General features: G+C 50.6%; 3 protein-coding genes across 6 annotated transcripts; all 3 read left to right on the top strand.

The window, feature by feature from the left end:
- The first annotated feature begins 11,409 nt into the window (after positions 1-11,409).
- Nr4a1 (nuclear receptor subfamily 4 group A member 1) lies at positions 11,410-35,830 on the top strand. 2 transcript variants are annotated; one of them, XM_042668825.1, is made up of 8 exons: positions 11,410-11,444; positions 16,615-16,734; positions 29,809-30,680; positions 31,520-31,649; positions 31,955-32,106; positions 32,399-32,601; positions 32,695-32,873; positions 35,013-35,830. In XM_042668825.1, exons 3-8 carry the CDS (start codon positions 29,811-29,813, stop codon positions 35,267-35,269), a joined length of 1,791 nt encoding a protein of 596 aa, XP_042524759.1. In that variant the 5' UTR covers positions 11,410-11,444; positions 16,615-16,734; positions 29,809-29,810; the 3' UTR covers positions 35,270-35,830. The 2 variants fall into 2 exon arrangements, with proteins under 2 accessions (XP_042524759.1, XP_042524758.1); XM_042668824.1 differs by lacking the exons at positions 11,410-11,444; positions 16,615-16,734 and adding an exon at positions 26,904-27,031.
- Positions 35,831-46,188: 10,358 nt separating this feature from the next.
- Positions 46,189-55,482, top strand: Atg101 (autophagy related 101). 3 transcript variants are annotated; one of them, XM_042668754.1, is made up of 3 exons: positions 46,189-46,264; positions 49,793-50,117; positions 54,772-55,482. In XM_042668754.1, the coding sequence occupies exons 2-3, from the start codon at positions 49,866-49,868 to the stop codon at positions 55,174-55,176; spliced, it is 657 nt and encodes a 218-aa protein (XP_042524688.1). In that variant the 5' UTR covers positions 46,189-46,264; positions 49,793-49,865; the 3' UTR covers positions 55,177-55,482. The 3 variants fall into 3 exon arrangements, with proteins under 3 accessions (XP_042524688.1, XP_042524689.1, XP_042524690.1); XM_042668755.1 differs by lacking the exon at positions 46,189-46,264 and adding an exon at positions 46,383-46,405; XM_042668756.1 differs by lacking the exon at positions 46,189-46,264 and adding an exon at positions 46,519-46,541.
- A 1,839-nt stretch (positions 55,483-57,321) lies between these two features.
- Smim41 (small integral membrane protein 41) lies at positions 57,322-57,600 on the top strand. The gene has a single exon (XM_042668726.1). It carries the CDS (start codon positions 57,322-57,324, stop codon positions 57,598-57,600), a length of 279 nt encoding a protein of 92 aa, XP_042524660.1.
- The last annotated feature ends 11,528 nt before the right edge of the window (positions 57,601-69,128 follow it).

The following is a 69,128-nucleotide window of genomic DNA, read 5'->3' as shown; positions in this document are numbered from 1 at the left end:
CCCTGGCTCCCAGTCTGTTACTTAAGCTCCTCCTTGCTTAGGACTGGAAATAGCTGAGGCTGAGCAGGACTAGGCTGGGAGCATGATGAATGGTCCTCAAGAGCATCAGCTGACCACCCTGTGCTCCCAAAGTAAGCTGAGGGCCAGCTGCAGATCGAGTTACCCAGCCCTCTCCGGGAGGGTGCCATGCTGGTGGGGGCTGCTCCAAAGTAGCCCCATGTGGACATTTATGGTGTGAGTGCCAGAGGCATGGCCCTGCGCACAAGCCTGGGCGGCTAAGGCAGCTCACAGTTGCCCTGTGCCCACCAGCTGCTTCCTTGGAGGCTGGTGGCCAAGTCCTTGCATGGAACAAGTGTTTTATGATCTTTGCATCCAGCACCTCAGCACTTGGAGCTCTGTTCCTCTGCATCCTCTGCAGCCACCTCCCACATGGAGAAGGGAAACAGAGCCTGAGAAACTGGCTCCTGTCACCTTGTCTCCCTTGTCTCAGCCCTCTTGGAGCTGCACTTATGGGACCCAACCCAAAGAGGCCCCCACAGAACTGTCCTAAGCCCTACGAGGCACCGACTCCGTACTCCTGAGAACCCCTTAGTTAGACTTTTGCAGACCACCTGGGGTGCAGAGGGGTGGAGAGGAGAGAATGGTAGGTGTTTGTTCAGAGTTCTGATTATGGGACAACACCTGCCTAGCAAGCACAAGGAAAAGGAAAAGGATGTAAGGCTTTCAATGACCTAGCCATTGAATAATTAGTGAAATGGTCTAATTCGTCCTCACAATTCCTTCAGTGGATGATGATCAGTGAGCTGGGGCCTATACAGTCCATGACCCTGGGACAAGTAGCCTACAGCTGGACAAGTATGGGATGTTTCCTTTTTTCTTTTCTTTTCTTTCTTTTTGTGCCAGTGCTGGGGCTTAAAACTCGGGTCCTGGATACTATCCTGAGCTTTTGTGCTCAAGTCTAGCACTCTGCCACTTGGGCCCCAGCTCTACTTCCACTATTTTTGGTGGTTTATTGGAGATAAGAGTTTCACAGTCTTCCCTGCCCAGGCTGAGTTTGATTTGTGATCCTTAGATCTCAGCTTCCTAAGTAGCTAGGATTACAGGCATGAGCCACCGGTGCCCAGTAAGTGTGGGACAGTTTTTCTTTTCTTTTTTTTGGGGGGGGGATCCGGTCATGGGGCCTGAACTCTGGGCCTGAGCACTGTCTCTGAGCTCTTCAGCTCAAGGCTAGCGCTCTACCACTTGAGCCACAGTGCCACTTCCGGCTTTTTTTCTTTTTGCTTATGTGGTGCTGAGGAATCGAACCCAGGGCCTCAGGCATGCAAGACAAGTGCTCTACCACTGAGCCATCTTCCCAGCCCCAGTGGGAAAGTTTCTAAAAGAGAAATGTTAAGTGGGTAGGTTACCCTAATTTCCTATCTTTCTGGCCACACCAGTCCCCATGTACTGCTGGATGGAAACACACACACACACACACACACACACACACACACACACACACATGTTCTGCTCCCCTTCTGTGTTTAGCAGAGGGCAGGACCCCTTCCCAAGATCTTTAGCAGCACTCCCCAAAGGCTCTGTCCATGCCCAGCTTCTCCACACCATCCTTGTCTCCCTTGCCTGTGGGTCTGGGGTTCTGAATGCAGGGCAAGACATCGGAAACACAGGCCACAGCGGGCCAAGAGAAACCACTCACTGCTGGAGATGAAGGACTTGGCCTTCTGTGGCGCCTTCCTGCTGCTGTCTGCACCACTCTCCAGGCACTGTCCTTTGGGAGTTAACACTGGTAACCAGAGCTGGCTCCTCTGGTAAGACCAGGAGAAGCAGTGTTTCTTGGCAACAGGGACAGCTAATCTAGGCTGCCCTGTAGCAGGCCAGGCCGCCCCCCCCTCCCAAAGGCCTCCAGGGTAGCCCCTGCTGGCTATCACCTCTAGAGGTGATGATCACCAACTTCTACCTCTTTCTATCCCAGCAAATCCTAAGTTCTAGGATTTAAGGAGAACCTCTTATTCCCTTCCCTCTGGTCCTTTCTTCCTTCCCATTTTAAATTCTTTGCCATCCCCTCCCCTTTATTGTAAGGGATCAAGGGGCCTTGCTAAACCTATGTTCTACCACTGGTTTACACTCATAGACTCCCCCACTTTGTCTCCCTTCACAACATGATGGTATGTATGGGGCAGAAATTCATAAAACTGTTGCAGGAACCATGAGCTGGTGGCTCACACCAGCTCATGCTAGCTATTCATGAGGCTGAGATCTGGGGATCGCCGTTTGAAGCCAGCCTGGGCAGGAGTCTGTGAGACTCTTTTTTTTTTTTTTTTTGTCTGTTGTGGGGCTTGAACTCTGGGCCTGGGCGCTGTCCCTCAGCTCTTCAGCTCAAGGCGAGCGCTCTACCACTTGAGCTACAGCACCACTTCCGGTTTTCTGGTGGTTTATTGGAGATAGGAGTCTCACGGTCTTTCCTGCCCGGGCTGGCTTTGAACCGCGATCCTCAGATCTCAGCCTCCTGAGTAGCTAGGATTACAGGCGTGAGCCACCAGCACCCGGCTGTCTGTGAGACTCATCTCCAATTAACTACCAGAAAACTGGAAGTGGAGCTGTGGTTCAAAGTGGTAGAGCACTAGCCTTGAGCAAAACAGCTCAGGGACTATGTCCAGGCCTTGAGTTCAAACCTCAAGACCAAGAGAAACAGAAATAAAAAAATACCAAAACAAAACTGTTGGAGGGGAGGATTCCAGCAGGGTGGAAAGCTATGGAAGACAAGAGATCATTTCAGTTCTCTTAACTGATCCTTTTGTCCTCTTTGGAAAGCAACTGCAGAGCAGTTCTGTGCCTTTGTAATGGGGCTTGAACTCAAGGCCTGGACACTGTCTCTGGGCATTTTTGCCCAAGGCTGATGCTCTGCCACTTGAACAGCTCTACCGCCTGCTTTTTGGTGGCTAATTGGAGATAAGAGTCTCACAGACTTTTCTGCCAGGGATTGGCTTCAAACTGCGATCCTCAGATTTCAGTCTCCTGAGTTGCTAGGATTACAGCTGTGAGCCATCAGTGCCTGGCTTTCATTTTCTTTTTCTGACTAAGATGATTGATTGTTTTTATTTTATTTTTATTTTTTTGGCAGTCCTGTGACTTGAACTCAGCTCCTGGGCACTGTCCCTGATCTTCTTTTTGCTCAAAGCTAGCACTCTACCACTTGAGCCACAGAACCATTTGCAGCTTTTTCTGTTTATGTGGTACTGAGGAATCAAACCCAGGGCTTCATACATGCTAGGCAAGCACTCTACCACTAAGGTGTATTCTCAGCCCTGATGATTGATTTTTATCTGTTAATTTAAGCATGTTAAGGTATGACCAGATAGCTGGTGTAAAATTATTTCTGTGTGTATGTGTGTATAAAAGAGTAGAAATTGAATCAATAACTGAGTAACAAAGTTCTACTCTCACCAAGATAAGTGGGAATCATTCCATACATGGAAGGCCCAAACAGAACAGAAACATGCAGGAAATGTGAACTCACTTTCTCTTCTTCAGCTAGGACTTTCATCTTTAACATCAGAGCTCCTGGTCCTCAAACCTTGAGATTCACAGTGGCTTCTTCTGAGCCTCTAGCTTACATGCAGTAGATTGTGGGCCTTATTGACCTCCATAATCATCTGTGCCATTCCTCATAATAAATCTCTTTCTGAAATGAACTCTAGGAAATGGAAACATGAAAAATAATTTCTTTGTGTATAGATATACACGGTGGTCTCTTGGTGTCTACTAGAGAGTTGTTGCAGGACTCTCCCCTCAAGGATACCCAAACCAAGGATATTCAATTCTCTTTTGAAAAAAAAGTCACAATATCCAGGTACTGGTGGCTCAGGTCTGTAATCTCAGGAAGCTAAGATCTGAAGATAAAGGCTGGAAATTAATGTGAACAGGAAACATCTGTGAGACTCTTATCTCCAATTAAGCAGCAAAAATCAGTTGATGGAGCTGTGGCCCAAGGGCTAGAATACTATCCTTGAGTGGATAAAAACTAAAGGACAGTGCCCCAGTACTAGCACCTCTGCCCCAATGAAGTATCTTTATACCATCAATGCACATCTATCCTTTATGATACTGTCACCGGACAGAGCTGAGGTTTAAGTGACGCTCCCCTTTAAATATAGGAACTCTTCACTTAGGGTTCTTGACTTCAATCACAGAATAAGAATTTCTGGACAAGTCACAATGGTAAGACAACTTGGCAGAGCTTTATTAAGGAAACAGACAAACAGACAAAAAAGCAGACAAACAGAAGGGCAGGGACACACTCTAGCAGAATGTGGGTGCTCTCATAGGGGCACAAAGACACAGACACAGACAAGGAGACACCCAGGGAGACACACAGCTCCTTGGGCTGTTGGGTATTTATAGGGTAAAGGCAGGGGGTCTGGCTTTAAGTTATGCAGAGCTAGGTGCTTTGTCTTTGCTTTAACTACACCTGGTGTTATTCCCTGAGTTTCCAGGTAAGAAAGTATCCTGCATAAAACAGATCCCTTATCCTTGAAACAAGAAGACATCCTGCTATCTGCATTTTGGGACATCCTGTCAGGCGGTTGTGAATTCTTGGATGAGAAATGCATCCCTTAGGAAAGAATGCATTCAGTTGACACTCTTTGAAACAAAGATTGCATTTCAAAGTTTTTAGATACCATATTTTTGAGTTGCTTATACCAGGCCTCAGTTTCCATAAGTTATCCTGCTTCATTTCTCCCCAAATGGCATTTGTTCCCTTACTTTTAAGGGAAGTACATGAAGGAATATCTCCTGTAGTTGCTGTTATCTGACCATTTTTCCTAGTCTATCTGGCTTCATTTCCCCCAAAATGACTTTGTTCCCTTAATCCTAAGAGAAGTAGATGCACAAGCTTTAAGCTTGAATTTTGAATCCCTAGCATCCATTTACCATGCCTCATTTTTCCTAGTCTATCCGGCTTCAATACTTTAGAAACTATCTAGATACTTAGAATACCTAATACAACATAAATGTTCTGACAGGGGTAAAAAGTCTGCATGTGTTCAGTACAGTGGTAATTTCCGTGTGTGTGTGTGTGTGTGTGTGTGTGTGTGTGTGTCCTGTGACTTGAACTCAGGATCTAGACGCTGTCTCTGAGCTTTCCTGCTCAAGCTGGTTTGGAACTATGACACTCAGATTGCAGCCTCCTGACTAGTTAGGATTAGAGGCAGAAGCCATCACTACCTAGCTCCCCCTATGTGAAACTGAGGATTTGGAGGATGAGTGTCTAGTGTCTATGTTGCTGACTGTGTTTCTCTGCAGACCCCGGATCCATACAAACAATGGCATCTATAACTTATTTGCAAGACTCTTCAACATCAGACTTCCTGACTCAGTGGTAACTACCGCTATTGGTTTTGTTCTTTGTTGTGTTTCCTTGGAGAGCGTTGACTAGGTGTTCTCCGAAGCACGTTCCAGCTTTCTGCACCTCTATATCTAATTTCTTATTTCTTCCTTCTCCTGTCTCCAAGTTGTCTTAATTTTTGCATCACCGTCTAGTCCTACTGAATCTCTAAGCAGCAGGGCTCTAACTGGAAGACATCCTAAAAATGAAAGGCAGTCACCTTTTAATCACATTTCATTCTCTTCGGGATCGAGGGAGCAGATTTTCCTTGCCAATTTCACAAGCCAGTTCCTCACTACTTCCGGACCCCTCTCTTTCTCTCCCCCCCCCCCCCCCCCGCCCCGATTGCACCCGCGCATTGACGTCTATTTGCATACACAAGACCCAAAGGAAGCTTTGGCTCAACAACCTATTTGCATACTCTCTTGCTATTGGTTGGATGGGAGGCGCGGTAGCCAATGGTTCGCGGCGCTGTTTATTGGGAGCCGCGGCTCTGCGCCCTGGGTGATGTAATGGAATCCTGGCTGGCCTGCGGGCTCCCTATGGACCGCCTAGTGACGTAGCGGCTTCCCCGTCCGCACCCCGCGCGGCGGGGCCTGCCGGGGTCAGCGCGGTCCCCCGCAGCGGAGCATAGCGTGGGGCAGGGCAGGCCGCGTTCCTTCCGGCACGGGGTGCTGGTGGCGGGGCCACTCCTGGAGGGTCTTGGTCCAGATTCAATCTCCCGGAATGAGAGAAAAATCTGGAAACAGACACCAGAGAATGACCCAACTTGTACTCCTCTGGGATCTCGATTACGGATTTCCCACGCAATCGGGGGACGTTCGCATTTGTTTACAACGAGCATGCTTGATTTTGTAACTTGACAGTAATTTTCATTTGTTTTTAATACACAGTCTTGCCGTTGATTTAAAGGATTTATGATCGCTTGTTTTTGGTGCCGGTTCTAAGGGCCTGGGCGCTGTCCCTGCGTTTTTGTGCTCCAGGCCAGCGTGCTACCACTTCAGCCACAGCTCCACTTTCGGCTATTTGCTTGCTGGCTAACTGGAGATGAATCTCATGGACTTTCCTGACCAGGCTGGCTTTAAACAGTGCTCTTCAGACCCCAGCTTTCTGCGTAACTAGGATTACAGGGGTGAGTTACTGACACCCGATGTAAAGGATCTTTTTTAAATTCTAGTTTTGCAATTTCTGGCCTGATGACCTTGGTCATTTTCTCATGCTGACCCTATGGTCCTTCTATTACAACCAGGGACAGCAAATGCAGAGACACTTGGAAAGGGGCCAACTGGGGCTTCATCTTATGTAATTCTCTGAGTGTGCACCGATACGTCATGGCAGCCTTGGACAGCCCACATCCCCGGGACAGCCCCAAGAACCCTCTTTGTGACTCTTTCCTTTTTTGACCCAAGAAGACATGGATGACCTTGGCAAGGTAGTTCTTGATCTTCATGAGAAAGAGAACCACTAAGGGAATCCCCTCCATAGCCCCTGTGCTTATGCTGGGCCTTGCCTTAGCAGGAGAGCCCCTTCTCCACCCACTCAGGCTTAGGGAACCCCCTGGTGCTCCCTGTGTGGACAGTGGGGTGGGTGGTTCCCTGAAGGTGGAGCTGCATGGAGGGTGTGTGTGTGTGTGTGTGTGTGTGTGTGTGTGTGTGTGTGTGTGTGTGTGTGTGTGTGTGTGTGTGTGTGCAGGTTGGGTACAGGAGCTTGAACTCAGGACCTTGTAGTCCTGCTTGGCTGCTTCTGCTCAAGGCTGGCTCTCTACCACTTGAGTTCCACCTCCAGCTTTTTGGTGGTTAGCTGGAGAAAAGAGTCTTACTGCCAGGTGCTGGTTACTCATACCTGTAATCCTACCTCAGGAGGCTGCGATCTGAGAGTCCAGATTTGAAGCCAGCCCAGGCAGTCAAGTCCCCATGAGACTCTTATTTCCAATTAACTACTGAAAAACTGGAAGTAGAGCTGTGGCTCAAATGGTAGAGTGCTAGCCTTGAGCTGAAGAGCTCAGTGACAGCACCCAGGCCCTGAGTTCAAGCCCCAAAACTGACATAAAAAAAAGAAAGAACGAAAGAAAAAGAGTCTCATCAATTTTCCTGCCAAGGCTGGATTCAGACTGCAATCCTCAGATTTCAGCCTCCTGAGTAGTTAGGATTGTGGGTGTGAGCCACCAGCACCCAGCATTCATTCGTGGAGGCATTCTGCTGCTGTGAGCTGGAGGGGTATGTGAGAAGGCCACCCACCAAGTCTGCCTGATCTTGCTGGGGCCTGTGATTTACCTTAGTTCACCGCTTCCCATGCTGAGTACCTCAACTCCTCCCCTGCCCCATACCTACGGGCTTTGGGGGGGCAGTCTCTCTACCTCATGGGATGTCCTCCTTCTCTCTCCCTAACTGGTCCTGGCTCTTCTTTCACATCATGCCTCATATTCTGTTCCTCGAGTGGCCTCTGAGATGAACTCTATAGATTGCACCCCATGGCCAGGTGGAAGCCACTTGGAAATTCTGGCACCATTCCAAATTTGAGTCTGTGCCCCTGCCTTCTCCACCATAGCACACTAGCAAACAGCTTTCTACAGAGGGCCTTGTTCTTGTTCTCCTCCCTTAGAAGTTTTCTAGAACGTGGATCCGCACCAAAGGGGGTTTCCCCTATTCCTAGACTCCAAGCCGTTTGAGAGAACAGTGTACCTTCTGTCTGCTTGGCTTTCCTATTTTCCCTAGGAGCCATGAGTGTTTCCTGGGACTTGTGTAGAAAGGAGTGCTGTCTTCTGGCTGTCAGACCAGCGTTGTGACACTAATTGGCCACTGACTAGTGGGGGAAGTGGAAGCAAGGCAACACGAAGAAGGTTACATGCCCAGCACTGGTGGCTCATGAGTGCAATCCAAGCTATTCTGGAGGCTGAGATGAGGATCCCAGTTCGAAGTAAGCCTGGACAGAAAAATCTGTGAGACGCCAATCTCCAGATAATCAGCAAAAAAAAAAAAAAAAAAAAAAGAAGGGGCTGGGAAGGTGGCTCAGTGGTAGAGCGCTTGCCTTGCATGCATGAGGCCCTGGGTTCGATTCCTCAGCACCACATGAGCAAAAAGAAAAAAGCTGGAAGTGGCGCTGTGGCTCTAGTGGTAGCGTGCTAGCCTTGAGCTGAAGAGCTGAGGGACAGCACCCAGGCCCAATGTTCAGGCCCCACGACTGGACCCAAAAAAAAAAGAAAGAAATAGAGGTGTGGTTCAGGTGGAAGAGTGCCATCCTTGAGAGAAAAAGCCAAGCAAGAATGTGGGGCCCTGAGTTCAAGCCCTGATACTGGAACCCATACCCCCCCCCCACAAGAATGGGGCAAAAATATATTATCTGTAATGACACTAAATGGTGACATTACCCCTCACCAGTCCTCCCCTCCCCCACCAACTAAACATACCAGCTGGCCAAAGCTATAGAGTAGACCCTCTGTTTATATAGTTCTATGCTCCCCCAAGTCCTTCTGTGTGGAAGTGGCAGATCTTCCACTTTGTGCCACACTTCTGGCTGCATGCTGTCAGCCTGCTATTAAAAATGCACTGTTCATGACAACCCTCTGAGATGGGAATGTTATCAACTTCCTGCGTTTGATGGAGAAACCAACCCCCAGAGATGGCAAGTAACTCCCCTGAAGTCACACAGCTGGTAAGACTCAGAACCTTGTGGGCTGAGAAGGAGCAAGAGCTACTAAATTCATGTGCCTGCTGTGTGCAAGGCTCCTCCACAGCTGCTCAGTCCCAAGCTAAGCAGTGTCAACCCCAGGCCTCTTGGGCCTGTGCTACCTCAACAGCCCCAATTGCCTTCTTGAGCCACACAAATGTGGCTCTTAATTTTGTACAAATGAATATCTCTTCTTTTTATTATAAGTTAGAGGATATATAATGAAAGTTAGTTCTGCTAGGAGTATTTATAGAAAGGAGAGAGACCTCTGTGGGCTGGAAGCTTCCATGGAAAAACTGGTAACTGAAACTCCCCCCCCCCCCTTTCCTGTCTAAATAAATGCATTTCTCCTACACAGGCAAATATTTTAAAATGTATTTTCAAAAAAGCTTCTGGAAAAATAAAGGAGGGGGGAGGCAGCTGCTTCCTTCTGAGGCCCATTTGAGAGTTGCTGCTGAGGCAGGAAGAAGGGGAGGTTGGGGGGAGGGAGTTGAGGAGAAGCCTGTCCCAAGACCCCTGACCCCTGACCTCTGACCCCTGGCCATTGTGAAAGGATCTCATACTGTCATCTGGGAGAGAAATGCCGATTCAGGTGATTTCAAGACAAATCAGATTTCTGGGATTGTTAGGAAGAACAGAGAAAAGGGCTTCTGCACTGCCCCAGAAGAGTAGATAAGCAGATAGAGAATAGGATTTCTGGGGTGGATGGGGGTAGGAAGAGCAATGTGGCCTCTGGAACAAGGGCTGGTGGGGAGGGCTCTTTGGGAGGGTTCTGAATGCAGAAGGGTTCTTGGGCTGGTATTGACAACCACACGGCTTGCCAGTTGGCTGGGTATGAGGCCATGCCCTCCGGGACAAGTGTTCCCTGGCTTTCCCCGCCTTTCAGGACAGCAGCACAGCCCGGCTCCATGCAGCATCCTTGGCCAGCCCCTCAGTTTCTTTGCCTCACAGGGGCATCTGAGTGGGTAGGCCTTGCTCAGGAAGGAATGGTTTTGTTTTGGAGAGGGCAACGGGATGGGAGACTTCTCTAGCAGCTTCACCTAGGCAGTGGCTTGCTGATGGCCTGTGCTTGATGACTGGTCATTTTTTTTTCCAGTCCTGGAGCTTGAACTCAGGGCCCTGGTGCTGTCACTGGCTATTTTGCTCAAGGCTAGTGCTCTACCCCTTGAGCCACAGCTCCATTTCTGGCTTTTTTTGGTGGTTAATTGGAAATAAGTTTCATGAACTTTCCTGCCTGGGTTGGCTTCGAACTAAGATCCTGAGATCTCAACCTCCTGAGTAGCCAGGAGGACTGGCATGAGCACTAGTGCCTGGCTGTGCAAGCACTGAGTGCCTACCATGCACAAGGCTTCTTCCCAGCTGATCACACACAAAGGGTGGATAAGATGATTAGTCTCACTTCACAGGTGAGGTAGCTGAGGCTCAGAGAGGTTAGGAGACTTGCTGGAGTTCACACAGGACTATGGACGCAGTCACATCATTGAGTGCATGTGACCCTACTTCTGGACGTGCTTAAGGAGAGAAGCACCCACCTTCCCAGGAAGTTTTCTTTCTTAGTACTCAGTCTTCTTCCGTTTAAGTCTCGTGCCTCGTCTCCTGGGTTCCTTGCCCTTGCGGTGTCACACACGCCCACAGCTTCATGCCACCTTGGGGTGCTCACAGGTTCAGAGAGGCTGGAGCCTTGTGCCCTCAGTCTGCCTAGTTGCCGTGTGACTTTGAGTGGCTGCGGAACCTCTCTGGGGCTCACTTTTTCCACCTGCAGCTTGGGGGGGAAGCCCCAGATAGATTTATTTATAAGCCGGAGGTGGGGTGGGGTAGGGGTGGGGGCTTGGGGTGGGGGTGTTAGCAAAGACCTCAGAGTCCTCACCTGCAAACAACCCGGGTCTCGGCGAGGCGCGCGTTATGTAACCGGGGCGCGGCTGCGGGCCCCGGGCTGGCGCTGGGCGGCGGGGGGCGCGGGGCGGGGCGCTCCTGGCTATTCCGGGCGCCTCTATTTTTAGCTCCATTGATGAGGTTGCGTCGGCCGCCGCCGCCGCCGCCGCCGCCGGGATTCCGGAGACGTCAATGGGCGCGCGCGTCACGGTCCCCGCCTGCCCGCTCTCCGGGGGAGGCGCGCCGGGGCCGGAGGCCGCGCGGGCGGGCGAGCGGCGGCGCCGGGGGCGGGGGGTGCGGGCGCGGCCGGAACCGCGGGGCGGGGGGCTGCCCGGCGTGGGCAGGGGGGGCGGGAGCGCGGGCCGCGCGGGGCGGCCGCAGGAGCGCGCGGCGGCGGCGCCAGCCCGGGACCCTCGTGGTGCCCTGGCCCCGGCCCGGGGCATGGGCTCCCCGGGGCTGCTGAGCTGCAGCCCGCCGCCGGGCTGGGCGCGATCCGGGCCAGAGGAGCCCACCGGGCCAGGTGAGGCGGGACGTGGGCAGGTCCAGGGAGGGGCGAGGCGGTGCCCGGGTGTGTGTGTGGGGCGGGGGGTGGAGGGGGAGATCAGGAGCCCCTCTTGGAGTCGCGATCGCTCCGGGAGCCGGGGGGTGGGGATTGAGACTCGATCCCCAGTCGGGATCCCCTGGCTGCGATCAGCTCCGGGGGCGACGGCCAGCTCTCTCTCACCCCAGCCCGCCAAGGGTGGGGTTTGGCCCTTGAGGGGCGCTGGATGTGGCCAGGCCAGAGAAATTCCTTCCATTTCCCCGCCGGCTGCGGGAACGGGTTCCAGGAGCTCCAGAGCCCGGCTGCCAGCAGACCTAGTCCGCAGGGACCCGCCTGGCGCGGGGCAGCCCTTCGTGGACCAGGGGAGCATCCAAGCCTGGACAGGCTGCGTGGAGCCCGCTCTGCTGGGATGCCGCTCAGATCTTGTCTCCAAGACGTGGTCTAACACTCCGTGTGTGTGTGTGTGTGTGTGTGTGTGTGTGTGTGTGTGTGTGTGTGTGGTGGGCAGGGGGCAAACCCATTTTGCACCTTGGCATCTGATAGGAGACCCTGCAGGGGGGAGATGCTGCACACTGAGGTGGCTTAAGTGAAGTTTTGGTTCAAGTTGGGTCAAGTACTAGGGAAAACGCAAGCTAACCTCGGTAGGCAGATTCCCAATAGATGGACCCAAAGATTGCTGAGGGACTAGGGCTGGGTCTTGTCTGCTGACTGTGATTTGTCTGGAGGTAACTCTAAGGCCTGATCCTAAACCCTTTACAAATGGACTTTAGCTCAGTGACTTGGATGAAGACCTAAAAATGAAGCCAGCGGCTGATAGCTCACGCCTGTAATCCTGTCTACTCGGGAGGCTGAGCTCTGAGGATGGAAGTTCAAAGCCAGCCCTGGGAGCTCAGTCCAAAGCCAGCAGGCAAGTCTGTGAGATTCTTTTCTTTTCTTTTCTTTTTTTCCTTTTTCCAGTCCTGGGGCTTGAACCCAGGGCCTGGGCACTGTTCCTGAGCTTCTTTTGCTCAAGGGTAGCACTCTACCACTTGAGCCACAGTGCCACTGCCAGCCTTTACTGTTATGTAGTACTGAGGAATGGAACCCAGGGCTTCATGCATGCTAGGCAAGCACTCTTACCTCCAAGCCACATTCCCAGCCTGTGAGATTCTTATTTCCAGTTTACAAGCAAAAAGTCAGAGAAGTAGAGGTGTGGCTCAGATGGTCAGAGTGCGCAGCCTAGAGTGAAAAAGCCAAGGGACGGCACTTGGACCTGAGTTCAAGTCCAGTCCTGGCACGAAAGAAAAAGAGGAAGGAAGGAAGGAAGGAAGGAAGGAAGGAGGGAGGGAAAGAGATGAAGAAAGGAAGGAAGGAGATGAAGAAAGGAAGGAAAGAGAAAGAGAGAAGCAAAAAGCCAGCCGACTTGACTCCGCAATGCCCCCAGAGTTGTGGGGAATGACAGTACAGTAGGATAAAATCAAGGTTGCAGATGATAGTGTGGGAACAGAAGAAACCCACTTTAAATAAATGTGATGGATGAGAAATATTGGAGCTTATGCTTGAGGTATGACTATCACCTCAGAGTTCAGGTACTAGGCCTGGCTCAAAAGCCTTTACCAACCTAGGCCCTCAGATTCTATTGGCTCTCCAGCAGGCCTCCCTGTGACCGCTCTGTGCAATCAAGCCTACCCCACTACACCACTCCATGGAGGGGCAGGAGGGTTGGCTGGCCTAGGACTCCCTGGTTGGGCACCTAGTTTCTAATCCCAGCATTGTCAAAATTTTCTACTTGTGTGAGTGGCCAACTTCTTATCATCATATGATCAAGCTTTATGATATACCCATTTCTGGCAGTTGGAGGGCATTGGCCAAAATAGAGCTGTACCCAAGGGGCCATCAGATCTGCAGAAAGTCCGTCATCCATGTCTTGTTGCAAGGGGAGTTACCATTTATATGTTTCACAGAAAGGACTAGACAGAGATTTCTGCTGGGTTCACGCAGGGGGCTCTAAGGGCTCCTCACCTTTGGAGCCAAGATTGTGATTCAAGAACAGAACTTCTGTCAGATTTGCTCTAAAATGGAAGAGGGACATCTCCTTAGGGCAGTGTTCTCAATAATAGTCTTCTTCTAGTTGTAGTGCAGGTGTGGGGGTGGGTGGGGGGTGGTGCCCCTCCCGTCCCTCATTCTCTTCTACTTTCTAGTGTTGAGCTGAATTTGAGACAGAAGGCTGCAGTGCTGAGACAGACAGACGACAGACAACATCCTTGCTTTCTAGTTAGGCAGATAGAGATAAGCTTTAAAAAGAACCGCAGTTCTATGCTATTTATGTGGGGATGGGATGGAAGCTCTTTGAGGAGGTGAGATCGGAAACGTAATGGGTGGAGAGGGAGCCAGACAGAGGGACTGGGACAGGGACTTCCCCAGCAGAGGGAATAGCCAAGGCCATAGGTAGGAAAGAAAGGGGAGAAGAGGTGAGGAGGGAAAGGAAGTAAAGCCAGGTTCTGAAGAGTTGGCTTAATGCTCCATCCCTTTTCTTGGGTGGCTTTCTCCTCTGATCCTTCTTAGACCCTGCGTCAGCCCAGGGTTTAGTCTCTGCACAGTGCTGATTGGAATCGATCTTGCTTATCTCCTTGTACCTGGGGCCCCAGGATCTTAGTTTGCCCAGTCCTGGGTCTTGTGCTGTTTGTGACCCACTGCCTAGCTCACAGTATATTCTCAAGAGATGCTGGCAGTGTGACTGTTAGGAGGGAATTTTGATTTGGGACAGGAAACGAGATCAGATACCTGTTCCATCGTGCAGTGACTCATCATCTAGGTGCTAACTGGGGGCAGGCTCTGGCCCTGTTCTTGGCCACAGGCAGGGAAGATCTGGATGGGCTTGACAATGAGAAGCGGTGTTTGGCCCTCCCTGCCTGAAAGGGAGGTTGGAAGAACTCCAGGCCTGTTTCTGGAGGATGGGAGGGTGGCAGTCACACTGGGAAGCAGGTGGTACATAGGCAGTGACAGGTTTTGTCTCCATTTGCTTTCTGTTTGGGGTTGGAAGTGCTCCAGCTGTCTCAGCCACCTGCCCCTCCCTCCCTCTTCTGCTGAGGCCTTCACTTCCTGCTCCTTACCTCCACAGCCTCCCTAACCCCCAAGCCCATGGATGGGCTTGTAGAGCCTGGGTATCACATGCCAGAGGAACTTCACTTAACCAAGGGACCTGGGGCAGAGGTCAGGGGCCAGAGGAAGCCTGTGACCTGCCCTTGAGGTCTTCCTCCTCCCTGCTCTTTCCACCACCCACCACAGAAACTTTGACTTCTCTTTTCCCACACCTCATCTCAGCCTGAAGCCCAGTCTAATAGTAGTCAGGGCCACACTGTGGCTGGTCCTATTCACACACTGGGCCAGGAGAGGGGATACCACTGAATGAGGTGGGAGAAGGGAGGGCAGGTGGGGGTCAGGGTGCCCTGGCTTAAGGGATCTTTGGAGAGGCAGGTTTGGGGGGGAAGAGCTGAAGAGATGGGGTACATAGTTGGCTTCTACTCTGAAAGGAGAAGCCACGTACCTAGAGTGGTAAAGAAACCAGGGTCTGTGGTTAGCTGTGTGTGTGTGTGTGTGTGTGTGTGTTTGTGTGTGTGTGTGGTGTATGCCAGTCCTGGGGCTTGAACTCAGGGCTTGGATGTTGTCCCTGAGCTTTGTTGCTCAAGGCTAGTGCTCTAACACTTGAGCCACCGCTCCACTTCCAGATCTTTTGGTGCTTACTTAGAGATAAGAGTTTTATGGACTTCCCTGCCTAGGCTGGCTTTGAACTGTGATCCACATATCTCAGGCTGCTGAGTAGCTAGGATTACAGGCGTGAGCCATTGCACCTGCCTATATATGTCTCATCTAGCCCTGTTTCAAGTCTTTATACACATTAGTTCATTTTAAGTCTGATGATAACCCAGCAGGTGCTAGTTTTTGAGATGTCAGTTATAGATTGTCATTTTTTGCAGATAAGAAACTAGAGGCAGGAAGGGATTATGTAATCTACCAGGAATAAGTGCTAGAGCTAGTATTTGAACCTAGATAGTCTAGAACTCCCCCCAACCCTTCCCCTTATCAGATTTTTTTTAATTGTGAAAATACTGTACAGAGGGGTTACAATTACAGGGGCAAGATGATGAGTACATTTCTTATCAAGCATTGTAGACTCCTCCTTTGTTTCCCCTTCCCATCCCTTCCCATCCTCCCCCTGCCCCCCAATCCTCCCCGCGGCCCCCCCCCCCCGCACCAAAGTTGTAAAGTTCGTTTTCAACATAACGGCTTGTACATCTCATTGTTGCAATGGGTCCACCTGTATCCCTATTTAAAGGATTTGTTTTTCCCCTTCCCCTCCACAAATTATACCGACATCAAATACAGTGAAAGCCGGGGTTATACTATGGAGGAGGGACATACAAAGCAACAAAGAAATAATCTTATAAATGGGTTAGAAACAATTGAATGAAAGAAAAAAACATTTGAATACATCTCTTAGGGTTCATTTCCCTAACATCACCTTATCTGACCTTTTCTGCTTGACTCATACATATACTAGATATTGCAAATAAGGGAAACCATGGGACCTATGTTTCTTTGGGCCTGGCTTACTTCACTTAATATAATTTTTTCCAAGCCTTTCCATTTCCTAACAAATGGGGCAAGGTCATTCTTTCTGATGGAGGCATAGAATTCCATTGTGTATCCCTTATCAGATTTCTTTAGCTCCAAACTCCAGGTCTTCCTCTTTTCGAACAGGGTTCCTAAGAATCTCTCCTGTTCAGCTTAGAAGGCTGGCTTTGCCCTCTGGGAGACTCTGAAATATTGGGGGCTGAATTAGAGCCTGGTAGGGCTGGGTGATTCTGCTCTTGTTTTTTAGCTGCCTTTTCTCTGCTGATCAAATGTCCTGTGTGCCCACAGGACTGGGTAGGAGACAAATGCTGACATGCTTCTCTGTGCTGAGATGCCCAGGTGCTACCCAAGGCTCCTGGCCACCTCGAATTCCCCTCTCTGGGGGCATGGACTCCCAGGAAAGACCTGAAACTGGCTTTTCCTCTTCTGGCCTGGTACTTGCCCTATTGCCACCCCTGTTTTCTGGTTGTGCTGTCTCCAGGACATGTCCCTGATGGCTGATTTCTTGTCATTCACACCAACTCTCTCTCCATAGGCCATGGAGGATGGAGGCCAGCCCCTGCCCCTCCCTGGTATCCTGGCTCCTTCTGCTGGGCCCTGAAGTCAGAAGCGGTGGTGTGAATGTTGATCAAGGCCTGTTGGTTCATCTAAAGTGGTAAGTTCCTGCTGCTGTCCTATGTGTACTCTTGGGCTTGTAAGCAAGTGGGGGCAGAGGAGGGCGTGGAGCTGCGGGAAGTGGATGTGGTTTGGGGGACCAGGGGGGAAGCCCTGCAGAGGTGGCAGGCAAAGTTCTCAGGAGGTCCTCAGCGTGGGAAGACCCGACTTCTAAAGGGGTGCGGGGGTGGGGACGGGGAAGCCTTATTTCCTTAAGGGGTTAGGCTGGTGGTGTTGGGCCCTCATGTCATGGGTAGTGCCAGAGGGGGCAAAACAGCTAGGAAACTGAAGGGGGTGGGGGAGGGAGGTATCTTAGGGTTGGGAATGTGATAGGGGCATGGAGACATGGGGCAAGGGGATTGTTTCTAGGTTGGAACCTGCACCAAGAGAGTGTACCCTTGCCTGTAGTTCCTGAGGAGTCTCTAGTGTGGAGTAGTGGCCTCTGGAATGGGAGGTAGGACCAGGCTCCTCACTATTTATTTAGAATCATTTTTTTTTTTTTTTTTGGTGCTGGTACTGTAACTTGAACTCAGGATCTCGTATTCTCACATAGCTTTTTTTTCCCCTTCCTTCTCAAGGCTGGTACTCTGCCACTGCTTCACTTTCGACTTTCTTGGGTGTCTAACTGGAGATAAGAGTCTCACAGACTTTCCTGCCCAGCTTGGCCTTGAACTGCGATCCTCAGGTCTCAGCCTTCTGAGTAGTGAGGATCACAGGTCTGAGCCACAGGCACTCGGCTTCATTCAGGATCTTTGAGAAGAAAATCCCAACATGTGGTCAGGGTTGGAGGGGCCTTAGCCAGCTATCTTTCCTCTTTCCTTAAGGAGAAAGCCAGGTACAGAGGGAAAAATGACTTGTGTAGATCCTACCACAGGCAGCATAGAGCCAAGTCTAGGTTCCTGTCTGTTGTATGTTCTTCGCAAACCCAGAGGCCAGTTGTGAGAGGTGAGGGGGGCAGGCAGGGAGGAGATACCTTGCCTGGTCTAGGGAGCTTCCAGAAAGGCTACAAGATGATCTGTGGATGAGTGGAGAGGATATTCACCAGGCCTTTCCTTGGAGACTTGAGTTATTCAGATGGGCCTAAGGTTACCATGCTTGAAGGAACTGGACTTGAATTTCCACACCTTGGACAGGGGCTCTGGAATTCCTTCTCTCTGTTCCTGGGACAGAGAGCCATCTCTCAGCCACAGCCCTCCAGGCTTATGAGATCCCAGCTGAAGTAGGATTGCTCGGTGTCTCCCCCACTACACCACCCCAAACCCAGCTTCCCACTCCCAATCCTGTTACTGTATGTGGAGCTGGTGTGTAGAGTGCAATGTCCCAGGTTGGGGAGAGGCTGAGGCTTCCAGGGAAGGGAAGACCTGGGAAGCAGGGCTTCTGGGAGCTAGGCTGAGCATGCATCTGGCTTTCTGTTGGCCACAGGCTCCATGCAACTAACCTTGGGCTGGGGACAGGGGAGAGGAATTACTGTAAGTGGAAGAGGCAGGTGTCCCTGGTCAGCCGGAGATCTAGACTTGGGAAGCACGTGAGTCAAGATGACAGCAGTGGCCAGGTGTCTGTCTCTCTCTTATAGTCGGCCCCTACTCCTACCCATGGCTCTGGCTTGGCTTTCCAAGCACCCAGCCTTGCCTCTGAGTACACAGCAGCAGAATTCCTCATGTTTACCCCGTTGTCTGAGTGATGGTTGCAACGGGGTGGAACTCCCATGCTGTACTTATTGCCAAGGCCACCCTGAGGGGCTGCCAGCCGGGGCCCCCGTGAGTGCTAGAGCTGCTGGTCTTGTGACGTGGGCACCTGTCTGCCAGGTCCGGGCATGAGCCCAGGGTCACGCTCATTCCGTCCGGGGCTCCCGTCAGCTGACTATTTTGGGCTCTTGCTGACCTGGGCCAAAGTCAGGCTCCAGCCAAGAGAGCCCCGAGGGCAGCTCCCCCTGTCCCCGGAGGCCAGCTCTGGTTTCTGCTATATAAACAGAGAAGGACATGCTGGCTTGGAGGCAGTTCCACATCCAGAGCCTGCTCAGCCTGCTCAGACAGGCTGACTGGGCAGTCACGTCTCCCTTCTGGGCTCCTTGAGGCTGCAGAAGTGTCCTACCAACCCTGGATTCTCTCTTTGTTAAGGAAAATCCAAAGGAGGAGAGCTGGTGAGTCTTGTGAATGGGGACACTGAGGCACTGGGGTTGGGCTGTTTGGATTTTTTTACCCTTTGTGACCAGTGTGTCAAATCCTTTGGCTTTGAGAAAAGGGGTCAAAGAAGGAAGCAGAGTGGTTAATGACCCTGAGGAGTAGTGTATGACCCTGAGGAGTAGTGTAACTTGGTTGGAGTTGAGTGATGGATTGAGTGATGGCTTTGGGAACATTCTGGAATTGAGAATGGAGAAGTGTGGAAACAGACAGGTGACAGTTCCCTTCTTCCTTGGGGACTGCCCACAGGGTCTTAGCCCCTTTGATCCACCTGGCTCAGAGGAGGTCCTGGTTTGCTCAAGGAGGAGGGGCACTGTGTCCATGGAATATCTCATGATTGCTCTTAGAAGATAGTCTCAAGCCCCCATAGCTGGCTGAGTCTGAGTGTCTAGGTCAGGGGCTTGGCTCCCACTGTCCCTCGGTCTTTAGCTTCTCCTTGCCTGGTGCCTTCCCAGCTGTTTTTGGTGCGTAAGAGACAGGGCTGGCCGCAATCATGCTGCTTAGGATGTAGGCCAGGGACTTTGGGCAGGGCGGAATGAGCAGCAGCCTCTTCTGTGGGAGGCTCTGGGCTCTCCTCCTTCTCGGCTCTTAAAAAAAAAGTTTCCCTTTTCAGAACGTGAGCCTCTAAACGAATCCAGAGCTTACACTAAAAATACTTTAACAATAGGAAAGTACATCAGGCTTTCCGGCTGGGACTTGTTATCAGAGGTGTTCTTTTTTTTTTAATTTTGGAATTTGAAGTTTTGCCCAAGGAGGCTGGGTGGAGATCTTGAGCAGAGAATTTAGGGAGTGGGAACATTTTGCAAGATGGTGGGGGATTCTCCAAAGGTGTGTGTCTGGGGTGGGGGGAGATGGGGGTGGAGGGTGGAAGCTGACTAGGAGCTGAACAGACTGAGGGGCACCAAGGAAGCTGTAAGGAGGGTGCTAATGAGGAACAGGGCAACCTTTCCCAGAGGAACTCTGTGATCTTGTCTGTGCTTTCCAGCTCTGCCTGACTGTTCTTGAAATCTGACCTTATTCTTTTACATTGCATGTTAATTTCTTCTGGTCTGCCAAGGTAGTTAGGGATGGAAGAATGGCTGGACTAGAGTTAGCTTCTGTGTCTCTTAGCCTGACTTCCTGAACTAACCAGCTTTCACCAGAGTATGATTTGAGCACTTGCTGCATACAGAGTGGAATTTTCCCATGCTAGGAAGAGCCCCATCTCTAGGCATGCTTGTATTTTCTCTCACTCAGCCTTGGAAGGGGGAGAAGAGGGGATGAGGTTACTGTTTAGCTCTTGGAGAGGGAGAGATGCTAGCTCCCTAGTTTGGCCGTGTGTGTGTGTGTGTGTGTGTGTGTGTGTGTGTGTGTGTGTGTGTGTGTCCCCACCTGTCCCCTGTTTGCCTCAGTATTCTGCTTCAGTCCCCTGGAAACCAGGCCTTGGACCATACTCCATTTCAGTGTTAGTTTCTTCTTCCCTTAGTGAGCTGAATCTTGTGCCCAGCAGGATTTATGATGTTGTCTGCCTTGGGCAGATGGAGAAACTGTCTTAGAAGAGCTCAGATGCTGGCCATATAACAAGCAAGCTTGCTGGCTGTTGGTACAAGATGCCTCTGATACCTTTTCCATCTTTGCTTCATGCTGAAGATTGGGGATAGGGAAGTGCTTAACCTGCCTCATTTGTGACCTATTTCTGAGGAAACATGTCTGTTGCAGGGTCTGGATGAGGGCCAGGAGATAAGAGTCAGAGGTCTGGGCTCCTGACCCCTAGTTCCCAGAGCTGTCATGGGAAGCCCCTGGGACAGCAGGTAGCACTTCCTTGCCCACAGAACAAATCCCCCGCCCGCTGCCAGGCCAGGAAGAGGAAGTGGCTGGGTCAGGCTTGGCAGGAGGCCCTGGGGCTGAGAAGGGGAAGCTCCCTGGGGGGAAGCAAGGCTGGTCCCTCTGCCTACCCCTCTGGGGAGAGCATGGAGGCTGTGGGTGGGGATGGGTTTGGTGAAAGTGGGGCAGGTTCCTGCCCTCTGCTTAGTAAGGGAGGGGCCTAGTCCAGTAGGCCTTGCCCACTACCTAGCAGTATAGGAGTGGTCATCCAACTCCACATCTACCCTCTTTACTGGGGATGATGGCAAACATTGCTCTCAGCAAATTAGGGTTGAGGAGGCACAGAAGATCTTCCTGCAAAGGGACAATGGGGTTTTTGTTGGTTTGGATTTTGATACTGGAGTTTGAACTCAGGGCCTTGAGCTGGGTGCTCTACTGTTTGAGCCATGTCTCCAGCCCTGCTGGTGATTTTGGAGATGGAGTCTCACAGACTTTCCTGCCCCAGTTGGGTTTGAACCTTGATCCTCCAGATCTCAGCCTCCTGAGTAGCTAGGATAACAGGCGTGAGCCACTGGAGATTGGCAAGACTGCTTTTTTTTTTTTTTTTCAAATTTTTTATTGTGATTAAGTGGTTACATAATTTCCCAAATTTCACAGTATTATGGGATAAGGAAGCTTAGTTAAAGTCACAAACACATTCTAACTTTCATAGGACAAATCATCATGGTCTGTAGCATTTATGAGTTCTATGAGTTTTGCCATACAGTTATTTCTTCCACATTGGGTGATATGTACATTTCTTTTGTTTTGCATAGCATCAGCTGTTCCCTCTTTCCCACTTGTTCCCTCCCTCCCATCGCTGCCATTGAGTTGCTTAGTTCATTTTGGTCAATGTCCAGTGCAGTTGATGGGTCCTGCTGTTGTATGTTTTTCCCTGATTCCCTCTAGTTCTGTGTCGTCCTCCTGTTTTTCCTCCGGTGTACACATATACACCATACATGTGATCAGCAGCATGGGGTTATTTAGTAGTGATTCAACCAAATGAGTGGAAGTCCTTTGTTTCTTAAGTCCCAGGCAAGACTGCTTTTTCCCTCTTGTTCACACACTGGTGGGGGAGTAAGAGGTCATGTCTGAGCATAAGAGTCCCTGGGTCCCAAACACCCTGTATTGACAGCATAGGGACACCTTCCAAATTTCGGACTTTGCAGCCTCTCCCAACTCTAGCTGTGGTGAGTATTTGTTGATAGAACACACACAAAATTAGAAAGGGCATCTTTGATTTCCGAAACTTGAATACTTGAATGAATTTGAACTCAGTCAATTCCAGCTACATTTGCGTTCATTTAAATAAATATGACTCCCCTTAGACACGGCTGTTTGGAGAATAAGCTTTTTTTTTTTTATGGGGAGGAAGAGGAGTATAACCTACATTCAGAAAAGTGCACACAGCATAGGAGTTTGATGACTTATGGTGACTTAAGTAAGTCATCATCATCCACCTCAAGAACTCGAATGCTTCCAGTCCCACCAAAAAGCCCTTGTAGGCACCTGCTATAAGCTGTGTACACTTACAAGAATCAAGCTCAAGGGGGCCAGCAGCCACTGCCTCTGGAGGTCAGACTCAAGGTAGTGGGTGGATATGAAAATGGTTTAGAGGATGTAGAATGAACCTACCTCTGAGCTTCTGTTTCCTCTTGAGCCTTACATGGAAGAATGCATATGAGGTACCTTGGTCCCAGGTCCGACCTTGATTGGTACCCCTTCTCCTCACCCCAGTGAGAAGTGTTTATGAAGAATTGGGCTGGTCCAGAAGGATAGTTTAGGAGACCAAGGCTTGGAGGATTGTCAGGAGCCAGTAGAGGGAATGAAGGGGGAAGGATTAACTCCAGGACTGTATTGAGGGTTGGGTGATAAAGTTGATTGGCCTAGGACCTGGGGACTTACTGAGTGATGCTGGTTTTTGTCTCCAATATGACATCTTTTCCTGTCCTCCCTGTGTCTCTCCATAGTCTGGACTTACTTTCAGGTCCTCATCTCTAGTTTTAGATATTTTTCTATCATTACTTGTTCCTTTTCCCTCTATTTGAGCTGTTTATTTTGTTGTTGTTGTTGGTGGTGGTGGTGTGTTTTTTGGTGCTAGTCTTAGGGCTTGAACTCAAGGCCTGAGGACTGTTACCACTTCTCTACTTCCAGCTTGTTGGTTAATTGGAGATAAGAGTGTCTTAGACTTTCCTGCCCAGGCTGGTTTCAAACCAAGATCCTCAGATTTCAGCCTCCAAAGTAGGATTATAGGCATGAGCCACTGGTGCCAAGCTTTTTTTTTTTTTTTTCTTCTGGTACTGGGTTTGAACTCAGGTCCTGGGTGTTTGTCTCTCAGTCTACCACTTGAGCCATACCTCCAATTCTGGTCATTTGATGTTTAATTGGACATAAGAGTCTCACAGACTTTTTAGCCCCAGCTGGCTTTAAACCAGGATCCCCAGCTCTCAACCTCCTGAGTAGTTAGGCATGAGCAACCAGCCAAAAACAAAACAAAGCAAAAATATTGGTGGCTTTTTCTACAAAAGGATTCCACAAAAACCCAAGCAAATCTTGTGCAAAAACCCTAGAAGAGGGGCTGGGAAGATGGCTCAGTGGTAGAGCGCTTGCCTTGCATGCCTGAGGCCCTGGGTTCGATTCCTCAGCACCACATAAGCAAAAAAGAAAAAAGCCAGAAGTGGTACAGTGGCTCAAGTGGTAGAGCGCTAGGCTTGAGCTGAAGAGCTGAGGGACAGCGCCCAGGCCCAGAGTTCAGGCCCCACGACCGGACCCCCCCCCAAAAAAAAAAACCCTAGAAGAGGGGCTGGAAGGTAGGTTAGTTGTAGAGTGCTTGCCTTGCATACACGATGCCCTAGGTTCGATTTCCCAGCACCACATAAGCAGAAAAAGCCAGAAGTGGTGCTGTGGCTCAAGTGGCAGAGCACTAGCCTTGAGCTGAAGAACTGAGGGACAGCACCCAGGACCAGAGTTCAAGCCCCATGACCACGACCACCACCACCAACAAAAGCCAGAAGTGGTGCTGTGGCTCAAGTGGTAGAGTGCCAACCTTGAGCAAAAGAAGTTCAGGGACAGCACTCAGGCCCTGAGTTCAAGCCCCAGGACTGACAAAAAAAGAAACAAACAAAAATCCCCAAAACAAACCTAGAAGAAGAGAGCCTTCAGCTGAAGTGGGGGTCCTGGATGGGTCCGGTTGTCCCTGGTCTACTTGCACTTCACCTTCATACAGTGGCCTTAAGGGCTTTGAAAGATGGTTTTGGAGAACTGAGTGCTCTTAGACTCATCCACATGACACTGCATGCTGGTTGGGGGAGCTCTGGCAGGTTCTGACCAGATAACTGGATGAGATCAGTATCATATGAAGGCTTTACCACTTGTGGTGGACAGTGAGGATTTGAAGTGGGGACATGATGGTTAAAAGTGTTTATTTTTTTTCTTGTCCTTCTTCTTTCCTTCCTTTTTTCTTAGTAGTGGGGATAGAAGACAAGGCTGCAAATACTAGAAAAGTACTCTACCTCTGAGCTATATCCCAGGCCCCAAAGGAAACTTTTTTTTTTTTTGAAATGGGTTTTTCTATATGGTATATGCTGGCCTCAGACTCAGACTCCCCCTACTTTAATTTCCCGTGTTGGCATTAGAGGCCTGTGCTACCATACCATACCTGCCTCAAGGGAGCTTTCCTCAGTATTCAGTATGTGGTGTGTGTGTGTGTGTGTGTGTGTGTGTGTGTGTGTGTGTGTGTGTGTGTGTGTGTGTTGATAGGGTTTGAACTCAAGGCCTGAGCACTGACCCTAAACTATTTTTTGCTCAAGGCTAGTGTTCTGCCACTTCCAATTTTTTTGGTGGTTAATTGGAAATAAGAGTCTCACAGACTTCCTGGTTGGGTTGGCCTTGAACCATCATTCTTAAGATCTTAGCCTCCTTAGTAGCTAGGATTGCAGGCTTGAGTCACCAGTGTTCAGCTCCAACTTGGTTTTTTTTTTTTTTTTGCCAGTCATGGGGCTTGATAGTGCTCTACCACTTTGAGCCACAGCGCCACTTTCGGTTTTCTTGTGGCTAGTTAGAGACAAGAGTCCCACAGACTTTCCTGCCCAGCCTGGCTCTGAACCGTGATCCTCAGATCACAGTTCTCTGAGTAGCTAGCATTAGAGGCGTGAGCAACCAGCACCTGGCTTCCAACTTGTCATTTTGATTAACATCATTGATGTTAATTTTGCTCAGGGACTTTTCTGCCAGTTTTCTAGTGGCTTATTGGAGACTCACGGACTTTCTTGCCCTGGCTGGCTTTGAATGGCAATCCTCAGATCTCAGCTTCCTGAGTAGTTAGGATTGCGGGCATGAGCCAGAGGCACCCAGCTTAGTTTTCACCCTCTTTGAGTAGACAGTGTTACAGGTGTGAGCCCCCTGCATCCAGCTTCATACGGGAGTCAGGGACTTGGGCCAGAAGTGTGTATGTGTGTGTGTGTGGGGGGGGGGTGTTATTGGGTTCACCCACTCAGTCTGCTGCACTTAGGGATGGGAATTCAGGAAAAATGTTACATGTAGGCGTCGGGACTTGAGATGGGGTGGCCAACAGGGGACACAGAGATGATCAGCTTGGTCTAGATGATGATTTTTGATGATTTGTGGGATTTGGGGTGGAAGTGGGGGTTAGAGACAAGGTGTGGGTAGCTTGTAAAGGGAGGTGACAATGGAAGTGTCACCTGCAGTGCTCAGGGGCAGAAGGAAGTGCCATAAAGGAGTGACCAGATGAGGTGGGCGCTGGCCCAGTAGGAGCAGATGCTCCTTAAGTCATTGTCTTGCAGAGGAAAAGGGGAATGGGTGGGGGCCTCTCTCCTTACCAGTTAGCCCTTCTTCCTCCCTTACCTTGCCAGTTAGGTTCTCCAAGCATGGGGCAGGTGGAGGGGTGACAGCTGGACCAGAGAAGTCTGCTGGTACCTGCAGCCTGCCCTGTACCCTGATACAACCCTGGCAGACCCTTTCCTGCTGTACCCAGCAGGTGGGTACTCCTCGATGATGGAAGAGGCCCAGAGTTTTGGTAAAAGTCCCTGGGCATGCAGTGTGGGTGGATTTGGGTTCTACCCCCATAAGGTGCCATCCTGTTGCAGTGTGACCTTGAGCAAGTGTCACTGTTTCTCCGAACCTGTTTATAAAATGAGGAAGAGTTGGCACAAAGTTGAAAAGATTTCTCAGGCCCCACACGGTTCAGAAAGCGGTAATTCCCCAACGACAGTGCATCCATCCTGTAAGGGGCTCAGGGCTAAGACTGTTGAGAAACCAAAATCAGCACGTGATGCAGAACCCACTGGCCCAGCGGGGAGCTGGCAAACCCCTGCCCTAGGGAAAGGGAGTTTGAAGGCCAGGTGCCTATTGCTCACCAAGGCTCTGGCTGATGTTCCCCGGATAAGGCAAGGCGTGACAAGAGCATATGCTGTGCCTAGGGCTTGGGTTGGGGTGCAGACTCCCCAAGGGTGTGCCCTGCCCCATCCCTTAGCCTGCCTTGGCTGCCAGCAGCAGCAGCAGCAGCAGCAGCAGCAGCAGCAGAGGGCGACACCCAAAAATCTTATGGATGAGCTGGGAGGGGGGGTTCCGAGGAAGGGCAGAGCTGGGGGTGGGGGTGGGGCCCTAGGGACCGGGCGAGGTGGCTCCCGGGACCGGCCAGAAGGTGAAGTATCCAGGTCCGGGAAAGCCCTGTAGACGCGGCTCTGGAGCGCCCCCACTTTGGGCTCTGGCCTTCGAGGCCAGTTATTTCGGGTGTTGGGGGGGCCCCCCCTGTCCACATCGTGGGTCCCGCGTGGGGAGCCCTTAGTAGAGCTGCTATTTTTAGCCGGCGCTGCGGGGCGCGCGGGGAGACTATTTATAGATCAAACGCTCCGCGCTCCCTGCGTCAATGGAACCCCGCGTGCGTCACGCGCGCAGACATTCCAGGCCCCCCTCGCCCCGCCCCCTGCGCCCCGCCTCCTCGGGCTCTCCGTCCCCGCGCCTCCCCCCCTGGCCGCCTCCCGCCGGAACCGCGCCGCCCCCCGCGCCCTTGTATGGCCAAAGCTCGCCGGGCCCGCGTGCGTCAGTGGCGCCCCCGCCCCTCCCCGTGCGTCACGGAGCCCTTAAGAGGAGGGTCCGGCTCGCCGGTGGAGCCCCAGTGGCAGAGGCTGCGAAAGTTGCATGGGTGCGTGAAAAGGAGTGTGCGAGGAGGAGGAGGATCGCCGCGGAGCGCACGCACGCGGGACCGGACTGCCACTCGGGTGCTGGTACCGGGTGGGAGAAACGGGAGCTGGCCGGGTAGGTGTCTTCTTTGGGAAAAGTGTGTGCATCTGCTTTTGCTTTTCTTTTTTTTTTTTTTCATGTGCGAAGGAGATGGATGTGCGCGCGGGAAGAAAGGACGTGGTAGGGTCAGCTTGCAGGAGGGGTGTGTGTGTGTGTGTGTGTGTGTGTGTGCAGCTCTGGCGTTGAAGGTTGACGTGAGGATCCGTGTCAGGAATTGACAGTGTATGTAGGTCCCTGGGAGGGTTAGAGTGAAGTTAGCTGCAAGGTGGAAGGCACGGGAAGTTGGGGTTGGCATCCAGAGTGAGCGCAGGCTCGGCTAACAACAGATGGCTAGCCTCGGTGCCCAAGTGCCCATATACACCTTGCTGTGTGGATTTGGGTGCTGATGGGGGTGGAGGTGGGGGCTCAGTATACTGTGGGAGAATTAAACAGTTTCATCTCTCGCTCAGATCCATCCAACTCCCAACTAGGACTGGATTTCCACAAGGGTCTCCTTCCCAGGCTCCTCAAGCCTCTGTTGTTTTCGTAATGCTTTATGGACTGGAGGTTTATTTTTTTAGGGATTTCCCCCCCCCCCCCCCCCCCCCCGCCCCTCCCCGCACCTTTCTGCCTGAACTGTATGGGAGACCTGGCAACTCCTGAAGGAAATGGCTGGGTAGAGGCTGAACTGTGGAAAGTTGCTTTACTGTGTGCTACAGTAAGCTTTCTTAGGGTCAGGGTATCCAGAAGCACAGGGAGGGTTGTTTTACCTGTGGCTTGGATAGTGTGTGTGTGTGTGTGTGTGTGTGTGTGTGTGTGTGTGCGCGCGCGTGCATGTGTGTGTTCATGTAAACCCTCTTTCTTGGGAACTCTTCATGGAAGTTGCCCTGTTGGGAGTCTTCCTACTACTGGGGCGTTCCTTGGGGTACCTGTCTACCATCCCAGCTGCCTCCCCCAGACCTCTGTACCCCTCCCTCAATGGTCCCCAGTGTATCTTTCAGGTAGGGTGCACCCTGAGGCTTGCTCAAGCCTAACAGGTGCAAATCACATTGTTACCAGGACCTGCCTGAAGCCGGATTCTCCCACTCCCTCTTTCAACCCCGCCTCTTCCTCCTCCCTGAGGGAACTCCCCCTCCCCCCTATGTAGGTTCATATCTTCTGTAGCCTGTGTACCTGCATGAAGGGAGGGAGGAGGTGGGGAAGGGTTGATCCGGATGTAGGACGTCCAAGTGGAGAAACAGGATTTGAATAAAGCTGGAATGAATGCCCAGTATTGCGTGGCTGCCACCTTTCTTCCTCCACCCCCAACTCATTGCTGTCCAAGGCTGTCTGACTGCAGGAAGACAGGGCCCCTTACATCTCCTGAGAGGGCTTTGTGCCTCTAGGCAATGCCACTGGGCAGGTGGAGTCAGAGCTCCTATTCCAGGGGCTCTATTTGAACAAGTGAGTGTAATGCCCGGGGTGGGGCTGCCCTGTCCAGAGTCCCTGGGTTTGGGAAAACAGCTTTCTAGACTCTTGGCTAGAAGGTGGTGACACCTTTTGGCCTTGGATCACTGTCATTCTCTGTTCCAGCTTGCTTTCTTAGGTAGCTTGCCTGCCTGACTAGGGAGGCTAGAACTATGTAGACCCCAGACCTGGAGGGTAGGAGACAGAGACTGGATCCTGGAGCCTCCTGTAGGAGATTTTTTTTTTAACAGTCTGTGAATTTAAGGTCTCCCTCTGATACTCTATCTCTGTCCTTTCAGGGGCCTCAGAATTGGGTGTGTGTGAGCCCCACTGTCTGAGCCCCTCAGTGCTTCAGGGCACAGATGTTGAGGTAGAGGAGGAACCCAGGCAGGGGCAGGGGGCCTCCCTTGCACTCTCTAACAGGCTTCTCTGCCCAGCATAATCACCATTATGTCTTCTGCTGGACTCTGAGTTCTCATAATAACCAGGGATGGCAGAGGAATTCCTCTTAGGGACTGCCCTTGGCCACCTTTCAGCATATGGCATTTAGAGGTCTGGAGCCATGTTACCCAATCCCCTGGGGAACTAGGGACACCAAGAAGGCCTGGGTTCCCTTCTGTTTTGTTTCTGGAAGCATCCTAGGCAGTACAGAGTGGGTGCTGCCCCAGATGGCAGGACTAGGGTACACGTGGGCTCTGCTACCTTTTGTTCAGCCTGCATTGTGGGGGTAGGGACAGGGGACAAGTTCCAGATACTTCATTGCTACTTAGATCACTTCTTGGACAGCTGGGCCTTTACTTCCTAGTCCCTCTTCCATTTCCAGGATGTATGTCTCCCCGTATACTGTGGGGGGAGGTGAAGAAGGGGTATGTAGAAACTGGGGTGTGCCTGGGAATATTCCCAGGAAATGCTTGGTTGGAGAAACAAGGAATCTACTCCTGGGGGCTGGGCTGAGGCTCTGTAGTCTGCCTGCCTCTCCCATCCACCCCCTCTAGTCCCACCCATGCCTTCCCTGGTGGGGAGGGCAGGGCTGGAGGAACACAGCTTCCCCCTGTTCTAATGGAGAGATGCTGGCCGGCTGCCTTCCCTGGGTTCCCAGGCCCACTGGGGTGTGGCTGGCTTTTCGACTGAGCCCACTCAGACTGGGTCTCGGCCCATGGGCTTTGTGGCACATAAGACTGAGATAGAGTTTAGGCCCGAAGTCGGAATTCCTGAGTTAGGGGAGGGGGGAAGGGGCTGTGGCCCTGGTACCTCTGTCCTGTCTCTGAGCTTACTCTTGCCTGCCCCAGGCCTGTCCTTTGAGAGTAGGCCTCAGGCTTCGCTCATTGACTCCTCCCTACCTTCCTTTGGATCTCTTCCCTCTCTAGAGATGCCCTGTATCCAAGCCCAATATGGGACACCAGCCCCGAGTCCAGGACCACGTGACCATCTGGCCAGTGACTCCCTGACCCCTGAGCTCAGCAAGCCCACCATGGACCTAGCCAGCCCTGAGGCAGCTCCCACTGCCCCCACTGCTCTGCCCAGCTTCAGCACCTTCATGGACGGCTACACTGGAGAGTTTGACACCTTCCTCTACCAGCTGCCAGGGACGGCCCAGCCATGCTCTTCCACCTCCTCTGCCTCCTCTACTTCCTCATCCTCCGCCACCTCGCCTGCCTCTGCTTCCTTCAAGTTGGAGGACTTCCAGGTGTACGGCTGCTACCCTGGCACCTTGAGCGGCCCACTCGATGAGACCCTGTCCTCCAGTGGCTCTGACTACTATGGAAGCCCCTGCTCAGCGCCGTCCCCATCCACACCCAGCTTCCAGCCACCCCAGCTCTCTCCCTGGGATGGCTCATTTGGCCACTTCTCCCCTAACCAGACTTACGAAGGCCTGCGGGCATGGACAGAGCAGCTGCCCAAAGCTGCTGGGCCCCCACAGCCAGCCTTCTTTTCCTTCAGTCCTCCCACTGGTCCCAGTCCTAGCCTGGCCCAAAGTTCCCTGAAGTTGTTCCCGTCCCAGGCTGCCCACCAGCTGGGAGAAGGAGAGAGCTATTCCATGCCAGCTACTTTCTCAGGCTTGGCACCCACTTCCCCACACCTCGACAGCTCAGGGTTGCTGGATGCACCCATGACTTCTGCCAAGGCCCGGAGCGGGGCTCCAGGTGGAAGTGAGGGCCGCTGTGCTGTTTGTGGGGACAACGCTTCGTGCCAGCATTACGGGGTCCGCACCTGTGAGGGCTGCAAGGGCTTCTTCAAGGTATCAGGCTCCCTGGAGCACAGCATTGGGTTCTAAGTGGGGACAGTGTGGTCTGATCCTTCTTTTGGGGAGAAAGGGGGATCTGTGATAGTCTCTCCTAGATAGTCCTGTCATGCAGGAAGGAGAGAGGCCTGCCAGGTGGGCTACCTTCCAGGGACCCACAGACACAGGGGCCGGGACCTTTTGCTCATTAGAGCATACACAATCTTTTAGACCCCAGAGAGCTGGAGGGAGGGTGGGATAGGGGTAGAGGGTGCAGGCTGCCGTGGTACCTAGGAGAGGGTATTTTAGTGGGCACTCTCTGGTTCTCTGTCCTGCTCCAAGGTCCTGGTGGGAAGGGGCCCCAGGCACTTGTGTTCCTGGCACAAGATGAAAGGATCCTGGCAGGGATTTGGTTCTTGAGGGCTGGGGGTGGATTTGGGAACAGGCTGTGTGTTTGTCCCCCATGCTGGGTGCCTGCTTTGCTTCTTGTCCCCACCCCCAACCGCTCAGTCCTCTCCAGGCTGCCCCCAGGAAAAGGGCAGATGTGGACAGACAGGTAGTTAAGAAATACAGGTGTCTGGACAGCTGGGGAGACCCTAGACCCCTAATCTTGGGTCCTGGGGGGGGGTCTTGTTCCTGAGGTAGAAATTGCCCTTGGTGTCTTCAAGTGTTTTTTTTCTCCCTCCACCCTCCTATCTCTCCCTCCCCTGCCACCCAAATGTTAGAAAAATAGCTATGAACAGAGAGCACTTTTGTCTGCGTCCAAAGCAGGACGGTCCCCTCCCCTGGGCTTCCCCCTCCCCACCCCACCCATCTGACAGCCTGTTCCGTGTACCCCCCCCGCCCCCCCCCCCCAGCGCACAGTGCAGAAAAGCGCCAAGTACATCTGCCTGGCGAACAAGGACTGCCCTGTGGACAAGAGGCGGCGGAACCGCTGCCAGTTCTGCCGCTTCCAGAAGTGCCTGGCTGTGGGCATGGTGAAAGAAGGTGGGTGGCAGGATGGGGCCCAGTGGGGCAAAAACAGCCTGATGGGGCGGGCAGGGTCCTCGGCAAGGGCATGTCTGCCCCTTGTTTCTATTCCCAACTTGGAGCCCTGGACCCAAGAGCTGGATGCATCTTCTACCTGCCAATACGTTGAAGGGAGGGTGGTTGGTGGGGGGGGGGGCGGGCTGCCCCCCCCAAGAACCCAGAGTGCCTGGGTTCTTGGCACTCTGGACCCTGTGAGGTGTGGGATAGATAGCATGATTCACTTCAGATCCCTTCCTTCCTCACCCCTGCTTATTTCTCTGCAGTTGTGCGGACAGACAGCCTGAAAGGGCGGCGGGGCCGACTACCTTCCAAACCCAAACAGACCCTGGATACCTCCCCTGTCAATCTACTCACTTCCCTTGTCCGGGCACATCTGGACTCAGGACCCAGCACTGCCAAACTGGATTACTCCAAGGTGAGGGCCCTCCTCCCTGCTATGCCCCTGCCCTACCCTGCCTCTGCTCCAGGAGGGTGCTGCAAGCAAACACAGTACCTTTGTGCATGGTAGGAAAGGTCACCACTCTGATCAGAATAAAGAAGGAGTCCCCTTTGGGTTGGTTGGAGAAATGCACCTTTAGCCATAGCCTTGGGCTTTGTGAGAATTGACAGGCAAGCCCATGATTCTGGTCCAGAGCCTAATTTGCATTCCGGGATCTGGCATCCAAGTGTAGCCCTGCCTGTGATGCTCACCTCTGGACCCCTACCAGTTCCAGGAGCTGGTGCTGCCCCGTTTTGGGAAGGAGGATGCTGGTGATGTGCAGCAGTTCTATGACCTGCTTTCAAGTTCCCTGGATGTTATCCGAAAGTGGGCAGAGAAGATCCCAGGCTTTACTGAGCTGTCCCCAGGTGACCAGGACCTGCTGCTGGAGTCAGCCTTCTTGGAGCTCTTCATACTCCGTCTGGCCTACCGGTGAGCTGCCAGCCATTCTCCCAGGCCCTTCCCTGCTGTCCCGGTTTGTAATCTACCCTGAGCCCTGAACATTGTCTCCACCCCTCCCTGTAGGTCTAAGCCAGGGGAAGGGAAGCTTATCTTCTGCTCAGGCCTGGTGCTGCACCGGTTGCAGTGTGCCCGGGGCTTTGGCGACTGGATTGACAGTATCCTAGCCTTCTCGCGGTCCCTGCACAGCCTGGTTGTTGATGTCCCTGCCTTCTCTTGCCTCTCTGCTCTCGTCCTCATCACTGGTGAGTGCCTGGTACCAAGGAGTGGGCTGTCAGGGCATAAAGAATGGTCTTTAGGCCAGATGCTGGTGGCTCACGCCTGTAATCTTAGTTACTCATGAGGCTGAGGTCTGAGGATCAAGGTTCAAAGCCAGCCTGGGCAGGAAAGCCCAAAAGACTCATCTCCAATTAATCACTAAAAATGTCAGAAATGGACCTGTGGCTCAAACACTGGTCTTGTGCAAAAGAAGCTCAGGGACAGTGCCCAGGCCCTGATTTCAAGCCTGACAACCTGCTCAGCACACACACACACACACACACACACACACACACACACACACACAGAGGAATGGTCCTTAGAGGGGCACTGCCCTAGGGTGTTGGGTGAGCTGGCACTTAATACTTCTGCGTCTCTACCTTGTCTTGTGGCCATACCCACCTGCAAAGTAGGGGTGACAGGAATTGAGAAGGGTTCAGCTGTGTCCTCTCTCTCTCTCTCTCTCTCTCTCTCTCTCACACACACACACACACTTATTTTTGTATGCTGTACTGGGCATAGGGCCCTTGGCTTTTCCACTCACAGCTGGTGCTCTACTACTTCAGCCATACCTTTACTTCTGTCTTTTTACCAGTTAATTAGAGATAAGAGTCTCTAATTTATCTGCCCGGGCTGGCTTTGAACTTCTATCATCTGATCTCAGCCTCCTTAGTAGCTAGAATAACAGGCATGAACCACCAGCACTCAGCTTCAAGCCAGCCTTTCAACGGCCCCAAAATGTCTAAGATATGATCATAGGTGCTGATATCTGGCCTGGAATTTTGGTTTGTTTAAAAAAATCATCTTGACATGGCTGGGAAGGTGGCTCAGTTGTAGAGTGCTTGCCTTGCATGCATGAGGTCCTGGGTTCGATTCCTCAGCACTACATAAGCAGAAAAAGCTGGAAGTGGCGCTGTGGCTCAAGTGGTAGAGCGCTAGCCTTGAGCTGAAGAGCTGAGGGACAGTGCCCAGGCCCAGAGTTCAGGCCCACAACCGACAAAAAAAAAAATCATCTTGACAGTTATGCGGCATGCAGAAAATGCACACATGATACATTTTCACAAACTGGACGTGTGTAACCACCACCTGGGTTATGCATAACAGCATGATATGTACCCCTCAGCCTGCCTTATGTTGCCTCCAGTCACTCTTTGCTGGGGTGGGGGGCACCACTGACTTCCCCCAGTGCAGACTGGACTTTATGGAGACGTTTTCAGATCTCTTTGGTTATTTTGCAGAGTTTCAAGATCTGTCCTGCCCCTTTTATCACTTAAATTTTACAAGGGATCCATCTATATAGACTGAAATCAAAGAAGCTGTGGCTGAAGAGAGGGTGGGGAAGTCTGAGGGTAGCTCTCACCTGGAGGAAGTCCTAAGGCCCTTCTGCTGCACCCAAAGGCCTCTCAGAATACTTTGGACAAACCCCTGGCCTCCACCGCAAATCCTGGCCTAGGTTTGATTTCATATTTGCCAGCTTGGACAAGTCATACAAACCCTCTGGGCCCTCTCCTTTGGCATATGAGGCTTAAAGTGGGTTTCTGTGTGCTGGGCATTGGTGGCTTACTCTTGCAATCTTAGTGACTCAGGAGACTGAGATCTGAAGATCACATTTATAAGCTAGCCCAGGCAGAAAAGTCTGTGAGACCTTTTTTTTCTCTAGTCAACAAAAAGTCAAAAATGGATCTGTGGTTCAAGTGGTAGAACACTAACCTTGAGAGAGCATGAGGCCCTGAGTTCAAGCCCCAGTACATACACACACACACACACACACACACACACACACACACACACACACACACACACACTGGGCTCCTTAACACACACACACGCACACACTGGGCTCCTTAACACACATACACACACACACGCACACACACACGCACACACGCACACATGCACACACTGGGCTCCTTAACACACACAGACACGCACACACGCACACACTGGGCTCCTTAACACACACACACACACGCACACACACACACACTGGGCTCCTTATGGCAATGGTACCTTTGCTAAGTGCCAGATGAACTGGAAAATGGCTGAAAGTTTAGAGGCCCGGAGGACGCTGGGTCCCCTGGGTGTCTGTCTTCAGTTGAGAGGCTAATCCTACATCCTCCCCACAGATCGGCATGGGCTGCAGGAGCCAAGGCGGGTGGAGGAGCTACAGAACCGCATTGCCAGCTGCCTAAAGGAGCACATGGCAGCTGTGGCGGGTGAGCCCCAGCCGGCCAGCTGCTTGTCACGTCTGCTGGGCAAACTGCCTGAGCTGCGGACCCTGTGTACCCAGGGCCTGCAGCGCATCTTCTACCTCAAGCTGGAGGACTTGGTGCCCCCTCCACCAATTGTTGACAAGATCTTTATGGACACACTGCCCTTCTGACTCCAGCCCTGAACGTGTGTGCATACATATCTGTACACTCTTACACCACCCCACGTGCCTTGAGCCCACGGACCCCCAGAGCATCTCCTAGCCTGGATCTGAGCTGCCAACTGTCCTTCCTCCTCACCTACTTCAGGAGGTTGGCAGGGAGCTCAAGTTCTGTGGGAGGGGATGCATTCACAGGGGTGACCCCACAATTTGTCTTATCCCCTAGCCCAGCCCTGGCCTTCATTTTTTTTGTAAGATAAATCATTTTTAACATATGCCACCCTGCTGTAAATAAGCCAAATGCTGCTGTAAATACAGGAAGGAAGAGGTTGAGGTCGGGGTTGGGAGGAAGGGATGGGGACCCTCCACCAGCCTTGGGCAAGCCTTTCCAGCCTCTTTCAACTCCCTCTCTTCCCAACCTCCTTCCACATGTACATAGACTGTCACTCGAGGAGGAAGACAAATGACAGATTCTGACATTTATATTTGTGTATTTTTCCTGAATTTATAGTATGTGACTTTTCTGATTAATATATTTAATATATTGAATAAAAAATAGACATGTAGCAGAAATTGGGATGTTCTTTCTCTGAGAATCACTACACACCTTGCTATAATTACGTATGAGACAATATGACTGGACAAATCTTACATGTTACCCAAACAAACTGGTCTCAGTTTACTCATTTGTAAAGGAAGATCGTGATGACACTTTCGTCACAGAATTGTTATAGAAAGCACTGTGACTGGTGTCTTTTTGCCCCCCCCCTGGTCCTGGGCCTTGATCTTTGGGCCTGGGTGCTGTCTCTGAGCTCTTCAGCTCAAGGCAACAGCTCTATCACTTGAGCCACAGCACCATTTCTGTTTTTTTGGTGGTTAATTGGAGATAAGAGTCTCACGACTTAATTGCCCGGGCTGGCTTTGAAACGTGATCCTCAGAACTCAGCTTCCTGAGAGGCTAGGATTATAGGCATGAGCCACCAGTGCCCAGCAGGACTGGTGTCCCCTCCACCCCACCCCCCCCTTTGAAACAGTATCTGTTTATACAGCCCAAGCTGGTCTCATATTTGACATCTTCCTGCCTATACCTCCCGAGTGCTAGGATTTTAGGCATGTGCCATCACAACCAGCTCTGGTACTAGTTTCTAACATGAGAGGAAGCCTCTGCCAAGCCTTCTGGTTGATATGAGCCCAAAGTGGATGGCAATTGAGATCAAGAGAGCAGCACTGTATGGGTAAACCTGGCTTCATGTCTCAGAACTGGCTCTTCCTAACCTGGTGGCTTGAGAAGCTACAGAACTGCATTGCCAGCTGCCCAAAGGAGCACATGACACCTGTGGTGGGTGGGCCCCAGTCCGCCAGCTGCTTGTCACGTCTGAGTGGTAGCAAGGGCTGGGGGTGGAAGTTGCAAAGCCTTAATACATACTTTGCCAATGCTGTTCTGTGGATCTGATCTTGCTCTCCACTTTTTTTTTCTTTTTTGAAGTGCTGGTACAGGGTCTTAAACTCAGGGCCTCTCACTCTGGCTTGGCTTTTTCACTAAGGGTAGCATTCTACCATTTGAGCCACACCTCTATTCTGGCTTTTTGCTGGTTAACTGGAGATAAGAGTCTCATAGACTTTTCTGCCAGGGCTGACTTCAAACTAGGTTCCTCAGATCTCAGCCTACTGAGTAGCTGGGATTACAGGAGTGAGCCACCAGCAGCCATCTGCTTTCCTTTTTTTGTAGAACAGGAAGAGGGAAATCAACCTAAGTGAGTTTTAGGATTAGAGGCAGGTGCTGGTGTGATGCTTAGCATGGGACTGGGTATAGTCGAGCCTACCATGGTGGTAGCTGATGTTAGTGTAAATTTTGTTTCATCCCCACTCTCTACCTTGCCACACCCTGCCATCCCAGGCAGCTGGAGCACTGCCTTCTTGGAAAAAAAGGTTCTGAGATCTCTTCTCTGTGCCCACGTTCCCCACATGAGTTCTCCAGCCCCACAGCTCATGAGTTGCTTCCTTAAAATGCACATTCTCAGGCTGGGAGGGTGTAGCTCAGTAGTACAGGGATTGCCTAACATGTGTGATATCTCCCAGGTTCCATCCAGCACCACAAAAAAACAAAAATAAAAACAAAAAAAATCCAGCCACACTCAGTGGGGCAGGCCTCTCATTCCAAGCTACAGGGAAAGCATAAATACAAGTCCAGGTCAGTCCAAGCATAAAGTAGAACTCTATGTAAAAAATAACCAGGGCCAGGGGAATGGCTCAAGTGGTAGAGCACCTACCTAGCAAGTGCAAAGATCTGAGTTCAAATCTCAGTACTGTCAGAGAATCAGATATGCTGATAGATGATGTACTTTTCACAGTTACTTGCACTGTGATGCTGGTGGCCTAGACCACCCTTATGAGAAACGTCCATCCATTCCTGGATAGGCAACACCTAAAGCCCAAGGGAGGTGGTCACTAGGCAGGGTCCATCCCTTTCACAGTACTCAGTGCCTATGGGGCCTAGTAGGAGCCCAGAAGTAGAGGGACCCTCACCTGTTCATCACCACCCCTGATCTGGGACCTGAATCTCTATCTCCATGGTCCCTTGGAAACATAGCTGCATGAGGCAATGTCCTCACAGAACCCTTACTTGGGTTCATAGTACACCCTCAGGCCTTCTAAAGCGTCCAGTGGCTGGATGGGAAGATCGGTCCTGACTGGTGGCTAACCACCCCCGTCCCAGCCAGTGCAGTGGACTTCCAAACACGCACCCCAGCATGTGAAGCAGGCTCCAGGTGAGCTGTATCATCAGCACCAGCAGCTGGCAGGGGAAGTCAGTCAGGAGGTGGCTTCTCAGCCTCCACCACGCTGCTGTGGGAGAAGCCCTCTTCCTTACTGAGCTCTTCACTGAGCCTTAGTTTCCCCAAGCTCTGGCCAGGAGCCGAACTTGCTGGGAAAACCTCCCCAGCTACGGTTAGACTCTGGGTCTCTCTCTTCCATGAGCCTTTGAGCACAAACAGATGTGGGGACAGGGAAGTCCCTGGGAAAAGCAAAATGCTTGGAGACAGGGGTGGTGGCAAAGGAATAGCTCAGTCTGAGATGATGAGAACTGTCACATATCGTGTCCCCCAGCAGCCAGGTTATTTTCATTCATTATGTGTTATTTCTAGCCCTTGCTACCACTCAGTGAGGAAAGTATGGTTTTACTCACAAGGGGAAGCATAGTAGGGTGGGAAAAGCAAAGACCCCTGTGATGTAAGCTTGGTCCTAGGGCTGGGGTGTAAGCATTTGCATAGCAAGAATGAGACCCAGGATTTGATAACCAGCAGCCATCAAAAACAAGGAAGGAAGGAAGGAAGGAAGGGAAGAAGGAAGGAAGGGAAGAAGGAAGGAAGGAAGGAAAAAAGGGAAAAAGGAAGGAAGGAAGAAAGAATCTTGTGTGGATTTTGAGTTAGTTACTTGACAATTTGGTGTTTCACTGTTTCTATATTTCAGGGGATAAGGTGTATCTTTTTTCATAAAATTGCTCAAAGGATTTCATGAGGAAATACATATAAATGTTTCAAAATGGTGCCTGGCACATACATGTTAGCTATTGTTTTTCCAGTGGAGAAGAGTCTACTTCAGAGGAAGGAAATGACTCTCCAAGGTCACTTGGCTTGGAAGTAGCTGACTGGGTGTGTCCAATTACTTGACCACTCAGCCTCCCAACCTAAAGCCTCCAAAATAAAAGGTCCACTTGGGGTACAGGGTGGGGAGCTGATCCTCCAGTCCTGCCCTGCCCTGCCCTGCCCTACCCTATCCCACCCAAGGGCTGAAGCCTGGAGGCCAGCTCTTTCCACTCAGCTACTAGAAGAATTGGCCTCCAAGTCTTGCTAGGGGCTGGGAGGGCTAACAAGGGGGCATTGAGCCTGATGGGACCTCACAATGGCCACTCTGTCCCTACTGGCCGGGGGCTGGGCCCGTTTCCGAAGGGGACAATAGTCAAAAGGCAGTGACGCCCGGCAGGGCCTGGAATCCCGGGCGGGATTTTCCAAGGCCTCAAAGCCTGTTGTTTGTCCTCGAAGGAGACCCAGGAAGCCTGCCTCCCTGTCCCCCTCCCTTCACCCACGCTGGGCCCAGTGCCCAGATGCCCTGGCCCCTTCTCCAACCCTGAGGTGCCCCTGTGACTGGGAAGGGTGGTCTGACGCCTCAGTTCTGAGGGGAAGGTTACACTCCTGGGACAATGCCTGGTGGCCCTTTCCTCAGGCATGGGGTGGACAAGGCAGCTCTTACAAAGGGAGATGGTGAAGGTCAGCCTCTAGGAGGCAAGAAGCTATTGAAGGCCGCAGACAACCATGTTGTAGGTACCTACTACGCTCAGCCATGTGGCAATAGCTCTGGGGCAGCCAACAGAAGCCTGAGAGAGCCAGTGAGGTAGGAGGCTGCAGTGTGGTCCTGGATGGTGAGCAGAGATGGTCTTTCATGAGGCAGCTGTGTTAGGCAGGTCGGCGTTGTATCCCAGCTGAGGACAGTGCTGTCTTCACAAGAGCCCTTGGTCAAGGACTGCCGGGAGTTTTAGCTTAGAGATCTAGATGAGCCCCATCCTCTCCTTGCTGACCCTTGACTGCAGAGGCCCCAGAGCTATGGGGCTTCATCAGAGGATGAGACTAAAGGGGTGAGATTCCTGTGATACCTGTTTTCCAGTCCTTTCCAGGCTACTGGCCTGCCAGTAGCTGTCCTGTCCTTCCACCAGAGCAGCCAGCACTGAATCCCAGGCTGAACTCTTCTTCCAGCCCTGGCTCTAGTCTCCAGTTCTTAGGCCTCTGCCCCGGCCCTTCCCTGCTCCCAGGCTAGGGGCTGTCTGATGAAGATCTAGGCTGGATAATGGGACTTTGCAACCTCCAGCCCACTATGGTGGGTGTAGGAAGAAGGTAATATAACCCACAGGAAAGGCCTCTCTGCTCTCAGTGTTTCCAGCTGAGCTTAGAGCTAGGCTGAGGGCCATGGGGTCCTGGAGGCTCTGGCTTTGGCTCCGGCTTTCTGCTTGACACCACTAAGCCCTTGCTCTGGCTCACTGTCCTCACCACTCTGGCTTCTTTTACCTCTGGGCCCTGACTTGGTCAGGTTGGGGGGGGGCACTTGAGGTCTCCTCAAGGTCTGACCCAGACACTGGAGCTGTCCAGCCTCAACCCAGGACCATAAATCAGGTGTGGTGTGGCTGCGGGGGTTGGGGGTGGCAGCTGAGCCAGGGAAGGGAGTGTGGGGGGGGGGACCCGTCTTGGTACATGCTGCGTTAGCAGGGAGCAGTGCCCAGCTGCAAGCTTGGCGGGCGGGTACAGACCTGGTGCTGCCTGCTTAGCTTGGGCCCCCACTGAGGAAGCCTAGCCTTGAAGTACCCAGGTAGGGAACCTGGACCCCATCCCAGGTCCTCCATAGTGGGATACCATAAGATTACATACACAGATTCCCCCTGCCCACGCAAAACTAAAGGCTGAAAACCATCCCCCAGGGATTGCACAGACCATCCCCTACCAGGACAGATAACAGCTCTTTCCTTTTCCCAGGATGGCAAGCAAAAGTTTTTCCCCATGCATGATGCTCACAGGGCTCACAAAGGAAAAACACACAGTGGTCGCAGGGACACAGTGGTCACCCTAGGGACAGAGGCAGAAATAAAGCCTCACCCCAATTTGGCCAAATCCATAAACCTTCCCAGAGAACTAGACACACAGCCCTATCCTCATGAAGGAAAAATGCCTCAAATCAGAACAGACAGCAGACATGCACCCCAGCTTAGTTCAGGTCCACAGTGGCCTGGTGAAGTTGGCAGGCTGGGGCTAGGAGGTGCCTCTTTCTCATGCTTTCTGCCACTTTCTCCACTTTCTTCTTGTCCAGCTATTTCCTCTGCCACGGAGGGGGAGGGGTGGGAAGTGACATGCTAGTAAGGATGGAAGGCGGAGGAAGGAACTTTTGCCTAGGATCCCTGGGGAGAGATGTCAGAAAGGGACAGCTGGTCTTCCTTGCTCCTGTGGCCTGGCCCCCTCTGAGGGGTCAGCAGGCAGGGGCTGGCTATCCAGCCAGGCTGGCCACCGTCAAGAGCTCCAGGCTTGACGTCAGTCCTGCTCATTGTTGTTGCTGGGGCTTGAGTCACTCCCTGTGACACCACTGGGGTCAGCTTTGGAGCAGCTGGGGTGGCCTTCAGGGCCGACTTCAGGGCTCAGCTCTCCCCTTGGGCACACCCCAGGATGAGGTAGGGCCATCCGAGGTCACATTCAGCAGGCAATGCCAGCCGCCTACTCCCAAGGTCTTGGGTTGGTCTTCAAGGTCCAGCCAGAGGCCTCTGCTGTAGATATGACAGAGAGAGATTCCTGCACAGCGGCTCGGCTGCCTGGCTGCTGGGGCTTTGGATGGGGTGTCATTTTCCTCTATCCTCTTATTTTAGAATCCTATTTCTATTCCTACCCCTCAGCACGACCTCTCCCCAGCCTTTCCCCCCATCTCTCTTCTCTAGAAACCCTGCCCAGAATAAGCTCCTGTGGCTCTATTTCTTCCTTTCCCTGCCCAGCTCCTTAGATGATTGTCCAGTGTCCCCTATGGCCATCTGGTTTCCTTCAAGTGCCCATCACTTACTGAAAAGTAGGGCTTAGGACCTTTCTTCATTCTGAACATGTCACCAGACCACCAGCACCTCTCTGGGATGATAGTAGTAACCTCCATTCTGATGTCCCCATACAACCTGCTGTTGATGGGGTTGGGAAGGTGGCTCAGTGGTAGAGCACTTGCCTTGCATGCATGAGGCCCTGGGTTCAATTGCACCACATAAGCAGAAAAAGCCAGAAGTGGCGCTGTAGAGCACTAGCCTTGAGCTGAAGAGCTGAGGGACAGCACCCAGGCCCAGAGTTCAGGCCCCATAACCAACCAAAAAAAAAAAAAAAAAAAAGAACCTGCTGCTGTTTCTTTCATGTCACTTGTTTGAGTTTCCTACCCAAGTATCTCTCCTGGTTCATTTTCTCTGTAACACTCAAAGCTTCCAGAGGGCTAGAACTGTGGCTCATTCCACTTGGTATTACATGGGGTCTGATATGTAGACAGGTATATGTGTGGTACAAGTAAGTGAATAACTTAATCTTGATTATTAGGGGTAAGGACATCAGATAGGAGAATTCATCCAGCGTAGTTCCATTTTTTTGAGTCAAGACACTCTTCTTTACAAAAGTGACTATTCAGGTAGGGGTGGCACCACAACTCTAAGTTTCAATAAGAGCTGTCCTGAAAGAAGTTGGAGAAATCCAGGTGCCAGTATACTCAGGAGACTGAGATCTGAGGACTGAGGTTTGCAGCCAGCCTGGGCAGACAAATGCCCAATTAACCAGGAAAAAAGCTGGAATTGAAAGCATGGCCCAGTGGTAGAGCACTGTCTGTGAATGGAAAAGCAGAACAGTAAAGACTGAGAGTACTGGTCCTTGAGTTCAAGCCCCAATACTAAAATGAAAACAAACCAAGTCAAAACCCTGACTGCTGGTGGCTCATGTGTGTAATCCTAGCTACTCAAGAGGCTAAGAATTGAGGAGCAGTTCAAAGCCAGTTCAAAGCCAGCCAGGGCAGGAAAGTCTGTGAGACTCATTGCAATTAATGGACAAAAAAAGCCAGAAGTAAAGGTGTAGCTCAAGGGGTAGAGTGCTATTCTTGAGTGGAAAAAGCCAACTAAGAACACGATTCCTTGAGTTCAAGCCCCAGGCCCTGAGACAGCAGAGAGGGAGATATTTATGAGGAATACATACATTATGGAGGCTGAGACGGCCCAAGCTATAATGTGATGTCAGCCACTAGTGAGCCAGCCGAGTGAAAAATGTAGTTCTAGTCTAAGTGCTGGCAGTCTTGAAACAGAACGAAAAGGAGACCAATGACCTAGACCTAAAATAGGCAGACAGGGGTCCCTCTTACTCATCGGGAGAGTTGGGCTTTTTTTTCCTGATTGGATGAAGCCCACTCATGCTGGAGAGGACCATCTCCTTTACTCAGCTTACCAATTTCAAATGTTAATCTGTGCTTCACGAGGAACAGGCTCATGCCTGTAATCCTAGCTACTCAGGAGGCTGAGCTCTGAGGATCAAGATTTGAGGTTCCTGGGCAGGAACATCTGTGAGACTCTTATCTCTAATTAACCACTAGAAAACCAGAAGTGGCTCTGTGGCTCAAGTGGTACAACACTTGCCTTGAGCTGAAGAGCTCAGGGACAGTGCCCAGGCCCAGAGTTCAAGACTCATGACCGACAAAAAAAAAACAAACAAACAAACAATACAACTGGTCATCACAGCTGAGTGTGGTGGCTCTAGCCTGTAATCCTCTTTGAGAGGCAGAGATCCAGGGGATCTTTGTTTAAAGCCAGACCAGGCCCCTCCCCCAAAGTTTGAAAGACTCCATATCAACTAATTACTAGATGCAGTAGTGAACACCTAATCTCAGCTACAGTGGCTGGATGACGTAGTACTGTGTTTTGTCCAGTGACACAGGGAAGGACAAGTATGAGAATCACAACCCAAACTGGCCTGGGTATAGAGAGCAAGATGCCTTAGCTACTTAGGAGGCTGAGACCTAAAGAACTGTGGCTCAAAGCCAGCAGAGACAGAAAAGTCTAAGAGCTTCCACCTCCAATTAATTAGCAAAATGCTGGACTAGAGGTATGATTCAGGTGATGAGTGCCAGCCATGAGCAAGAAAGCAGTGTAAGAATGTCAGGTCCTAAATTCAAGCCCCAAATATTGGCAAAAAAAAAAACACAAAAAAAAAACAACAAACAAAAGCAATGAGACATTACCTGGAAAATAGCCAAAGAAAAAGGGGGCTGGAGAGGTAGAGTGCTTTCCTAGTAAGTAGGAGATCCTGAATTCAAGCCCCAGTACCAGAAGAAAAAAAGCATCATAGCAAACCACTGCATATCGTGAAACTTTAGTTTTATTATCTGTAAATAAACTGGGGCTGTGGGGGTTGGATTATACCTACCTTGAAAAGAACAGTGAACTTGGCACAGTAGTGTCTTTTTGGTGATGACATGGTGACCACTAAAGTTCAATATCATCAAGATAGTGGTAATGAAGGGCTTGACCCTGGAGGGGTGTGTGTGTGTGTGTGTGTGTGTGTGTGTGTGTGTTAAAAGGAGGCCAGTCACTACTTAAATGTGTGAATGTATTGACAAGCTCTGGGGGTCAGGCACTGGTACCTCCTGCACACCAGGGTTGATTGATTCCCAATTACCCCCACCCCTTCAAGTTCTCACCAGCCCTTCTCTCTCCTATATTTTCTCCTAATGGCCTGATTTGTAGCAGGCTCCAGAGGAGTTGGTCTGTAGACAGGCACCTATACCTAGTAGGTGAGAAGAGTCATGGGGAAGAAGGAAAGAGACAGGGAGTAAGAAGATGGTGGGGTCAAGGCCAGCCAGCAAAGGTGGCTGTGTAGCTGGGTTTGAAAGTACAGGTGGGGAGTGGGGCCTAATAGGTGAGGGATATGACAGTGGTCTTTTGGAGCCTGGTTATGACACTCAGTAGCCCATTATACCTGATGATCAAATCCCTTTGAGATTCCAGGACAGCCCTGGCAGAAGAGTGTACAATACTCCATTTCTAATTAGCCAGAGAAGAGCCAAGCTAGAGGTGTGGCCTTAACTGGTAGAGTGCTAGCTGTGAGGAAGGTAGCTGAGCAAGAGCAAGGCACTGAGTTCAAGCCATTGTTTTGGCAACAAAACATAAACTTTATCCTTCATTTAGACTGAATTCAGTCCAGACCTGTAGCTTGAACTGGCATGGTAGAAAAATGGCTACAAATCCAAGTGTTGGTGGGTGAAGTTGCTAGAGAAGTCAGATAGGGAACTTCTGTGGTGGTAAAGAACAATGGATTTGAATCCCAGCTATTGCCACTTAATTGAGTGATCTTGAGCAAGTTACTTCTCCAAGCATAAATTTCTTACCTACCCAGTAGGATAGATACATATGCATGACTATTTTGGAAAAGGAGCAATTTAACCCTCAAATAAACAACTCAAGAGTGCCCCCTGTTGGACGTGGGCACATTCCAGGCTCTGCAGGCTAACAAATAAATCGCTGTGGGCCCTGAGCTTACAAAAAACACATGGAGAAAAAACAAAACAAAACAAAACACAGTTACACAGCAGTAGAAACGCACTCACACTCATAAAACACACAGATAGGCCACGAAAGCCTTTTCTATGCACTATCCGTGTGACCTCCCCCAAAGCCGCTCCCTGCTTGTTTATAAAGGAAATCAGAAACGAGGAGTGATGTCAGAGAAGCAACGACAGACTTACACACTTCATAAGAAGTGACACCACCGGATCGGTCCAGGTACAGCATCCGTCAGGGCGGCTGCACGAAGATAAGCCTCCGAAAGATGAAGCCCCTTTCGCCAGCATCTTTGTATGGGTCGAGGCACGCTTGGCCATCCACCTGGAGTCCGCAGCACGCGGGTATGCTCACGCTCATCTAGATAGTATGCCCCCCCGTCTTGTGGGGATCGGATCAGTGGCGCCTCCGGGACTCTCAGTCCCGTCCGGGTGGGGAATCAAAGTCTCCCCGGCAGGCGCAGGTTTGCCGTCGATGAGTCCTTTCCGCCGCAGGGGGCAGCGTAGCATCCTCCCAGTCTTTCCTTCCCTCCCGTCTCTATGGCGGAAGTGAGCTGTACCAACCGAAACCACAACATTCTGGCTGGTGGGCGTGAATGGATTTGCCCAAACGGAGGGAGGAATACTTCTTGCCATCAAGGCTTACGACTCGAGAGAGAATCGAGAAAAACGTAGCATCTAAGGTATAGAGAAGTAAGCATTTGTGGGTGTGCGTTCATGTGCGTTTCCAGCAATGTGAGTAGCTGTGGTGCTGTCAAGGGCTCCATGAAGCCTGGTAGCCCTCCTCCCCCACGGGCACAGTTGGTATCTTCCAGCCCAAGGCGGTGCGAAGCTTCCGGCCTCCGAGCGGCTCTTGCTGTGGAGGGTCGGGCGCCTGCCGGGACGGTGTCTGCGGGTCCGGGACGGGAGTTGGAGAAGGTAAGCGGCCATCCTGGCCGTCTGCCCTCTTCTGTGCGAGTGCGGACGGTGTCCGGGGCTCGGCCTGAACTCGGGAGTCCGGCGAGGTCCTTCCAGTCCGACCGTGCAGGTTCGCGGGCGGCGGCGGGGAACGCGGCCCTGGTGGGCGTGCACCCTGTGTGCAGCCCGCGTTCTCGGAGTGGAGCCCAGCAGCGGTGTGTGTGTGTGTGTGTGTGTGTGTGTGTGCGTGCGTGTGCGTGTGCGTGTGCGCGCACCCTGTGTGCAGCCCGCGTTCTCGGTGTGGAGCCCAGCAGCGGTGTGTGTGTGTGTGTGTCCGGCTCTCGAGGGTCAGCATTCACGCAGAGGTCTTGTCTGGGTGACCCGAACCCCAGCGACCGGGCTCTGGTGGGAAAGGGGTACTCTGGCTCCAGTCCGCCTCGGGGAGGTCAGCCTCTGCTCTTGGGAGGCAGGGGGACTCTTAAGAGATGAGATTCCCTGCGCACCGTGGGGACCCAACGCTATGCAGTTTCTGTTTGGAAGGAAGGTGGGCTGGGCTGATCCGGCTTGACTTTCTGGAGGGGTGGGATCTGGAGGAGCCTGAGCTAGGGGCCTAAATGAGATACAAGGCCCTGGCCTTGTAGAGTGCTTGCCTTGCATGCATGAGGCCCTGGGTTCGATCCCTCAGCACCATATAAGCAAAAAGAAAAAAGCCAGAAGTGGCGCTGTGGCTCAAGTGGTAGAGCGCTAGCCTTGAGCTGAAGAGCTGAGGGACAGTGCCCAGGCCCAGAGATCAGGCCCACGACTGGACACCCCCCCCCCCAAAAAAAAAAAAAAAAAAAAGGTAGCGAATTTCCTGTCCTGGCTCTGTATGTTTCTTGTGGCTATTTCCCCCCGGTATAATAATGAATTAGCTAAATGCTTAGTGAATATTTACTACTTACAGGTACTGCTTCAAGTGGTTTACACACACTAACTCTTTTAATCCCAGAGACTAGTCTTTGAAGATAGCTATTATTATAGTCTTTTTTCCTTTCAGTGCTGAGAATTATATTGCACATATTAGGCAAGCCCTCTACCACTGAGCTATGTCTCTAACTCTACTGTCTCCTTACAGATGGGGAAAACCACACAGTTGTTACAGGAGAAGTGGCAGAGCTAGGATTCCAATCCAGATTGCCTGTCTTTTTTTTTTGGTTGTGGGGCTTGAACTCTGGGCCTGGGCACTGTCCCTGAGCTCTTCAGCTCAAGCCTAGTACCCTACCAGTTGATCCACAGTGCCACTTCCGGTTTTCTGGTGGTTAATTGGAGATAAGAGTCTCACAGACTTTCCTGCCTGGGTTGGCTTTGAACCTCAGTCCTCATTTCTTAGCCTCCTGAGTAGCTAGGACTACAGCCGTGAGCCACCGGCGCTCAGCTAAGATTGCCTGCCTTTTAAGTTGATATTCTTATGGTATTTACATGCACTACGGTGACTAGTCCTTACTACACTCTAAATTCATAGGTTTAGAACTGGTGAGTGATTTACTTGTTAGTCAGCTTTCTATTGCTGTGACAAAATACTGAGATAAACAATTTAAAAATAGGAATGATTTATACTGGCTCATAGTTTTAGTCCATACTGGGCTAGCTTTGTTCCTTTTAGGCCTTTGTATGACAACATCGTGGCTGAGAGCCTGTGGGGCAATGATATCTAGAAAGCAAAAAGATAAGAAAAAAGACCTTATTCCCAATGTCATCTTTAAGATGACCTGACTTCCTTCTACTAGGCACCACTTGTTAAAAATTCCACCATTTCTCAGTAGCACCAAAAACATAACACATGATCTTTGAGGAGCATTTAAGATCCAAACACTAGCATAGGACAAGATGTAGGAGGGCCAGGTGAACCTGTAGTCCCCGCCTCTCAGGAAGCTGAGACAGGAGGATAGCTTGAGTCCAGGAATTATGTACCAGTCTGGGACTCTGTCTGAAAAAATCCAACCAAACAAAACATCCAAAAATGCAGTATAGGTGGGATTCATACCCAGGATTGTTGACAGGAGAACCCTTTTCTTCTCTTCACTGCCCTGCACCTAATGTACAGTTTCTTTTTTTTCTTTTTCTTTTCTTTTTTTTTTTGGTCGGTTGTAGGGCCTGAACTCTGGGCCTGGGCGCTGTCCCTCAGCTCTTCAGCTCAAAGCTAGTGCTCTACCACTTGAGCCACAGCACCACTTTTGGCTTTTTTCTGCTTATCTGGTGCAGAGGAATCGAACCCAGGGCCTCATGCATGTGAGGCAAACGCTCTACCACCAAGCCACCTTCCCATTCCACCTAATGTACAGTTTCTTTAACTGCTGTACTGGCATCTAGCTGATCTCCAGCTGGCCTCCCTGCCTGTCTGCCCACCTGTCTGGATGGACTTGGAAATATGAGATTCAGTGTGGATGTGTCTGTGGTGTGTCACTCAAGTTTTAAAAGCCCAGTTATCACCATAGCTTCCATTGGCTTTCAAAAGCATGCTGTGACCTCCCAAATAGAGTCATTCTTTGTTATTCACTTAGAGCTAAAGAACAGGAATTTTTGCATCATACTGGGGTTTGAACTTGGCCTTGTGCTTGTTAGGCAGGCATTCTATCACTGAGCTATTCCTCCACCTTTTTTTTTTTTTTGCTAGTCCTGGGGCTTGAACTCAGGGCCTGGCATTGTCTCTGAGCTTCTTTGGCTCAAGGCTAGTGCTCTACCACTTAAGCTACAGCGCCACTTCTGGCCTTTTCTGTTTGTATGGTACTGAGAAATTGAACCCAGGGCTTCATGTATGCTAGGCAAGCACTCAACCACTAAACTACATTCCCAGCCCTCCTCTACCTCTTTTTTTGTACTGGTCATTTTTCTTTTCTTTCTTTCTTTTGACCAGTCATGGGGCTTGAACTCAGGGCTTGGGTGCTGAGTCTGAGCTCTTTCACTCAAGGCTAGCACTCTACCTCTTGAGCTACAGTGCCACTTCCGGCTTTTTCTGTTTAATGGTAGTGAGGAATGGAACCCAGGGCTTCATGCATGCTAAGCCAACTTCCTAGCCCCTGCACTGGTTATTTTTAAGATAGTTTTGCTTCTTGTGTGGTTATGTTTCTGGGCCACAGATCCATCTATTTTAGACTTCCAATTATAGCTAACAGATGTGCCACCACATTCAGCTCTTGGTCAAGATGGAGACTTGAAAGTTTTTCTGCCTGGGCTGACTTTGAACTTCAGTTCTCCCAATCTCAGCTTCCCAAGTGGCATGAGCCACCAAAAGCCCAGCTCAGACTTAAGTTTTTTGTGTACATATTTAGTCTTGATTCAGGGATATATTGACTCTTCATAGCCCTCTGAACAGCGTTGGGCAGGTGTTTGGACTGGTAACTTTGAAGCTCTGCCCCTTTCTGATCCTGAGAGTCTGTGGTTCTCAGATGGAATGTGATGCCAAAACAGAAAAGGGCCAATAGGGCAGAGGCTGAGTTGAACATGCCAGACAGTTACTACAGATTAGATATTTGGAAGGGGTTATCATTCTGACACAATCTTCATTTGCAGGGTAGCGTCTGGGTGAGGTGAAGCTCCCTGTCTTCTTCTTGTCCGTGGTCCTGGTGTGGTTGCCAGCTGCAGGATGAACTGTCGCTCAGAGGTGCTGGAGGTGTCAGTGGAGGGGCGACAGGTGGAGGAGGCAATGCTTGCCGTGCTGCACACGGTGCTTCTGCATCGCAGCACGGGCAAGTTCCACTACAAGAAGGAAGGTACCTACTCCATTGGCACCGTGGGCACTCAGGATGTTGACTGTGACTTCATTGACTTCACCTATGTCCGTGTTTCCTCTGAGGAGCTAGACCGCGCCCTGCGCAAAGTTGTTGGGGAGTTCAAGGTAGGTATATGGCACAACTAATGGCAGGTGACTGCTAGCTGGCTTACCTCCTGGGAGTGAGAGCTTCCCTCCTGGGAGTGAGAGTTGGGTCCTTTCTGTCTCTAAGGAATAGGCATGTTGAGAGCTCTGGTGGGGAGGGCCTGCATGTCTGGGTATAGTTGGGGCTGTGTGCTCCTACACGTACCCAGGGAAGAAGGAAGAGCGGGAAGCAGTGTTGGCAGGCATGTCCCTTTGGGGTGCTGGTCATTGTCCCTGCAGTCTTAACTGGGGGAGGGCTTGCATGACTGGGTATAGTTGGAGCCATGTGCTCCTACATGTATCCAGGGAAGATGGAAAAGTGGGAAGCAGTGTTGGCAGTCATGTCCCTTTGGGGTGCTGGTCATTGCCCCTGTGGTCTTAACTGTTTCTGGCCACACAGCTCCCTGTGATTGCTTCTTTGTTTTGTGTTCATTTCTCTTCTCACAAGTCTCAGCCTTTCCTTTTGAAATGTCCTTAGAGAGAGGATTTCTTGGCTATGGAGTAGTTCACTGATAATGAAGAGTCCCTTTGGCTGGTGTAGCATTTTTTTTTTGTCAGTTGTGGGGCTTGAACTCTGAGCCTGGGTGCTGTACCTCAGCTCTTCAGCTCAAGGTGAGCGTTCTGCCACTTGAGCCACAGCGCCACTCCCAGTTTTCTGGTGGTTTATTGGAGATAAGAGTCTTACGGACTTTCCTGCCCGGGATGGCTTTGAACCATGATCCTCAGATCTCAGCCTCCTGAGTAGCTAGGATGACCAGGCATGAGCCACCAGTACCCAGCTATGAAATAAGATTTTTTTTCTAGTGGTTTTTTATTGGAGATAAGCATCTCATGGACTTGCCTGTCGGGCTGGCTTTCAACCATGATCCTCAGATCTCAGCTTCCTGAGTAGCTGAGTAGGATTACAGGCGTGAGTCAATAGTGCCTGGCTCGCAGCATGTGTTTGTATGCCCGTGTAGTCAGGGAGAAAGGTGTGGTAGGGACACACCTGGCAAGGTGACCTCAGGTAGTGGAAATGGCAGTGTGCATTTGTCTGCATTGAGAGAAGGTACAGTGTTTATTTTTTCTTTTCTGTGCCTGTTCTGGGGCTTGAACTCAGCGTTTGGGTGCTATCCTTGAGCTTCTTTTGCTCAAGACTAGAGCTCTACCATTTAAGCCACAATTTTACTTCCAGATTTTTGGTAGTTTATTGGTGATAAGGGTGTCATGGACTTTCCTGCCCAGGCAAACTTCCAAACTGTGATCCTCGATTTCAGACACCTGAGTAGTGTGTGCCACCAAAGCCTAGCCATTTAAAAATTGTAATTTATTTTTTTAGTGGTGCAGGAGTTTGAATTCAGGACCTTGTGCTTGTTAGCCTGGCACTGTACCATGTGAGCGATGCATCTCACCTGTTTTTTGCTGGTTATTTTTAGGATAAGGTTTCACTTCCTGCTCAGGCAGGTGCCTAAGCCATGATCTATCTACTTTAGGCTTCCTTTAGTTGTTGGAATAATAGGTACACGTCACCACATCTAGTATCCCTCTATGAAGATGGAGTCTGTTGGAGTTCTCTGCCTGGACTGGGCTGGAGCTACAGTCTTCCCAGTCTCAGCTTTCTACATAGCTAGGTTTACTATTTCAATACCGTATGTGTGTGTGTGTGTGCGTGTGCGTGTGCGTGTGTGTGTGTGTGTGTGTGTGTATGCGCGCGCGCGCGTACACATACCAGTCCTGGGGTAGAGCACTGTTTTTGAGCTTTTTTGCTCAAGGCTAGCATTCTACCATTAGAGCCATAACTCTACTTGCTACTTTTTGGTGGTTGTTTGGAGATGAATCTCATAGACTTTTCTGACTGGGTTGGCTTCAAACCATGATCCTCAGATCTCAGCTTCTTGAGTAGCTAGGATTATAGGAGTGAGACACTGGCACCTAGCTAGTAAGTGGTATTTGAAGCTAGCAAAGGGAATTTTTTTTTTTTTTTTTTGTGCCAGTCCTGGGACTTGAACTCAGGGCCTGGGCACTGTCCCTGAGCTCTTTGCTTAAGCCTAGCACTTTATCACTTGAGCCACAGTGCCACTTCCAGCTTTTTCTGTTTATGTGGTACTGAGGAATCGAACCCATGCTTCCACTAAGCCACATTCCAGCCGGGAATTTTTTCTTTCTTTCTTTCTTTTTTTTTTTTTTTTGAGGGCTGTGTCTAATTTCTATTCTACAAATATCTACATTGTTCCTCTACTCCTGGGCACTGCACTTATTGGAGTGGGTGGCCTAATGTCAGGTGGACCCCTTCCTGGGCTAATAGCATTTAACCTCTCTATCCCCTTCTCTTTAAGTCTAGACATGGCGAGTTCACCAAGTTTTCTTTTCTTTCTTTCTTTTTTTTTTTTTTGGGTCCGGTCATGGGGCCTGAACTCTGGGCCTGGGCGCTGTCCCTCAGCTCTTCAGCTTAAGGCTAGCGCTCTACCACTTGAGCCACAGCGCCACTTCTGACTTTTTTTTGCTTATGTGGTGCTGAGGAATCGAACCCAGGGCCTCATGCATGCAAGGCAAGTGCTCTACCACTGAGCCACTTTCCCAGCCCCTCACCAAGTTTTCTATTCACCACTCTGCACTTGGAGGCACCCAGAGCTGAGTGGTTAAGAGCTTGGACTCTGGAGCCAGTTCCTAACACCCAGCAAGTCTGTAACCTTGGGCAAGTGTCTCCACTCTGTGGAGTGGTCTGGAATGATAAATTGTATCTTCTGCATAAGGAGTGAGTACTGTAAGGATTAAATGAAGCAAATGTATCCAGTGTTTGGAACAGAGCCCAACACACAGTAAGCATTACACAACTGTTAGCTATTGTTACCGTCAGTCAGAGTCACATGGCCTTGGTTTGTTTGTGGAGGAGAGTCTATTTCCTAATGGATAGTTCAGAATTTGAGGCATCCTTACCCTCTGGGTTGCCACTGACACAGATAGAATAGGCTTCAGGGCCTGGCTGGGAGGAGATCTCTTGGACAGAATAGGCAGTGGTTGGCCTAGTTGGTCCCTTTAGCTTCTCTGAGAAGAATAAGGAGAACCACTCAGGTCTGGTTGAACTCATTCTTTCCCTTTTTTCTAAACAAGGTTCACTAGGCTTTATAATCCCCTCTTCTTACTTTTCAAAAAGAATATGTGAGTTGGGTTCACATCTGTATGTAATCTTAGCTATTTAGAAGGTTGAGGAGGATCATGGTTCTTAGCCAGCCCAGGGCAGAAAATTCTTTGAGACTCTGTCTTCATTTAACCAGCCCAAAACAATACTAGCCGCATGGCGTAGGTGATAGAACACTAACTGAGCAAGCAAGCCCAGTGAATACAAGGCCCTGAGTTCAAACCCTAGTACCACCAAAAAAAAAAAAAGGTTTGAGTTGTCATAATTGAATGAAGAGGTGTTTAATTAGCAGTAGAGAAGCAAGAAGGGGAACAGGAAATATTAGAAAATATTCTGAAGGTTAGGGACTACAGAGGTGGGATTGTGGAAAGAAAAGCCCTCAATATGAAGGCAAAAAACAAAGGTTTTAAAACTGGACCATACAGATTCAAACCCTTGTGCAGCAGTTCATGGACTACTTTCCTCTTCTTCTTCTTCCTCCTTCTTCTTTCTTTTCCCTCCTTCTTTCCTCCTCCTCCTCCTCCTCCTCTTCTTCCTCTTCCTCCTCTTCCTCCTCCTCCTCCTCCTCCTCCTCTTTCTCCTCCTCTTTCTCCTCCTCCTCCTCCTCCTCTTCCTCCTCCTCCTTTTCTTCCCCCTCCTCTTCTTTTGTTCAAGACCAGCACTCTACTGCTTGAGCCACAGTGCTACTTCTGGCTTTTTCTGTGTATGTGCTAGTGAGGAATCCAACCCAGGGCTTCATGCATGCTAGGCAAGCACTCTACCACTAAGCCACACTCCCAGTCCTACTTTCCTCTTCTGAGCCTGCTTTTACCTCAGTAAGTTGGAAGTGATCTCTCTACTTCATGGTATTGTTGAGAAGAACCAGTGTGATTCTTTGTTTAAAATTCCTGGCATAGAGCAAATGTCTCAAGACCAGAAACAGAGTGAGTCCTATAATATCAGTTCTTAAGAGAGTTGAAGCAGAGGCTAGGAATGTGGTTAGTGGTAGAGTACTTGCCTAGCATGCATGAAGCCCTGGGTTCAATTCCTCAGTACCACATAAATAGAAAAAGCTGGGAAGTGGCACTGTGGCTCAAGTGGTAGAGCGCTAACCTTGAGTTGAACAGCACAGAGACAGTGCCCAGGCCCAGAGTTCAAGCCCCATAACCGACAAAAAAATGAAAAAAAAAAAGAAAAAAAGCCGGAAGTGTTACTATGGCTCAAGTGGTAGAGAGCTAGCCTTGTACAAAAGAAGGTCAGTGATAGTGCCCAAGCCCTGAATTCAAGCCCCAGGACTGTGGGACAGGGCTGGGGGCGGGGGCGGGGGTTGCTGAGTGAGGAGACAAGTGTTGTTTTATTTGAATCTCAATTTCAGGCTAGAGTTTGCTGTATGACCTTATTAAATCCTTTATCCTCTTTGGGTCTCATTTCCTGACATCCCTGGAGGGCTGATCAAATTGGGAGAACCTAGATCCCTAGGGTATAGGATGAACCCTTTCAGAGCCTGGGCCTGCTCATCTGTTATACCTTCTTTCCCAGGATGCACTTCGAAATTCAGGTGGTGATGGGCTGGGGCAGATATCCTTGGAGTTCTATCAGAAGAAGAAGTCTCGCTGGCCTTTCTCAGATGAGTGCATCCCATGGGAAGTATGGACAGTCAAGGTGCATGTGGTGGCCCTGGCCACAGAGCAGGAGCGCCAGATCTGCAGGGAGAAGGTGGGTGAGAAGCTCTGTGAGAAGATCATCAACATTGTGGAGGTGATGAACCGGCATGAGTACCTGCCCAAGATGCCCACGCAGTCAGAAGTGGACAACGTGTTTGACACAGGCTTGAAGGATGTGCAGCCCTACCTGTACAAAATCTCCTTTCAGATCACCGACGCTCTGGGCACCTCAGTCACTACCACCATGCGCAGGCTTATCAAAGACACCCTTGCCTTGTAGCCCTTGCTGGAGCCTTGGGAGATCCTCAATGGCTCTCAGATGTTGGCTTCTGAAGATTGTACTGTCAGGCCCTTTGGGGCTCTGGAACTGACTCTGGGTCATTGATGAGACTTGGAAAGGGTAGCCCCTGGCTTCCTTGTTTTATGGTAGCCAGCCTCTGGTCATCCCTTTTACCTTTGCTGATGATCAGGTTCTGCCTGTAGTCTTTGGGGAAGGGGAAGGGGGGGGAATCCCTCTTCTTTTTGCATTGTACAGCAGAGCCCCTTAAGGCTGGTGAATAAAGTTGAGATGTGAGTTTGGGTTCAACTATCTCTCCTTTGGACTGTGTCCTGCTCTGAAGCATTTATACTTTCTGCCATTCCTGTGAAGAACACAGATATGTGTTGGCATTTATTCCAAGCTGAGACAAGGAGGTGGATAGGATTAAAGATAGAATTTGCAGCTTTGTTGGACATTCACATAAGTATGTGTTACAACTCAGATGTGATTGTGATTAATCCAAGAATGTCTTGGTCTTTATGAAACACACACAGGTCCTGACTTACACTAGAAAATCATTTTAATGTGAGGTAACTGGGAAGATACTGGCTAGCTTGCAGTTGTGGTGTCTGGTGACATGTCTAGGTTGGGCCTTCTCACTGTTATTAGGCACTGCTGTGGTAGTTTACACAAATTTTACACAAGCATACTCAGAATCTATTGTATGCTAGGCTTTATTGATTTGTTCAATATTTTGCAATGTTTTGCACTTTGAATTGACTAGTTGCATGTGCAGAGGGGTGTGAACGGTGGGGGGAGGTATTGTTCAATGTCCTGGAGCAGGTAAGTAGCCAGGATGGCCAGGAAGTGTTAGTGTGTTTTACCCTGGTCATGCCACCCTTGTCCATGGCTGTTTGCTGTCAGGTTTTGTGAGGTCCTCCTCATGGTTTCTGGGCATCCTGGAGGACTCCAGATGGCTGGCCTGTTATAGGGCAGGTTCCTCCTTCCTTTTTCCTTCTGAGGCATAGTTGATTGATAGATGTTTACCAGTGACTTTATTTTGAAAGGAGGATGGAAAGCTTGCTGCAGATTTTTTCTGGGGATCTAGGTGGAAGGTCTTGCTTCCATGTCAACTTTCCAAGCTCTTTTTTTTTTGCATCCGGACTCCATATTCCCACTCCCTGGCTGAGTTATATGGTACCCAGCTGGTTATGGGCTGCCCTTGGTGAAGAGCCTATTCCTTTTGGCATATGTGATTCCCCTGGGGTAGGGATAGGAATGCTGGCAGCTTAGCTCAGATCTGCTCTCTGTTATTGGTAAATAGGACTTTCCTTGGCCAGTGAGGCAGGAGAATAGGAGTTGGGGTAGGTCCTGAAATCTGGGTACCTTGTTCCATCTTCCATGTGCTGGAATCCAGGGGAAGCATGGGTCTGTTTGTCCCAGCGTAAGAGTGCATCACCCACATACTTTAGGCTGCTTGTTTGTGTCATCTTAGTGGGGGCAACTAGCAGTGTTGAACTTTGGTCCTGGGAAGATTTTTTTTTTTTTTTTTTTTTTTTTTGTGCTGGTCCTGGGGCTGTCCCTGAGCTTTTTTTTTTACTCATGCCTAGTACTGTTATCACTTGAGCCACAGCACCACTTCAGGCTTTTTTGGTGTGTAATTAGAGATGAGTCTCAAAAGAGTTTCTGCTCAGGTTGGCTTTGAACTGTGATCCTCAGATCTCAGCTTCCTGAGTAGCTAGGATTATAGGTGTGAGCCACCAGCATCAGGGTTGAAACTTTTTTTTTGGTCCTGAGTCCTGCCTAGTGGATCAGTATTCCCAGTCTGCAACTGGGATAGGCTTTGAGTAGTCCCGAAGGAGGTGTTAGCTCTTGGCCTTCTTTGCAAGGGAAGAGAGCCTTGGTGACATAGGATCTGAGGTCGCCAAGGTACATGTGTGCGCCTTGGGAATTAGGAGAAATGCACCAGGATTAGGAGCCCTGCCTGTCCAGCGAACCGGTTTACACGGGGAAGAGCAGTCCTCTAGGAGGCGAGGAGCTTGAGCTGGGAGTGAGGTTGCAGGGCTCCTGAGATCCGCCCCCTTGAATCCCAGCTATGCCTCGGTCCGCCCTCTGGCCCACCCACCAGCCTGAGCTCCCGCACATCTGGGTAGCAGCCTTGGGAACATGAACGGCTCTCAGGTGGGTGCAGTGGCCCAGGCTTCCTGGCTGAGCTGCTGCAACCAATCCGGGGAACCCCTGCAGCCTCCGGAGAGCCAGGGGCCTCGCGCGGTGCAGGCAGCGGTGCTGGGTGTGCTGTCTCTGCTCGTGCTCTGCGGGATCTTGTTCCTGGGCAGCAGCCTCCTCCTCCGTGCCCAAGGGCTCACGGCACTGCTGGCTCGCGAGTGGCGCCCATCCCGCGAGGCTGAGCCTGGAGGTGCCAGTGAAGGTGAAGAAGACTCCTAGGTGCCAGGCAGCGAGCGCTCCAGTCTGATCCGAGGCCTCCTCCTTGCGTCCCGAGCGCGCTGGGCAGGGGGCAACTGCTGATGCTGCCCAACAGAGGATCCTTCAAACTCTTGGGCTTCGTTCAGGTGAGAAGCCCTGGGCACACGCAGATGCGATAGTAAGTAAGGGGTGAGGGGGAGAAGGGGAGACATGATGGGTCCTTTACCTATACTAAGGGCACCTCTGGGTAGTCCAGGAGAGGGCGGGTTGCAGCTACCAAGGTTCCTCTTCCAGGTCTGCTGAAGCCAGCCTGTTCCGCCCCAACTTGAGTCCCTTTCCCCCTTTGTCCTTTTCCTAGGAGCAGATGGCCACTGTGAAAAGTGGGAGAGGGCACAGCAGACATATCAAAAAGGAGGGAGTCTGAAAGGACCACAGCATGCTCTGGAGACCTCCCAGCACCCAATCTTCTGCACCTGTTCAGCCTCTCCAGGCTCTAAGGCTCCCCACCTAGGTTGCCTGGGCCCTGTCCTCAAATAGGAACCACTACGCACTTTGGGTTTGAACTCTCCTTGATGTCTTTCCTATCCCGTCCCCCCACCCCCAAGAGCGAGATTCCTCACTGTAGCTCCTGCTGAGGTATCTGAGATGTCTGGGTTACCCCGAGAATCTCTTTCCCAGGTTCCTGTATCCCAGAGCCAGGAGCTTTGTGTGGTGTGAGACTGGAAAGGTTCAAGGCAGCTGGGGGGCTTCAAGAGCACATTCCACCAGGAAGTGGGGCTGAGGATTTCCAGCTGTGGGGGCTCTGTGTGGGTCTCCTGTCTCTTGTCTGTCCAAGGACAGGAACCATCTGGAGGGAAGGGCCTGGGTGGCCCAGAAGACAAGTAACTAGGCCAAGGCCATCTACAGAGTCCTGGGCTGGGTGGGGGAGGGGCAGACCTGCACTGTCCCTCTCCTTGTTCAGCCTTGTATGTAAGTTTTCTGTGGGTAGTGGTATTATTTGTTGGGAGTGACTGGCTATGTTTGCCTCTCTTTTTCAATCCCTCCCCCTGCTTGCCCAGGACAGGAACAGGGTCCCAGTTCACCTGTGAGGAGAGTCTGTTGGATGGCTGTGAAGAGAGGCTGAGAAGGGACAATCATCAAGGGTGTGGGCAGGTGCAGCTAAGGTAGCTGTGAAGCTGACATTGTGTGATCCTGGCAGAGCAGTGCAAGGATTGACACTTATTAGATGGGGCTTCTGGGCTACACAAGCCCTATGACTTGCCCACTTCTCAGAGATGCCATCTCCAACTCTTGTGTGTGTTTGAATGTTCCTGGCAGCAGGGCATCTGGCTGTACCCAAAAGTCATTTCCCACCTCACTTGGTTGGGCCTGGAGAAGCAAAGAACTCCCTCTGCATTGTTTCCCAGTCCTTTCAGCTTTCTGCTTGACTCATGTGCTATCTTCTCCCCTTTCCACCTTGTGTTCTCCTCATCTTTCCCCAGTGAGATAGAGGGTCTCCAGACCTCTGAGAATCCTTCCCTTTTACAAATGGGAAGGCCCAGAACTTCTGAAGACAGCTCTGAAACTCAGAAGCAAGTGACCTGATCAAGTGAATGGCAGCGCTGGAACTGGACTTTGGGCCTCCAGGGCTTGGACTTAATGGTGGTGTCCTTCCTGCTCTGTCCCTCTTCTCTTCCCCTGATCTCTCCCACCACTCTTTGAATTGCTGATGTAAAATGCCTCTCTTCCAAAGAAGGAGCCTTCATGCGGGCATATGTACACACACACACACACACACACACACACACACACACACACACACACACACACACACACACACACACACACACACACACACGGCATGTAGTTTATCAGGGCACAAGCCCAAGTCTCTGTGTCACTGTTTGTCCTGTCTCTGATCTCCCAGGTCCCCTGCTGATAACTTTCCTGCTGCTAAAACAGTTTTCCTGATGCCAGCCATTTCCTAGCCAGCTAGGCTCAGCTTTCCTGGCCTAAGCCTGATGAATGGGTAAGGGTTTAGAGATTAGTTAGAATAAACATCGACAAGAAAGATCCAGGTGGTGAACTGGAAGGGCTGGCCTTTTGTTTAAGTTCCTGTGGTATTAGGGATGATTGGAGGACAGGCTGTCCACAGCAGCATCATGTCTGCTCGCACCCGTGACAGGTTGGAGACAGATAGGGGTCCGATGTCCTCAGCTCAGTGTTTGGTGGAGGAGTGGGACTTGCTGAGGACTGAAGTGTTCCCAGGGGAAGATACTGAATAGTTTGTTACAGAACTGTGGCCCTGATCAAGGCTGTTGGACTGAATGAGGTTGAAAGGGCTTAGAAAATTTGGAAGTGGATGATATCACCCCACCTCGGGCTCAGGCTGGGAATGAGGTGGGAGTAAGGTACAAGTCTGAAAGTCTCAAGAAAAACCAGGCATCTGAGCTCCCAGACAGCGGCACTAGTCAGTGCTATACATGGGACGGGACTGGGGCCACATGTGGGCTGAGATCTTAACTTTCCTTCAGCCTATTATTCATCCTGGGCTAGAACAGGCTACAGAGTTTAGCCCATCTTCTTGGCCTCCAACGGTACAACTTCCCTCCAGCCACAGTGGGAGGGGCCATCTCTTACAGATTCCTGTGCCACATGTGAACTGCATCCTGGAGGGCTCTCAGCAGCTTCTGCCCTGGTGCTTCAGGTGATGACTGCGAGACATCTGGACTCTGATGATTCCTCGTTCTGGGATCCTGGCACCCACTACTTCCTCTGAGCTGCTCCCCTCCGCCTTCTGAAGGACTCCTAGTGTGAGCCTGGGAAGTCCATGCTAGGTGACTGCTGTGTACCCTGTGCTCAGAAGTGGCCTCACCTACTAACTGATGTAGTAGTCACTGACTTTACACCCACAGGCCTTTGAGTGCAGTCCTGTTCTGCCTGGGCAGGGCACCAGTGATCTGACAGCCCTGTGATCTGTCCCTACTTGAGGGCTTTTGGTACCCCCAGAAACCCAACATTGGAAAATCACTTTCTGTGACTTGCTATTAAATATACCATAAATAAATACTTTGGATGCAGTCTGCTTCTAGCTCTTGACTAGGGATATTTGTGATTCGTTCCCTCACTCTCTTCCAGTTGACCTGCTTCTGGTATATGCTAAAATAGCAACTCCAGCCAAGGCTTCTCCCCCTTTGTCCTCAGTGTGGTCATTCTCCTTCCTGCCTCAGCCCTTCAGATCAAAGAATTTTCCCTCCCTCTCTCCCCCTCTCTTTCTCTCTCTCTCCTTCCCTCATTCTTTCTTCCCTCCCTCCCTCTCCCACTCTCTCTCTTTCTCTCTTTCTTCCAGTCCTGGGGCTTGAACTCAGGGCCTGGGTACTGTGCCTGAGCTGCTTTTCGCTCAAAGCTAGCACTCTACCACTCTAGCCACAGTACCACTTCTGGCTTTTTCTGTATATATGGCACTGAGGAATGGACCCCAGGGCTTCATGCATGCTAGGCAAGCACTCAACCACTAAGCCACATTCCCAGCCTCCCAAGACTTTCTCCCCTCCCCCCCTCCCCCAAGACTTTCTATAGTTGAGATGTTAGATGTAGATAGTGACTCTCATGTCAACACTCTGCTGTCCCCTTGTGGCCAGTATATGCAAGCGCTCCACTTCATTCAACCAGTAGTGACTGGGTGTCTTGTCAGAGTCCAGCCTGAGCAGAGTGCTAGGGGGTGGATTTTGTGTACTGAGTACCAGGTTGAAAATTTTCCTGAACCCCAGTATCTTCATCCATGAAATAGAAATGACAATTGGATTGTGAGGATCCAATAGATAATGTGCTTCTCTATCCAATAAAGGCTTTTTGCAGAATTATCATTTGGCATTGATTTTCCTGTCTGACCATTCCCAGAGGGGAGGGTGGCAGGGACAGCCTGGACTGGAGCTGTTTTTTCCCCCTGGTCGTGGGGCTTGAACTCTGGGCCTGGGCGCTGTCCCTCAGCTCTTTAGCTCAAGGCTAGCACTCTACTACTTGGGCCACAGTGCCATTTCTGTTTTTTTCTGCCTATGTGATACTGGGCAATTGAACCCAGGGCCTCATGCATGAAAGGCAAGCACTCTACCACCTTCCCAGCCCCTGGAGCTGCTGTTTATCTAAGATGGCTGGTGACTGGAAGCTTTGAGTGAAAAAGTAGTATAGATCTAAGCTCTGGGTCTTTGGGAGCATGGGATCCATTTGAGAGTGGGAGAAGCTGGAAGTAAAAAGGAAGCAAGGAGGCAATTGGAAAAAAAAAACACCAAAATGGTAGTCACCAGAGCTTGGGATACAGGCCTTGGTTGTTAGCTGCATGTGAGGAATGAGGATGAGGGAGAGGCAGACAGGACCACATTTTGGCTCCTGGCCTAGACAAATGAGGGGGTGGTGATGCCCCTCAGTGAGAGAATGAGTTATCCTTGAAGACTTTTTTTGGTCAGTTGTGGGGCTTGAACTCTGGGCCTGGGTACTATCCCTGAGCTCTTCAGAGCACTCAAGGCGAGTCTCTACCATTTGAGCCACAGTGCCACTTCCTTTAGGACTTCTTTAGTCTGAATTTACCACCTACATGGAGGGAAATTATTGGCTCATGTAAGTGACAACTATCTAGGAATAATTCTGACTTCTGGCCTTTCATGATTCAGGGTCCAAGCCATGAGAACAGGCTATTTCTCCTTCCTTAGCCTGGTTCTGCTTGCCTGTCTGAGCTCCAGGCAATATAACCTGGCAATCAAGAGAAAGGATTCTGGAACCACACTGCCTGGATTTAAATTCTGTGTACTATGTGGCCTGAGTAGGTGCCTCACTTTTCTGTGCCTTGATTCCTTCATTTTCAGACTGGAGCAGTAAGATGTAGCATATGCCATTTTTGGTTAGGATGAAAGGAAAGTCAAACATGTACAAGGGAGAGTGCTTGTTGATTTATTGGGTCTCAACATGTGGTAGGATGTTGGCTTTATGGCTCTCAGCTTCCATATCAGGAAAGAGGAGAGTCATCCCCAGCTTACTATGGTCAAGCCCTGGGGTCTGCTGTGAGTAAGCCTGTTTAACTTGTGCTAACCCTAAAGCAGTGCTATGCTGGATTGTTGTAGACCTTAGTGATATGCTCTACTTGGGTTAGGACTGGAGTGTACCCCAAAATAACAGGATCCAAAGAAAGGGAATGTCTGCTTATCAAATCTGGGCCTATGTAAAGCTGGGCTCTGGTGGCTCATGTCTATAATCCTAGCTACTCAAGAGACTGAGATCTGAGGATCATAGTTTGAAGTCAGCCCACCCAGGCAGGAAAGTCCATAGGATTTGTCTCCAATCAACCACTAAAATGCTGTAAGCAGAGCTGTGGCTCAGGTAGTAGAGCACCAGCCTTGATTGAAAAAACTGAGGGACAATGCCCAGATCCTGAGTAGTTCAAGCCCCAGTACTGGTACATTAAAAAAAAACATACCAAAGCAAAACAATAGCAACAACAAAAAACCTGGGTCTGTTTAGTCCTGGGTAAATATGCTAAGTGGTCATAAAACAACCCATGCCTGCTGAAGACGGGTACTGGCAGAAAGGTGGCTGAGGAATCTAATCCCCAGGGACTGCAGGGACAACCAAGGGGAGTTGTTAGGTGGCAATTAGTTATAGGGCTGGGAGCCCAGCAGGAAAAGTTCTAGGTTGCAATGCTGCTAGGGGTGGAGAACAGAGCTGTGAGAAGGGTCAGGTTGAGATGGGGGTACAGCCCTCAGAGACCCTCACTTAAAGAAGGGGCAGAGGAACAGTGCCAGGGAACTGGGGGAAATGCAGATGGACTCGCAGAAATGTTAGGGAAGAGGACATTTGGGAAACAAAGGTGTTGGCCAGGAGCATCCTTATCCCTATCCCAATTCTGGGGCGCTGGGAAGGGACCTGCAGTTGGGAGTCTGGGAAGGGAGGTGATGGGGAGACTCCAGACCACCTGCTATCCTGCCACTACCCTTCCACCTCAAACAAGGAGCTCATCCAGAAGAAAGTGGTGAGTGGCTTTCTCCTGGGCTGGAGAGCCTGCTGTGTGATGAGAGGGATGGCCTACTGTACATGCACATGTGTGTGTATGTGTGTACATTACTTAATGTTGTATGAATGTTTCACTAGGTAAATGTCTCACACATAGAACCAATAAATAAAAATAAGAAAACAAAACTTTTTTTCTTTTTTCTTTTTAGGTCTGAGACCAAGACTTGAACTTTGTATCTGTGGCTTTTGCTCATTGTCTAGCACTCTACCTACTGAGCCATGCCTCCAACACCAGAAAATACTTTTGCCAGGTGCTGGGGGCACATGCCTATAATCCTAGCTATTCAGGAAGTGGAGATCTGAGGATCATGATTTGAAGTCAACCTGGGCAGGAAAGTCAGTGAGACTCTTATCTCCAATTAATTACTAGAAAACCAGAAGTGGCACTGTGACTTAAAGTGGTAGAATGCTATCTTTGAGCAAAAAGCTCAGGGACAGTGCCCAGGCCCTGAGTCCCATGACCAACAAAGAAAAAGTTGTAAGTGAAGATGTGACTTAAGGTGTAGAGCACGAGACCTTGAGCAAAAAAGCTCAGGGACAGCACCTAAGCCCTGAGTTAAAAAAAAATAACAGCCACTTTTGGGGCTGGGAATATGGCTTAGTGGTAGAGTGCTTGCCTAGCATGCATGAAGCCCTGGGTTCCATTCCTCAGTACCACATAAACAGAAAAATCCAGAAATGATGCTTTGGCTCAAGTGGTAGAGTTATAGCTTTGAGCAAAAGCAGCTCAGGGACAGTGCCCAAGGCCTGAGTTCAAGCCCTAGGACTGGCAAAAAAAAAAAAAAAAAAAAAAGCCCCCAAACCACTTTTGCCCCTATGTGGCTGCAGAGTGGGAAGACTGAGGCTTTAGCCATGAACCCCATCCAGGGCCCCTGCTCAGAACCCCCTGCTTCAGATGATATGCTTTTGAGCTCACTCTTGTCCTTGTGGTTTGTTCACATGGGGATAATTAAGGTCTCCCAATTCATTGCCTCTACTTCCTCCCTGTCCCTCAGACCCTTCAGTTTAGATTCATGGCTGTAACCCCAGTCACACTGTAATTTGCCTCTACTTTGTTCCTTCTATGAAACTATCCTCAGCCGTGGAGGTAAAGCCTCAGCCGTGGGTGGCTGTGATGCCCCATTTTCTGATCTGGTACCTGGGTTGCTGGGTACCCTCAAAAAATATCTCACCTAGACGGGCGCCAGTGGCTCATGCCTGTAATCCTAGCTACTCAGGAGGCTGAGATCTGAGGATCACAGTTCAAAGCCAGCCCAGGCAGGAAAGTCCGTGAAACACTTATCTCCAATAAACCACCAGAAAGCCAGAAGTGGCGCTGAGGCTCAAGTGGTAGAGCTCTAGCCTTGAGCTAAAGAGCTGAGGGACAGTGCCCAGGCCCAGAGTTCAAGCCCCACAACCAACCAAAAAAAAAAAAAATCACACCTAAAATAAAATCACACATTTGGACAGCCTATGGCACTGTGTGGTCACTCAAGTCTTTCCCAGTCTCAGACCCTGAACCTCTCCAAGGCCTCGTCACCTGCTTTCTCCCAGAAAGAGAATCCAGCTGAGGGGCTTGCCCTCCTGCCCCTGCATGTCCCTGCTGTGCCACAGCTTATGCTGCCAGCCTCCTTCTGGCTTCCAGCTTCTTTCATTGCCCCTCTGCTGGTTCCAACACCATAAACACACTCAAGTTTCTTTTGCCTTAAAATAGCCCTCTTGTCCCCACCACCTCCTCCAATTTCTGTCCTATAGCCAAGCGTCTCCAAGGAGCTGCCCCATGTAGCACCCTACTTTTCTAGCCTCAGCTCGCTCCTCAGACCTCCCCAGCTTGGCATCTCCCCTTTCCTCCCATTCACCAAACCCTAGGTGGTTCCTCAAAAGGCCAGTTTTTTTTTTAAATTTTATTTTATTTTATTTGAGAACATACTGTACAGAGGGGTTACAATTACATGGGCAGGATAATGCATACATTTCTTACCAAGCATTGCAGCCTCCTCAAAAGGCCAGTTTTTAGTTCTTACCTCAATGTGCTCCTGGCTGCTTCCATTGCTGCTGAATCCTCACTAGGCTCCAGAGTCTAACCCTAGTCCTGCTCCCTTTACCATAGAGCCTAAATTGTGCCCTTCATTAAGAAAGTGGAATGGACCAGATGCTGGCTTCTAATCCTAGCTACTCAGGAGGCTGAGATCTGAGGATTGTGGTTCAAAGCCAGCCCCGGCAGGAAAGTCCATGAGACTCTTATCTCCAATAAACCACTCAGAATACCAGAAGTGGCACTGTGGCTCAAGTGGTAGAGCTCTAGCCTTGAGCTGAAGAGCTGAGGGACAGCACCCAGGCCCAGAGTTCAAGCCCCATGACCAACACACACACACACACACACACACACACACACACACACACAAGTTCCATGAGACATGTATCTCAGTAACAAGCTGGCAATGGAGCTGTGGCTCAAGTGATAGATTTATAGCCTTGAGCAACAAAACTCAGGGACAGCACTCAGGCCCTTAGTTCAAGCCCCAGGATAGGCACAGAAAAAGAAAAAGAAAGAGTTGGGGAGGGAGGGAGAAGGAGGAAGGAAGGAGGGAAGGAAGGAAGGAAGGAGGGAAGGAAGGAGGGAAGGAAGGAAGGAAGGAAAAGTCTGATGGCTTTGCAAGACTCATGACTAAGCCTGCCTTCTGGCATGCCTGTCTGGGCTTCTTCAGCACCCCCTCCTTATTTGGGCCCTGGAGAGTCTTGATTTACTTCCTTTAGGACAGGCCAGATCAGCATCTCCTGGCCGCTTCCAGCACTTTATGGCCAGGTCCCCAGAGCACTGACCTGGGCCCTCCCATTAACCAGCCCCCTTCCTTTCTCAGCCATATTGACTGGCCTTTCTCCATGCTCATACTTCTACATCTAGTCAGGGCAGCTTGTTTTCAAACACTGAAGAACAGAGAGGTTCCTGCCTTAGCGAGCCCGACATTCTGATGAGAGGGGATGGTCCACAAACCTGTAAACATGAGGTGACTGCAGATAATAATGGTGGTCAAGGAAAGCCTCCCTAGGGAGATGACATTTGAGTTGAGACCTGACCTATCAGGAAGATTCAGCCAGGGACGAGTTGGGGCATGGTGTTCCTGCCAGAGGGACAGCAGGTGGAAAGGTCCATGGTAGGAATGACTTTCTCATGTCTGAGAGAAGGAAGAGAGACTAGTATGCTTGAGTGTGAGAGTGAGGGAATAGGGTATGGGATGCTGTGGGCAGGAAGGCCTGCCAGAGCAGGTTTCCAGGCACATTCCCCTTCCCCATGTCATCCCTAGCAGCTGTCCTTGAATCCCCTCTTGCCGCTCCACCATCTCTGCTGTCAGTCCCTCTCCCAATATGGTTCATTCTACCTCTTAGAAAGCTTTTCTCCAAGCTGAGTGCTGGAGGCTCATGTCTCTAATCCGAGTTTCTTAAGAGACTGAGATCTGAGGCTCCAGGTTCCAGTGAACACAGGCAGACAAATCCATGACACTCATCTTCAGTTAGCTAGCAAAAAGCCAGAAGTGAACATGGATCAACTAATAGAGTGCCTGCTTCGAGTGAAAAAGCTAAGTAAGAGTATGAGTCTCACTGGGCACTGGTGGCTCACACCTGTAATCCTAGCAACTCAGGAGGCTAAGATCTGAGGATCGCGGTTCAAAGCCAGCCCGGGCAGGAAGACCCGTGAGACTCTTATCTCAATAAACCACTAGTAATCTGGAAGTGGTGCTGTGGCTCAAGCAGTAGAGCACTAGCCTTGATCATAAAAGCTAAGGGACAGTGCCCAGGCTCAGAGTTTAGGTGTAGAGAATTCTGGATCCTAGTTGTGAGTCCTGGAAAGGGTTAAGAAATGGAAGGCCATTTCAACGGCACTCAGAAGGCTAAGAGCTGGGCCCTGGAAAGATCAAGCAGTCAAGGCAAGACAGAGGCTCAAGTTTCTACCCTAAGAGTGAGCTGTTTGGACACCAAAAGTTTAAGACCTTGGAGATAAGATGAAAGTCTATGTTAAGGTTGGAATGTTTATTGCTTCCCTCCACTTCCTAAGATAAGGGAGTCAATTACGTGTGGATGATTGTAACTTCAAAGACAGATTGATACCCAAGTCTCTGCACATACCTGTAGTCACCTCCCATGTATTGAACTAAATACATAGGTTTGTTAATGGGACCTCAAACTGGAGGTTCAGGGGTTCAGAAGCTGGTGAGTGCTGGATCCCCTGGTACCCCTTTCTTGTCCTTTCTCTCCTTTCTCAGTTCTTTGGCCCAGGTATCCATCTTCATGCTGTCCCTATTTGTGGTTAGCAACATTCAAACCCTAGGATGGGGTGGGATGAGTGTGAGGCTCTGAGTACGAGCCTCAGTTGCAGCACATTTACACACAACAAAGCTTGACTTAAGCTAGGAATGTGGCTTAGTGGTAGAGTGCTTGCCTAGCATGCATGAATCCCTGGGTTCCATTCCTCAGTACCACATATACAGAAAAAGCTGGAAGTGGTGCTGTGGCTCAAGTGGTAGAGTGCTAGCCTTGAGCAAAAGCAGCTCATGGATAGTACCCAGGCCCTGAGTTCAAGCCCTAGGACTGGCAAACAAACAAAAAACCCTTGACTTAGCTAGCTTGCTCTTTTGTCACACAAGTTCCAAGGTTTTCTATTATTGGACTTTAGTGTCCTTCTGTACTAGTTTCCTCAGACCTCACATCTCATGCAAATCTGATATCCTGGGCTTCAGGTGGTCATCATGCACAGGTCCTCAGCCCTGGCCATTTCCACAAGGGTTGCTTCTGGGGGGTTCAATTCTGCTCTTGCTTTTCTCTCTCCTTCTGATTAGCCCAGATCCCACAGCTTTCCAAGAGCCGCTCCTCATTTGAAGTTGGTAGTTTACGTGAACCCTCACATTTTCATGACTTTGATTCCATTCCTTGCAAAACAACCTGACTCAAGATGCATGTACTTCCTTCTTGGACTAGCTTTCATGATAAGACATTATTAGCTGGAAACTTTTCTGCCTGAGCCATCTGCTCAAATGCCAGCTCTATTAAGAGAGAGATTTTTGCTGTTTTGCTCACTACACATAGGTTGTGTGTGTGTGTGTGTGTGTGTGTGTGTGTGCGTGCCTGTGTGTGTGTGTGTGTGTGTGTGTGTGTGTGTGTGTGTGTGCATGTGTGTTGGTATTTTGGCTTGAATTAAAGGTCTGGATGCTGTCTCTTAGAATTTTCACTGAAGACCAGAACTAATTCACTTGGGCCACAGCTACACTTAAGGATTTTTTTGTCAGTCCAGGGGACTGAACTCAGCCTCTGGGTATTGTTCTTGAGCTTTTTGCTCAAGCCTAGCACTCTACCAGTTAAGCCACAGTTCCACTCTGGCTTTTTTGGTGCTTAATTGGAGATGAGATTCTCATGGACTCTTCTGCCTGGGCTGGCTTGGAACCATGATCTCAGTCTCCTGAGTAGCTAGGATTACAGGTGTGAGCCTCAGTAGCCAGTTCCCTTTGCTTTTTTGTCCAAGGCTAGCACTTTACCAG

This window comes from Dipodomys spectabilis, unplaced genomic scaffold (genome assembly GCF_019054845.1).
Source record: "Dipodomys spectabilis isolate Male_0828 unplaced genomic scaffold, ASM1905484v1 ptg000477l, whole genome shotgun sequence".
In the NCBI taxonomy this organism is placed as follows: domain Eukaryota; kingdom Metazoa; phylum Chordata; class Mammalia; order Rodentia; family Heteromyidae; genus Dipodomys; species Dipodomys spectabilis.
This window is presented reverse-complemented; position numbering and strand designations above follow the sequence as displayed.

Excerpts from the sequence above, each read along its gene's own strand:
- Nr4a1 (XM_042668825.1), top strand. The coding sequence starts at position 29,811 with ATGCCCTGTATCCAAGCCCAATATGGGACACCAGCCCCGAGTCCAGGA. Across the intron at positions 31,650-31,954 it reads TGTGGGCATGGTGAAAGAAG|TTGTGCGGACAGACAGCCTG; the intron begins GTGGGTGGCAGG and ends ATTTCTCTGCAG. Across the intron at positions 32,107-32,398 it reads CCAAACTGGATTACTCCAAG|TTCCAGGAGCTGGTGCTGCC; the intron begins GTGAGGGCCCTC and ends GACCCCTACCAG.
- Atg101 (XM_042668754.1), top strand. The coding sequence starts at position 49,866 with ATGAACTGTCGCTCAGAGGTGCTGGAGGTGTCAGTGGAGGGGCGACAG. Across the intron at positions 50,118-54,771 it reads AAGTTGTTGGGGAGTTCAAG|GATGCACTTCGAAATTCAGG; the intron begins GTAGGTATATGG and ends CTTCTTTCCCAG.
- Smim41 (XM_042668726.1), top strand. The coding sequence starts at position 57,322 with ATGAACGGCTCTCAGGTGGGTGCAGTGGCCCAGGCTTCCTGGCTGAGC.